Source organism: Rattus norvegicus, chromosome 7 (genome assembly GCF_036323735.1).
Source record: "Rattus norvegicus strain BN/NHsdMcwi chromosome 7, GRCr8, whole genome shotgun sequence".
In the NCBI taxonomy this organism is placed as follows: Eukaryota; Metazoa; Chordata; class Mammalia; order Rodentia; family Muridae; genus Rattus; species Rattus norvegicus.
Window position 1 is genome coordinate 104,440,360 of NC_086025.1, and position 72,089 is coordinate 104,512,448.

General features: G+C 37.8%; 1 long non-coding RNA gene across 1 annotated transcript; it reads left to right on the top strand.

Annotated features, from left to right (window-relative positions):
• The first annotated feature begins 25,823 nt into the window (after window positions 1-25,823).
• Window positions 25,824-53,831, top strand: LOC134479746 (uncharacterized). Its single transcript, XR_010053428.1, has 3 exons — window positions 25,824-26,293; window positions 37,795-37,864; window positions 53,522-53,831. It is a non-coding gene; the product is annotated as an uncharacterized LOC134479746 (long non-coding RNA).
• The last annotated feature ends 18,258 nt before the right edge of the window (window positions 53,832-72,089 follow it).

A 72,089-nucleotide genomic window follows, 5' to 3' on the forward strand; every position in this document is an offset into this window, starting at 1 on the left:
TTATGAAGGGTGTCGTTTCCCTAATTTCTTTCTCGGCTTGTTTCTCTTTTGTATAGAGGAAGGCAACTGATTTATTTGAGTTAATTTTATACCCAGCCACTTTGCTGAAGTTGTTTATCAGCTTTAGTAGTTCTCTGGTGGAACTTTTGGGATCACTTAAATATACTATCATGTCATCTGCAAATAGTGATATTTTGACCTCTTCTTTTCCGATCTGTATCCCTTTGATTTCCTTTTGTTGTCTGATTGCTCTGGCTAGAACTTCAAGAACTATATTGAATAAGTAGGGAGAGAGTGGGCAGCCTTCTCTAGTCCCTGATTTTAGTGGGATTGCTTCAAGTTTCTCTCCATTTAGTTTAATGTTAGCAACTGGTTTGCTGTATATGGCTTTTACTAGGTTTAGGTATGGGCCTTGAATTCCTATTCTTTCCAGGACTTTTATCATGAAGGGGTGTTGAATTTTGTCAAATGCTTTCTCAGCATCTAATGAAATGATCATGTGGTTCTGTTCTTTCAGTTTGTTTATATAATGGATCACGTTGATGGTTTTCCGTATATTAAACCATCCTTGCATGCCTGGGATGAAGCCTACTTGATCATGGTGAATGATTGTTTTGATGTGCTCTTGAATTCGGTTTGCCAGAATTTTATTGAGTATTTTTGCGTCGATATTCATAAGGGAAATTGGTCTGAAGTTCTCTTTCTTTGTTGTGTCTTTGTGTGGTTTAGGTATAAGAGTAATTGTGGCTTCATAGAAGGTATTCGGTAGTGATCCATCTGTTTCAATTTTGTGGAATAGTTTGGATAATATTTGTATGAGGTCTTCTATGAAGGTTTGATAGTATTCTGCACTAAACCCGTCTGGACCTGGGCACTTTTTGGTTGGGAGACCTTTAATGACTGCTTCTATTTCCTCAGGAGTTATGGGGTTGTTTAACTGGTTTATCTGTTATTGATTTAACTTCGATACCTGGTATCTGTCTAGGAAATTGTCCATTTCCTGAAGATTTTCAAATTTTGTTGAATATAGGTTTTTATAGTAAGATCTGATGATTTTTTGAATTTCCTCTGAATCTGTAGTTATGTCTCCCTTTTCATTTCTGATTTTGTTAATTTGGACGCACTCTCTGTGTCCTCTCGTTAGTCTGGCTAAGGGTTTATCTATCTTGTTGATTTTCTCAAAGAACCAACTTTTGGTTCTGTTGATTCTTTCTCTGGTCCTTTTTGTTTCTACTTGGTTGATTTCAGCTCTGAGTTTGATTATTTCCTGCCTTCTACTCCTCCTGGGTGTATTTGCTTCTTTTTGTTCTAGAGCTTTTAGGTGTGCTGTCAAGCTGCTGACATATGCTCTTTCCTGTTTCTTTCTGCAGGCACTCAGCGCTATGAGTTTTCCTCTTAGCACAGCTTTCATTTTGTCCCATAAGTTTGAGTATGTTGTATCTTCATTTTCATTAAATTCTAAAAAGTTTTTAATTTCTTTCTTTATTTCTTCCTTGACCAGGTTATCATTGAGTAGAGCATTGTTCAATTTCCACGTATATGTGGGCATTCTTCCCTTATTGTTATTGAAGACCAGTTTTAGGCCGTGGTGGTCCGATAGCACGCATGGGATTATTTCTATCTTTCTGTACCTGTTGAGGCCCGTTTTTAGACCAATTATATGGTCAATTTTGGAGAAAGTACCATGAGGAGCTGAGAAGAAGGTATATCCTTTTGCTTTAGGATAGAATGTTCTATAAATATCCGTTAAGTCCATTTGGCTCATGACTTCTCTTAGTCTGTCGACATCACTGTTTAATTTCTGTTTCCATGATCTGTCCATTGATGAGAGTGGGGTGTTGAAATCTCCCACTATTATTGTGTGAGGTGCAATGTGTGTTTTGAGCTTTAGTAAGGTTTCTTTTACGTATGTAGGTGCCCTTGTATTTGGGGCATAGATATTTAGGATTGAGAGTTCATCTTGGTGGATTTTTCCTTTGATGAATATGAAGTCTCCTTCCTTATCTTTTTTGATGACTTTTAGTTGGAAATTGATTTTATTTGATATTAGAATGGCTACTCCAGCTTGCTTCTTCTGACCATTTGCTTGGAAAGTTGTTTTCCAGCCTTTCACTCTGAGGTAGTGTCTGTCTTTGTCTCTGAGGTGTGTTTCCTGTAGGCAGCAGAATGCAGGGTCCTCGTTGCGTATCCAGTTTGTTAATCTATGTCTTTTTATTGGGGAGTTGAGGCCATTGATATTGAGAGATATTAAGGAATAGTGATTATTGTTTCCCTTTATATTCATATTTGGATGTGAGGTTATGTTTGTGTGCTTTCATTCTCTTTGTTTTGTTGCCAAGACGATTAGTTTCTTGCTTCTTCTAGGGTATAGCTTGCCTCCTTATGTTGGGCTTTACCATTTATTATCCTTTGTAGTGCTGGATTTGTAGAAAGATATTGTGTAAATTTGGTTTTGTCATAGAATATCTTGGTTTCTCCATCAATGTTAATTGAGAGTTTTGCTGGATACAGTAACTTGGGCTGGCATTTGTGTTCTCTTAGGGTCTGTATGACATCAGTCCAGGATCTTCTGGCCTTCATGGTTTCTGGCGAGAAGTCTGGTGTGATTCTGATAGGTCTCCCTTTATATGTTACTTGACCTTTTTCCCTTACTGCTTTTAATATTCTTTCTTTATTTTGTGCGTTTGGTGTTTTGACAATTATGTGACGGGAGGTGTTTCTTTTCTTGTCCAATCTATTTGGAGTTCTGTAGGCATCTTGTATGTCTATGGGTATCTCTTTTTTTAGGTTTGGGAAGTTTTCTTCTATGATTTTGTTGAAGATATTTACTGGTCCTTTGAGCTGGGAGTCTTCACTCTCTTCTATACCTATTATCCTTAGGTTTGGTCTTCTCATTGAGTCCTGGATTTCCTGTATGTTTTGGACCAGTAGCTTTTTCCGCTTTACATTATCTTTGACAGTTGAGTCAATGATTTCTATGGAATCTTCTGCTCCTGAGATTCTCTCTTCCATCTCTTGTATTCTGTTGGTGAAGCTTGTATCTACAGCTCCTTGTCTCTTCTTTTGGTTTTCTATATCCAGGGTTGTTTCCATGTGTTCTTTCTTGATTGCTTCTATTTCCATTTTTAATTCCTTCAACTGTTTGATTGTGTTTTCCTGGAATTCTTTCAGGGATTTTTGCGATTCCTCTCTGTAGGCTTCTACTTGTTTATTAATGTTTTCCTGTGTTTCCCTAAGTGTGTTCATGTCTTTCTTGAAGTCCTCCAGCATCATGATCAAATATGATTTTGAAACTAGATCTTGCTTTTCTGGTGTGTTTGGATATTCCATGTTTGTTTTGGTGGGAGAATTGGGCTCCGATGATGGCATGTAGTCTTGGTTTCTGTTGCTTGGGTTCCTGCGCTTGCCTCTCGCCATCAGATTATCTCTAGTGTTACTTTGTTCTGCTATTTCTGACAGTGGCTAGACTGTCCTATAAGCCTGTGTGTCAGGAGTGCTGTAGAGCTGTTTTCCTCTCTTTCAGTCAGTTATGGGGACAGAGTGTTCTGCTTTCGGGCGTGTAGTTTTTCCTCTCTACAGGTCTTCAGCTGTTCCTGTGGGCCTGTGTCTTGAGTTCACCAGGCAGCTTTCTTGCAGCAGAAAATTTGGTCTTACCTGTGGTCCCGAGGCTCAAGTTCGCTCGCGGGGTGCTGCCCAGGGGCTCTCTGCAGTGGCAGCAACCAGGAAGACCTGTGCCGCCCCTTCCGGGAGCTTCAGTGCACCAGGGTTCCAGATGGTCTTTGGCTTTTTCCTCTGGCGTCCGAGATGTGTGTGCAGGGAGCAGTCACTTCTGGTTTCCCAGGCTTGTCTGCCTCTCTGAAGGTTTAGCTCTCCCTCCCACGGGATTTGGGTGCAGAGAACTGTTTATCCGGTCTGTTTCTTTCAGGTTCCGGTGGTGTCTCAGGTGCAGGGGTCCTGCCGCTCCTGGGCCCTCCCCCACGGGAGCCCAGAGGCCTTATACAGTTTCCTCTTGGGCCAGGGATGTGGGCAGGGGTGAGCAGTGTTGGTGGTCTCTTCCGCTCTGCAGCCTCAGGAGTGCCCACCTGACCAGGCGGTTGGGTCTCTCTCTCACCGGGTCTGGGAGCAGAGAGCGGCTGCGGGCCGGGATCCGCGGGTGTGGGACTTCGGGTAAACACAGAACGTTCCCGGTCCTAGCGACATTCTGCTTCTGTGTGTCCCAAGCTCACGAGGCAGCTTTCTTGCAGCAGAAAATTTGGTCTTACCTGTGGTCCCGAGGCTCAGGTTCGCTCCTGGGGTGCTGCCCAGGGGCTCTCTGCAGCGGCAGCAACCAGGAAGACCATAAATTGAGTTTTAAAATGAAAGAATTTGGATAGACATTATTTAGACATTTATTGCCACTCACAATATTATTTGCATATTTCAAATTATTTGTCTGTTGCAATATGTAATTTTATAAGTGAGGTTAGAAATGAGAAACAGATATGAAGTCACAAGTTTCACTAGTGCTTTTAAACAGAGTAGATGTGGTTGAAGCTGCAATTCGGGGAGATAGATTCTGCAATAATTAGAAAATGGAAAATAAATCAGTGAGTGATCCTTGCATTCAGTTATGTGAGCAAAGGCAATGAAGAAAGTAGGTGGTAATGGATTGAGGGTTAATGAGACTAGTCCTGTTGAAGCAGTTCTTTTTCAGTTGAAGGGACAATGGAGAATTACTGGATTGAGGTGAATCACAGAGGCCCATAATAAGCAATTCCAGGTCTTAATCATTCAGGGATCAAGAAGTAATAAAGAAACACTAACAGTTGACCATCGAGGTAATAGGAAACTTAATGCTAATAGATGGGATAGAAAATAAGGAATTTTGGAGGTGTTTGGTGAGATTTTCCACTATTCTTCTCTTACCTGACCAAGGTGGCTCAGTAGAAAATAGTTCCAAGTCCTTGTACTCAGCAAGCTGAGCTCAGTGACATGGAAAATCACAACAACATACAGGAGGGTTATCTAAACCCAAATGGACAAGAGTCTTGATTCTAGAATTGATGGAAATCGAAACTCTAAATATGAGAACAATTATTTGGGCAGAAACATCAATTTGAATACATTTTGCAAAAACAAAACAAAAACATCCCATAAGTGATGAATTGTACTGTAGTTTCAAGGAATGATAAGCATGCCTGGATAAAAAGGGACACACCACGGTTTGTAGCATGAAGGTGGAGGGACATCTGTGCTGAATGTCTTGTTCACTTGGACTCCCTCACAACTTGCTCAACTTCTCTCACTTGACTGTAATTTTACAAAGTGAGAAATTCATCAAAGTCTCTTCCAAGCCCCATGGAAGGCTCCTTCCTGTTCTCTGTCTGAACTGTCACGAACTCAGTGTGAAACCTGATTTGTTATATTCACAGAAAGTTTTTCTTAAGGCGATCATGGCTGTTCAGGAAAAATAATGACTAAAAAGTTTGTCCTGAACTCTCTTGTCAATAGACCAGGGGAAAAATGGAAAAAGAAAAAAATAAATAAAAACCAACCTGTGCTCAGCATTGCAAATGCAGCCATCAGAACTCCCTCTGGGTTTTTATGATAAATAGATACACCAAGCAGGTATTTTGTTGAAAAACTATTTCTATTTTAATATAAGACAGACAGCGCAATGCATCAAACTCTTGCCTCTTAATTTTCCTAATGTGTTGTAACATTTTATTTGCTGTCATTTACACACACACATATATATGATATGTAGATAGAACTAGATTGATATAAAGATAAAGCAAGATATGAAATGACATGATATAGACATAGATGATATAGATACAGATAGTATTTATATGTCTTACTTAATTTTTTTAGAGAAAAAAACAACTAGAAACATTTATTTTAGTTATTCTGGGAAAATCAAGTTGTTTAGAATATGATGAAACAATGTGGGACTCAGACACAAAGAGAAAAAGAATAGAAAGAGATGACAAAAACAGGAGGACAAGAGGGCTAAAAAGAATAACACAGAGAGAGGATAGAAGGTTCTACAAAGGGAAGAAGTATCTGAAATAAAAGTCTTATGCACTTCTTTTCAGCTCTGCCAAGAACCGTGGAGTCACATCTACTTCTAACAAGGTAATATTTAATGGAGAAGACAGAAAACACATAAGAAGTTCAATTTTAAATGCAACAGGGTGAGAAAGGAATGGAAATCAGGATAGAAGTTACATTGTTGAGAGGGCTATATAGGATATGAAATTTTCCACATTGTAATATATAAAATTGATCTGTACCCAATGCTATGTCGGAACACAAGGGACCTGCACGGTGAGGTTTGGTGTAATGTTAATTAGTGTTGACAAAAGGTCTATGAATTTAGGAAAGAGCAAATGTGAAACTGGTCACTAGTGAACCATCCTTTTCATGTACTAATGGGAGACTTGCAAAGTCACTTTTGTGATAGAAAGAGACAAGATATGGTAGGGCACAAGATCTGGTAGGGCATGAGATCAACGTCTGTTGGACTTATATAAATAGTCCTGTCGATGATCCTTTTTGGTGGTAAATAATTTAATCTCAAATATGAGATCCTTTAGTACATGGAGTTGTAAAAAACAAAACCCCTAAATACTCATGGAAATATGAAAGTAGATGACATCACTGTTCTCTTATATACTTGGTGGAACATTACAGGAAAGCCTGAGACATTTGGTTGGAGAAGAATCTGTATATCAGCCAAAATCTAACTATGCTACTCTCACAAGGGACAATAAGTTTTTAGATAATATACATAATATATTAGATAATATAATATAATTTATTATTATATATAATAATGAATACGTAGGAAAGCTTGTGATCATGTATTGACCACCAATTTGGCCTCAAATCAAAGTCTGATTTTCCTACTTGAGAAATTGGCAATCTGTCAGGAAAATAATCAAAGCTCTGGCCACACAAATCTGTGATACTGAAATCATTGCTTAGACATAAGGGGATTTCTGAATTGCATGGAGGCATACTGCAAAGAAAACTCTCATTCTCTCTGCTGTCCACAACATTTACTCTCACAATACTTTTAGAACAGTCATCTTATCTGCTTTCAAATCTCCATGCATATTTACGGGTTCTGGTGTTTACAATTTCATGTACAACAAGACCTTCTGAGATGTAATTCTATACCACCTAAAATTATCATGGACAAGACCACTTATATAAGTCCAACAAACATTGCTCTCATGCCACACCTGAAGGTATTGTCATTCTGTCTGCCAAAGTGACTTTTCAAGTCTCCTATCTAGCACATGAAGAGAAGGGTTAACTGGTGACAAGTTCTACATTTAGGCATTTCTAAGTTCATAAATTTGTCAACACCAGCTTGCCTTAAAATGTTGTATAGAAATAAGTTTCCAGTAGTGAAATATACGTGGAAGTGACATGCTGTGCGCTCATGACTGGTTCATTAAGTTACCAGCAGTAACAACAACTTGCAGGGTCCTCTATCATCTCTCTTCACTAATTAGAAAATATAGAAATTTTAGAAGCCCTGGAGCTAAATGAAACACAAGATTAATGATCCAGGACTCCTCAACCTCCATATAGAAAGCTGACCTCAGACCTCTCACACTGCAGTAAGGAAAAAATAATAAGAGTTTATATTTTGTAAGCCACTGAGTTGTGGTTTATCCAGTCGTTTGGTATCTAATACAAAATAGGCATCCATTGACTACTGCTCTCAGATTCTTTACATTTAATTAATTCATCTAAATGAAACATCCAGTCAGGTTTTCTTTTTTTGTTTCACTTTCTCATTGTTTTCTACCTACCATACTTAGCATAGATTATAGAAGTAGTTTCCCAAGGCAAAGCATTTTAATTGTTTATTGTTCTATAGATGAATTCAAATTTTCTACTAGTTGTATAATTTTAAATTGAAAAGTATTAATAGTAATTTCTTTTCTTTTTTTCATCTTTATTAACTTGGGTATTTCCTATTTACATTTCGATTGTTATTCCCTTCCCCAGTTTCTTTGGGTAGTGGCTTAGTCCCTGGAAGCTCTGGTTGGTTGGCATTGTTGTTTATATGGGGTCTCAAGCCCCTTCAAACTCTTTCAGTCCTTTCTATGATTCCTTCAACGGGGGTCCCATCCTCAGTTCAGTGGTTTAATGATGGCATTCACCTATGCATTTTCTGTATTCTAGGTGTGTCTCTCAGGAGAGATCTACATCCGGTTCCTGTCGGCCTGCACTTCTTTGCTTCATCCATCTTATCTAGGTAATTTATTTTTCATTTCAACCAATACATTCAAAATGACATTTTTAGGCATGAAGATATAGCTCACTGTGTAAAATCTTCCTGCTCAACTGTAAGGACCTAAATATGGACCCTCAGGAACTACATAAATAGCAAGACATGACCAAACACATCCTATGTAAATAAACCCAATGCTTGGTGATGTTGCAAGTTGTCAGGAAGATACCCAGAACTTACCAGCCATCAAGTATAGCTGTATTAAGTACCTTTTGCTGTTGTGATAAAATACTGTAGCCAAGACATTTTAAATAAGGAACGGTTGACTTGAGGTGTATAATTCCAGGGGCAAAATCCATAGTGACGTGTTGAGAAAAGTCATGGCTCCAACAGGAAATTGAGAGATCACCCCTTCAACTGCTAACATGATTCAGAGACAGCAACCTAGAAGTCAGACAAGGTTATGAACTCTTAAACACTATGTACAGTGATATATTTTCTCCAAAAAGCATCCACCTTCTAAATACTGCATACCTTCTAAAGATTGTACACCCTTCCCAAATGCTGCCCCCAAATGGAGCCAAGTTTCCCAATACTTGAAAGCATAGAGAACATTCCTTATTCAGACACATCAACCAACTTGTGAGCACTGGTTTCAATGAAAGATCCTCTCTCAACAGACAAAGTATTTAGTGGTTGAAGAAGATATCTGAAATCAACCTCTGGTATATAGCACACAGACACAGACACACACACACACACACACACACACACACACACACACACTGTGTTGTTCACTGTTAATAACTCTCTATCCTATAGGAAATTATGAAATTCAGAACTTTGTAATTCCACTTCCTGTCTCTCTCTGATTCAAGGGATTTTTTTTCTATCAAGTCTCCACTACCTTCTGCCTTCTGTATTCAAGGCTCACACAAATGCACACATCATTCTAAAGACTGCACTATTGACTAGTCCCATTAGAGTTCATGAAGCATGATTTGCTTGATTTGAAATGGTCTGAATAATAATGTACATTTTTATCTCACACACTTGAACTTTCCAACATTTCTGTATATATTCACAGCTCAAAACCATGCCCATGTTGTTGGCTTATCTCTTCAAGATCCTCCTGTCTTCCTCTCTTGGTAAATTTTGTCTTCCCCGCAGTTCCAACCATCTGCTTCTTGAACATCAGAATGTGGGAACTGGATGAGTAGATGGACTTCACATTCATTCCTAATTCTTTTAACTAAGAAGAAAACACATCCCTTAACCACTCCCCAATCATATTTTGGATTCATCAGAACTATTTGGTATCTATGACCTGATGGGATAGATATTAATAAGTGCAGCAGATGGCATATCAACTTTATATAAAGAGATGAAAATTGCGTGTTTGGAGGGATTTAAAGAACTTGTTGACTACACTGCTATTAACACCTTATTCACAAAGCTTTGTCCTGTCATTCACAGCTCTGGTTGGCCATTCCACTACTGTGTGTGTTCCAAGAAACCTCATTTTTCAAGTGGTAAATTAGTGCCACTGACCTTTGCTCTATTTGAACCTGTTATAACTGTACTCCTATGATATTTAGTAAAATTACCTGCCTGTCTCTTTCTCCCCTGATAAAAAGTGAAATCCCAATAGGTAATGAGTATGTGTGGTTCTCTCTTACATCAGTACCACCCAGTATAATGCTTGGACTATAAGAGACATTAAACAAAATACAGTATTTAATTGGATATTTTCATGACATATTTCACTTTTAATTTGACAGTATTTGAATTAGATACTGAGGAATAATTTATCTACAGGTCTTCATTTCCTTATGTGTGTTTTAAACAAAAATAATAGGAAACTCAAGGAATAATTTGTTCCGGGGCCCTGCATTTAATCATTTCATTAGTCTCACCAAAGAGATAAATTAACTGAGGTCTCCTAGTGTGGCATGCTCTAATGGTTTGAGCTCACTGCAGGGAACAGAAATAATTCTGAGTCTTTTAATAGAATGTGAATTAACACATGGAACTGTGTGCAGAAAAAAATTGAAGAGTCCATAAGAGTATTATCAAGAATGTTTTTAAGTTTATTCATTCTACTACAGTGGAGAGGTCATCAGGAAGGGACTGATCCAGACATCATTATCTCATCTAGTTCTGTTTCTAGGTGATCACACAGAAGGCAGAAATAATGGCAAAAGCAAGATACTTTTATACCATTTCCTGTTAAGTCATAGGTATATTTAACAGATAAGACGAACTTTATATCTCGAAATGTTTCTCTTCTTGAAGCATGAAATGTTGATTTGGCCTTGCAGCCTGTTACATGAAACAGATAGGAGAGTGTCTGCCGCCAATCATGTCTGATTCAGTGACTTAATGTCACTCAGTGTATTACAGTTATAGATGCTGACTGTAGTTGGCACTCTCTGTCATTATGACACAGCAGAAACACTGGAATGACAGGAGACCAGGGGGTAAAGCCAGTGTCTAAGGGTTCCAGCCGCCAAGCAGAGACATTCTTGGATCACATAGCTTTGTTTTTCTCTTTCTGATGAATATTTTTCTGATATTTGATTTTTTGATATTTTTTTGAAATTTGTATTTCATTAATGTTTGGATATATGATGTTTAAGTGAAATCCCTCTATTCCTTTCCATGCTGCAGTCATTTATCTTCTTTTTCTAATTTTAAGGGTAATACAGCAAATATACATTAAAATATGAAAACAAATACAGTAGTCTTAGCCTTTTCACCTTCTCACATTGTGAACACACATGGCAACTAGTGCCCAGTTCAGAAATAGATTGGATATTTTTGGTATTAGAACTTATCTCTTTCTCCATTTCTCAAACCTTCTGCATTTCTCAAGACAAACACTCTTTTCTACTCTACAATCACTGTGACCATACTTAGTTTATAGGACTAAAAGTCACTGAATCCTACCATTCTGTTTTAAAACTTTTGTGTACCTATTCTTATAAATAGCAAAAGTCAAAATTTGTGAGTTTATAGTTACATAATATATGATGATTTTGGAAGCATCAAGTCTCTCCTTACACAGGTTACCTAGGCCTCTATATCAGCAACTTTTCATTTTGTGACAGAGATACCTGACACAAACATTCTAAGTAGAAAGCGTATGTTTTGGGTCACTTTTTAGAGGGTCCAGTCCATTATTGTGAGAAGCATGTGACATCATAGAATGATCCCTTTCATCAGAGCAAGGAAGCAGAAAACTATGGAATACTGTCTTGCAACTATGGATAGCTGTCTTGTTTTCTCTTTGTGTTTTTTTTATTTGATTTGAGTCCCTAGTGGTTCGAATGGTGCCACAGTATTTCAGACTGGATCATTTTTCTCCAGTTATTCCTTTGAAAATATTCCTTATAGACAAACTGAGGGAAATGTGATGTTCCCCAAGGTTTTTCTTAATTCAGTCAAGCTGACAAGAAAAGTTATCTATCATGCCCACTACCCATTATTATTTAAGATATTTTAAATTAACGGTTCTTATATAATATATTTTAAGCTTAATTTCCCCTCACCAAACTCTTCCATGATCCTGTCCATCTCCTTACACAGTGAGCCCCAACTTTATCTTCTTCCCTTCTTCCCTCACTTTCCCCTTCCTCTGAAACAAAAAAAAAAAAAACCCTCCAAGACCAGAATACAAACATCAACGTAAGCAAACTAAACTCCAATAAAACAAAACTGTCCAAACAAACACAAAGTCCTCTCCTCAAACAATAGTTTGTTTTATGTTGCCTAGCCATAGGACCTGCCCTGGATTTTGGTTGATACATCATTCCATTAGAATAAGTGAATTTTCCTTTTCTCAGGAGATATCAGTTGCAAATAGCTTCTGGATTAAGGGTGAAACCTTGTGTTTACTTTCCCTTCTCAGTGATGGCAGTAACTGTGCATGTCTTTTACATGTTGATATAGTCTCTGTGAATTTATGTGTGTAGCAGTGCTTATGTCAGGAACACAGTAATTCCTTAGATTCTATCTACCACCTCTGGCTTTTACAGTTTTTCTATCTCCTTTTCCACATTGATCCCTCAACTTTGAAGGAAGGGGGTTTGATGAAAGCATCACATTTAGGACTGATTACTGCAAATTCTCTCACTCTATTTATACCATTTAGCTCTAACCTTTAGTTAATTCCCAGCTACTACAAGTAAAAGCTTTTTGATGTGGGTTGAGTGAGGCACTGATCTACAGATACATCAATATTTTCTTAGGAATCATTTTATTATTTTGTTATATAGCGATGCAATAGTATTACATTTTCCCACAAGCACATTTCCCTATCTAATCACAAGTTCTTAGCCACTTTAGCAATGGAAGATATCAACTGTGGCTCATGCTATGGGTCTTAAATCCAATAAAAAAGCAGTTAGTTACTTCTGTAACATCTGTGCCACCGTTGCCCTAATATATCTTTGAGGCAGTTTCTTGGTATATGTAATTGGTTTCATAACTCCGTGATTACTTGTATCTTCTAATAGGATACAGAGAACTTTCTAGTACCATGAAAACTAGCCAAAGAGGGGGACATTTCTAGTTTCCTATGTCTGGAACTTCCATGGTGTTTGCTGAAATAAATGTTGTCTTCAGGAATAAGACCTTACCATCAGGTGGTGGAGATCAACCAATCACCTTTGCAATAGCTTGTGATGTTTAGGAGAAATGGACCCATGAAACCCCTTTGACAAGTAACCCAGAAAGAAGAAACCCACTGATTATTTTAATTTTTAAGTCATTTTATATGTATTTTATGTACATTATGGGAATTACTGTATGTATGAAGTCACTAGAGAACTTAGAGACCACCATTATACACACACATTTTAGCTTCTCTGTGTATTGTTATTATTGTGCCCCATTTACTATGTTAAATATAATAAGATTTATAGAAGAAATCATCCACATTATGCAAATTTCAAGAGACATATTTATATCGAAACCCCATATCATTTATCTAGATTTCAAATGTAACTATGAAAATCTACATTTTTATTTTCTAAGGCCTGCAAGTCCATTTTAGGGGGAAGAAAAGTATCCAATTTCTGTAGCATAACAACCAACTTCTGTGATAGAGACTATTAACAATTGTCTTGTTAAAATGACCATACTTACTTTTCAGAATAATAAATACAACTTAAATATTTAATTCAGAAACATTCAATGGATAGATGAAGTGAACTCAATCCTAAATCTGATTGCAAATCTATTTTCTTTTACAATGTGTGATTTTTCTCCCCCTGTGGAACCATTTTGGTTACCATTACAAATAAGAACTTAACATTGTGGTTCTCACTCCTACAAATGAAAGAGTCATGGGTAAAGAGATGGAAAGAAAGGAAAACAAAGTTGTAGGCTGTACCAGGAGACACCTTCCAGTCATGGCAGGGAGTCACTATGGAGATTTCTGCAAACTGTGACTTTGGTCTCTGCTTGGGCTCCAGTTAAGTTCTCTAACATCTAAAGCTGATGCCAAGCAGCTAGATGGTAAGAAAACTACAACAACAATAGCAACAGGAAACACACTGTCAATAATAGCATTAAAATAGCAATGACAGTAACACCAGCTCTGCAAACACCACCCCGAATACAACAACCATCAACAGCAAACATACCACCAATAAAAATACCAGCACTGCCACTGAGGTGGGCAGCAGCAGCAACAAGGCCAGTTGCAATAACAACAACAGCAACAGCAGCAACAACAACAACAACAACAACAACAACAACAACACAATTTCTCCTATCACCATCAACACAAGTAATGGTCTTAACAGTAATTGAGCATTTAAGAGGAACATTTACTAGGTAAGAATATCTAGACAAATTTCATCCATACTCATGATCCTTTCAGATTCATTTTTGATAGCAATAGATAAATTAATGAATAAATAAATAAAAGAGCCTAATTTCTAAATAGAATAAAAGAAGGAATTGGTAAATTGAACAACATTAGATACCCCAAAAAAGATAGTTTCGTCTGGAATGTATCTTGAACTACAGGTTGTATAAGAAATTAATTGAATGGATACAAAATGTCAGACCCTCCTGATAGTCCTGAAATATTAGAACCACCTCGTGTGTGTTTGTGGAGAGTTATAATATGAAGAGGAAAAGAGAACATTCAACTCAAAAACATATTGTTATGTATAATTTTTTCTGGTCTATATTCATACCTAAAATTTGATTTCATCTTCATGATGTTTATTTTTTTCAAATTGATGACTGATTTATCTTATTACAGCAGTGGCATGGCAATTTGAAAGAAATAACAACAAGCAGCCTAAAAATTTGGGAGATGATTCCTATTTATTGATCACCAAGGGTGATTGCATGATTCCTTGGGATATATTTTAGTGCACATCATAGGTCTGATTTACTTCTCGAGGCTCTGTGTTTATGTATGACACAACCTTGTGCTCAGTTTTTTCTAAGAAGCTGATAAGTGCTCCTGTCTCAAGAGTCAGTTCAGCTAGTAGGATCACTGCTATAGTTGGCACAAACTTGAAAATTGCTAGGCCCAGAATCTGTTACAGCTCTAATTCCTATTTTGCTTGGAGATCTATCTCTGCCCACTTCCTATTTTTCTCCATTCTCCGTAGCTGTTTTCCTGTTTCTGTCTGAACCATAACTGTAGGAATCAACAGTGTGTGCTCATCAAGCAAAAGTAAAGATCTCTGTCTTTCTCTGAGACTTCATTTTACTTGAAGGTACTGGGAATGGGATCTCACACATTGAGTACGGACAACTACTGCTGCCAGAAGAGCCAGAGGGACAGAGGAAACAATCAGTCATAATTTAAAATATATCTTTCCCCAAACCACAGCAAAAGCTGAAAGAGAAAAGAATGACTTCCTGGATAGTGAACTGAGCAATTCTCCATCCTTTCACTAATCTATGGCCTTGTGAATCACAGAGCTGGCATTTGAGCTTTGTCATGGAAGAAATAACTCATGTATATAAAAAAAGGAAGAAAAGAAGGCATAAAACACCACACAGTCAGATAACCTCAAAACTTTGAGAGGCATAAGCAAACCTAAAAATAGGACCTGAAATTTTCATAGAAAAAAATACTGACACTGTTCATTTGTTTCTGTCTTTGTTGTTTATATTTCAACTCATAGAGAGAAAAAGATCCATCCTCTTTCAAGAATGCAAATAGAAAAATATGTTGCTTGGCCATGATGCTTTGAGAAAGAAAACCAATAAATCATGCAGCTTCTTTTCGTATTGACTCTTTCCTCCCAGCTCCGCATGGGTGACATTTTACAAGTCAGCTTTAAGGAAATACTGTGATATTTTTAAAGCTTGACTTTACCTCCACTTTCTTATTCATTTTCCAAATTTGGAGGAAGCACAATTGAAAATATTATAAATCAATTGTTTTCATAAAGAGGAAGTCAAGTTTTCCTGTTTGATAAGCTTTAAGAATTTGATAAGCTTTAAGAATCTACATGTTCTGCTTGAAACAAGCAACAACACAAGATTTGAAATTCAAAATCATTCAGCTCTTATTGAATTTTTCTTACATATTAAAATTTATGTTTTCTCTGCATATTCTTACTTATTTAACCTTTCTAAGCATTATGAGAAATAGACATTTTTTACTGATTTATATATTCAAATAATCAAAATTATAAGCTTCTGATAAAATATTTAGATACTAACAAATATTTTGGAAGTAACCCATTAAGTTTGTACCACAAATATATTTATTCATCATAGTTAATGTCAATATAGTAATATTTATTATGAAAAAATACTAAGACTTAATTGAGAAAATTGAGATCCCCTTCATTATATTCCACCTACATATTGTTTAATTTTCATATAAATTATTTTCCATAAAACAGTATTTTATATGTAGAATGGGGCCCAATAGAAGTTTATTGATTCGAGGTTGTTCATCATATTTATTAGTGAAAAAATATTTATTGACCTTCTAATCATAATCAAAACACTCTGTTGGGGGATTAACGTGCTAGATCTGGCGTTCCATATCATCTGATCAACAGGATCAACTTTAAGATTCCTTTAATTATCAGTCAGCTCCAGTCATGAGAATTCTGCAGATAAGTATAATCAAGAAGAGATATGCATACTCATGACCTCTGTTATAAATCTCCATCCATTCATCATCCCTTCATCCATTCTTCTACCTGTCTTCCTGACTAATACATTTCTTAGTATTAAACTGGAACATGCAATATCAGTGACAAAGGACACTTTTATGGTATTCTGTCTTTAAATTCTACTTATAGGAAAGCTGGGAATATCTTTATTCTGAAAGTTAGAGCACTACAAATTCAAATCCAAATCCAAGTAGAGAATAGCAAATTTGAGCTTAAGTCAATGGACAGAGCAGGCAAGTTCACAGTGTTCAGATCCAACCAGAAGTAGGAACTTCAAATACATCCCAACATCAGAATAGACAATCCCCATTGCCAACCCAATTTCTTGATTCAAATGCCATTCTTATCCCCCATGATACTCAGCACAATGAGGAGATATGTTTCTGAAATGCCACAACAACATACCCCTAGTAGTAAGACACCTTAAAGATATGTGTTGTTGACCTCTGTAACATGGGTTATATGAACATCATTGTAAACATGATGTTAATACATGATACCTTGCTTGCTTGCCTGCAAGTTCCAAGATCGTATCTTTTTTTTGCTTATATCCACTATGTGTGAATGACACTACTCTTTAAATGCCCCATATCTTTCTTGGTTTTCTAGATTAGAGCAAGTTCTTTCTAGGAAACAGATATATGTAGATAATGTATATCTACAGAAAAAAATCCTCTTAGGAAAAAAAATATAAAGTGAGAGATCGTAAAGTTGTTCTTAAACAGATAACTGAGAAATTGAAGTACAGAATGCTTGAGTCTATTCTTTTTTAAAATAACATTAACTTATTTTCTGGGAGTAAATAAGGAAAGGGCAAAAGCTATGGGCCTACTAAATGAGTTTCAGTTTACATTTCCTGACCTTACTGTGCAATCATTAATAGAATGGCCATTGAAGAAAATTATTGTTCTAATACAGCAAGTTTTAGTTACTATCGTTAAGCTAGAGTTCCTTGGCATCCTTTCTCCACATGGTCAACTTTCTCCTGACTCTAAAAACTATTTTATATGCCATATTTTTCTCTAATATGTAGTGACCAACTACTGATAGTTTTAAAAATGCTCAAATTGTAAGAGATATGTTAAAATATGCAAATGAGATTATACATTGGTGAAAGGGGGTGAGATTAATGATAACAATTTTAAGTTGTATTGGAGGTTGAGTTTTTTTTGAATAGAGAACAAAAAGTGTAGAGAGTCATAACAATCAATCTTTTGTTATGGTGCTTGGCATCCTTTGTTGGTTCTCCAGGTACCTGTAAGTCCATTCATGGGAGGTACAACTGGTGTAAAGTTGCTATATTCTATTTTGTTCTGACCATTCTTTTCTGAACTATTGAGACCCCCTCTATCTGTTTCTGTCTGAAAGTATGTACTTGCTCAAGGTTTCGTAAAAGAATTTTGTTAAGAGTCAGACTTTCTGGGACCTTTTTTGTAAATACCCAGGAAGAAGTTATTCTACCTACCACAAAGGTGTGCATTTGTTCTCTAAGTCCATCACATCAGCCATGATTATGAACATTATTAGGTTTTGACACTGCTGTTTAAAGTCTCTGCCAGTCCCCTCCTAAAGTGACTGAGACCCAACCTCCTGCAATGAACAGATCTCCATGTAGTATTTGATGAGTTAAATTAATACTGCATCCAACAGTTTTTGAGGCAAATTGCTTTGATAAATTTAAGAATGAAAAAGGAGATTTAATGTTAAGAAGGAACAAAGTGGTACATTCCATGTTTGAGAAGAAAGGAAAGTCATGAACTCTTTCTTAGATGTGGAGAAAAGAGTAGAGATCCCAAGTGACCCCTAGTTTCCCTCTGAGAAAAAGACAGTGGTACAGCCAGAGAAATAGAACACTCACAAATTTCACTGTGTCTGGCAGGTTTCCTACCTTTGTTTGATTGTTTCTAGACTTCTGTCAGCAAAAAAGTATAATCCCTGAGAAAACAAGGAGGCAAACAAAAAACATACCCCATTACTTCAACTTTTTTCCAATGAGCTAATGGGGGTAACTCATTAGCAGAATACCCTCAGTTGATTAAGAGAGGAAATTTAATCCACCAACTCAACTGTATTGGCAAGGGACACGTTCGGATACAATCTGGCTGAAATGCACCATACACACACCTCTAATCCCTCTGGATGGAATACAGATACCCGCTTAGTACACATCTTTGATCCCTCTGTCTGGAATACAAACATCCCCTTTATACACATGTATAATCCCAAACAATGATGTCTAATTGAAGGCAAAGTGGTGAATCAGAGAAAGATTTGACAGATTGAGTCAGAGGTTAGATATACTCAATTTTCATGAGGACAGGAAAGAGAAACTATATAAAGAGGAGGGACGGGTGAGAGAGAGAGAGAGAGAGAGAGAGAGAGAGAGTGGTATTTCTTTTATTTCAATTCTATGGAGTTCAGTTCAGTTGAGTTCAGTTGAGTTCAGTTTAGTTGAGTATAGTTGTGCTCAGTTCAGTTTGGAGCAGTGCAGTTTTTGGAGTTCAGGGGCAGACTTTCTCCCCCCCCCAAAAAAGCAATTCATTTAAAATCCAAGAGAATCCAATTTGAATCAGTCAGTTTGGAGGACTTTAGTCCAGAACAGCTGAAGTGAACCAGCCCACTAGTGTTCAAAAAAAGAGAACTCGAATGAGTAAATTTATTCAACAGTATGTCTAAGAGGCTAAAACGTTCTAGAACTAGGTTAGCAAGCAGAGGCTGGAAGCTGAAGTCTTCAAGGATCAGTGTTCCAGAAGATTGAATTGTGTCAACTAGGGTTCTGAGGGTACCTGGAAGAGAATGGGGGACAGGAGACGTGAAGAAGGATACCAAGACAAGAGTGTGATCAAGGCGAAGTTATACCATAACAGGGGTAACACAAAGAGGGGGGAAGTGTGAAACATTTACACAGGCCAAGGACAGAGTATTCATGTGGTCAGCTGATATCAACAAGATGTTGTTTTTTCAGAAAGGCTACAAGTTTGCCATATTATTAGTCAGGAGGATGTTGGTGTCTCAGAAAGGTTACAGGTCATCACATTGGGCATCTTGACATCAGATGTATTTCTCAGCAAGGTCACAACTTTGTCATACCATTATTCATCCTGACCACCAGATTTCTATTAGTCTTCTGCAGCCAGCTGGAGGTTTTTCCATGAAACCGGTCATATTTAACTCTAACCATAATATTTACATCAATAATGGAGGGTTTCAAGGGCATCGTTCCCAACAAGATTGTATTGAGGTTAGAAGATTCCAGGGCTAGTTCTAGGGATAATTAAAACAGAGTACAGAAACACTCTGGGCTCAGTCCAAACCATGTATTTGTAAACTTGGGTATGGCTGCCTCTCATTTCATCCCTTCCTCTGAGGAAATAAAAGCAACATTTACATTTACAAAGACTGAACTAATTCTTCATTGCAGGATGTGAGAAAGTAGATGACCCCAAGGAACTTTTCTAGACTGAGAAACCCATGAAAATAGTCAACATGGGATAAAATATTATGTATCTTTTCAAGATATTCCAAAGATCTGATATAGATCTCTTTTTAGCTATATAATAATACAGTGCTGTGCACCTTTTTTATGCTATGTGAAGAGAGAAACTGTACAATGTTTAATTTCCAAAAACAAGACAATGAACTAAAACTTTGGAAACTAGTGAATAATCATAGTGATACCTCACAGGATATGGGCAGTCATGTTTCCTCAGCTCAATACACAAATTAAAGCTGTGAGTCCAGATTTTTGCACCTATTATTAAATAACATGTTAAAACTAAAAGGACTGGGTCTGTATCTCAGTGAATAGAATAGAAGCCTGGATATCATAAGTTCTGAGTTCTCTTCCCAGCACTGCATAAAATGTTGAGTGCTGACACCAGTAGAAAGACAAGGAGTTCAATGTCTGCCCCAAGTCCTGCACACGATACATGACCGTGTCTCAAAATACATAAGTAAATAAATAAATAAATAACCTCCAAAAAGTTTTAAAAAGAATTTTAAAAATAGAAAAAAATAAGTCTCCCTTGAACATATTAATTCCACAGCTCTAACTCAGCTAGTGATCTTATGACCTTGACATCATGAGCCTCTCTCCTAATTAATTAAACCTGAGGATGAGTAAGTCACTGCATTAAAATCATTGAAAATTAACTAAAATTCTGACTAGAGCTCTAGAAATAGGCTTCTCTAAGTACAAATGGTATTCCAAATAATCTCTTAGCATTAGGATAACACAGGCTTGCATAATAATCAGCTGGAAGCATGTAAGCCTAGTAAGACCCAATGCTTTTCTTTGACTATCTGGCATTGTTAACATTAGTCTGTGTTGCATGAGAAATCATGAGTTCACTTGGAATACGTTTTTTTACTACATAGAAACTTAACATCTATTCCCACATCAGATATTCTGATTCCCATATCAAATGTAACTATTTGTGTGTTTTGATTACATTGGTGAAAATAGGCCTTTGCTGGTGGTCATACATAGTATATACAATTAAGTGTAGTAAAAAAATCCCAATAATGCATGAGTATGCGGCTTTTTTATGTATTTATTGTACTATTCTTTTTACCTCTATTTTAGAATACACACTCTATACTCATAAAAACGGCTACAGTAAAACAATCTGCCATGGTGCACAGTAGCAGCCTTGTATATATTGAGTACACCAGGTCTTTGATCGTTTCATTTCTCTCCTGTGGTTGGATTAATCTTTGACTGTTTTATTCATCAGGATGCCAGGGGGCAAGGGGCTTTTCCATGTAAATAAAACACATTAACTCCTGAGTGAAGGCAATCTCTTTTAGATTGTGATGTTCACATAAAAATAAAACTACCTATTGAGGCGGGTTTCAGAAAGTATCCTGATTGTTAAGCAAAGCCTGATTTTTATTAGTCTGTGGCTGCTAAAACAATAACTGTAAGGACATGCTCCCAGTACCCTTGCTGAAGGACTCTAGAAGCATCAGAGAAATTGCCACTTCTTAGGTAGCTGTTTGGGTAACCTAACCATTCTGATTAAAAACACCTGCAGGCCTTTTTCCCCAATGTAACAGGGGCTGCGGTAATGACAGTGTGGGATGTCTGGCTACCTCAAGGGTGGTGAACCATAATGCTGGAGTGATGGCTTTCTGAGAAGCTAGCTATCCTTCATGTTTGGAGCTATTAAACATGAAAGCTCATTACAACAATAATGACTGTTTTGATATTTGCAACTGCCTGGAGTGAGGTAGCCAATGGAGAGCCATCAATGAGGCATAAAGAATCAGCTACACCGTGAGTGCAAGACCCAACTGGCCCATTGGTTTTCACAAATCTAACCTTCTGGGGATAATGTTAAGTACTGGAATGACTTGGAACATTGTGACCCAATCAACAGTCAACCAGCCAAGTTCTTCTGGCCATTCATAGCTAAAAAATACTTCTTCTTTGGATTCTTAACACTTTAGATCAGAAAACTTTACATAATGGTCACTGTCATGTACTTGTGGCTCTTTGTGCTCTCTAAAGTGTAAAATGTTTTTTGGACCCATATAATTTCTTCATGTAGTATTCAAAGTAAGACAATAGCCACAGAACAGGTTATTATTTGTCACTGTTATTTAAAGGTTGCTTCTAACTCTTTTTCATATTTAATACTGTAATAATATTCATGTTAAATATACACACTCATGTTTATACAGCATATCATGAGGAGATCAGAGAAAAGAGGACAAATATTAAGGAATTTTGCCCATGAGTAAAATGAAACTTGTCTGTGAATTTACATGCTTCTTTTGATTCTGGTATATTTTATTTGCCTAAAAACTTTTAGAGAACAATATACCTTAGTACCTTGAGATTGATAATCAAAGGGCAGAAGACACCATTTACATAGTGACATAGAGAGAATCTGTTATAAACATTACCTGTAAGATAAAAAGCTGACGGTCAATGTGCTAAGGCAGGAAATATGAGGTGGGACACTGGCAGGAAGAGAGAGAATTCTGAGAAGTAGTGTAAGTAACAAGAGAGATGTGGGGACAACTGAGAGAAAGAGAGACAGGAAACAGACTAAGAAACACAGAGGTAAACCAGCAGAAGAGATGCTAAGGAAGAAGTGGGCCAGGATTGAAGGAGAAGTAACTAACCACATGGTAGACAGAGAATAGTTAAAATAGGTTAAATAAGTTAGGAGTTACTCACGTAATGAACCAATACTTTTGGCCTGGGCATTTAATAATAACTATTCAGTCTCAGAGTCATTATTGATGGAGAGTAAGGAACCAGAAGGAAAAATGGATTTAAAATTTATTTTTACATAGTACAAACACAGCAATGTAGACAGTGTCAATGCACACTGGACACAAGGCAACTGCAAAGCAAGCAAGATCTATATGACAGGTTTTGCCTAACTCTATGATAAAATTCAGTGAAGTTTAAATTCCCCAGGAGAACAACAATTTCACTTTCTATTCCAGTGTTTAACCATGGGTAAATTAGTGTTTTCTGAATTCTTGTTGAGAGTATAACAAACACCAACACATATAGCCAGGCTTTGAGGACTAGAAGTAAATATTAAAATATTGGAAGTGTATGGAAATTATAATAGTTGAACATGAATCCTTAGCATAAGAAAGAAAGCATCTAAAGTATCATGGGACAAATTGTTTGCCTCTGTTTTCTCCACTCATTGGGCATCCTGGGATATAGCTTATGTTGGGTAAACCATTGGGTGCTGCTGGACATTAGTTGACTTGGAATGTTTGTGTCTCTTGTGGCCCGAAAGAAGAAATGAAGAGGAACTGTCCAAGACAGACCTTGGTAGTTGAGGTTAGAAACACAATGTGAAATGTTTTATGTTTCTTATTGAGATCTCGACTTGTTTTCATCACAGAAAAGCTGAATGTGAGATCTGAATTTAGAACATTTGGGACTTCTGATTTCTTGGAATTTAAAATTCTTTTATATGGAGTTTCAAAATGAAGACAACTTATTCATCATTGGTGACCATCATTGACCTTCAGATGGGACAGGATAAGTGATAGCAACACCATCTCAGAGCTGAGAACTTTGTGCCTTAGAGTAAGAAACAAATACCACAGAGGAGATACTGACTACCCATAGGAACAGAGGACATTGCATCAGGCTTATGTGTACCAGAAAGTCCACTAGTGAAACTCTTTGGATAGTGCTTAATGTAGTATTGGTGATTTCTTAAATATCCTGGGTAGACCTAGTAGAAATCTGGCCCCTGTCTGCCAGTGAGGGCAGCCTTCACCATATTGCACTGAACTGCTTGATAGCTTATGGGAAGATGCACATTGCATGTCAGTCTTCCCAGGGTGATTATGTAGGATGGGAATCAGGAAACTGTGTGGAAATTCTGGAACTGTTTTCCTAGGACGATAGAGCTCTGGATCTGGGGGAAAGGACTGATCTTATATATGATGAAGATACATTGACACTTGAGTTTCAAAATGTATTTGTCCAAAGCATGATCATGAACATGTTATTTTTCCTCTGCTTTCTTCAATAATTAATTTTTCTGTACCTCATTTTGTTTAAGGTTATTTTCACTGAAGACATGTCTTGATCTGAGTAGTTTACAAGTTTGCACATAAATATATAAAGCATAATTCTAGGTAACTTGAATGCCAAGTGTAATATATTATTTCCTTAAGATGTATAGCCAGGAAGTCATAGACTTTAATGATTACGCTAGCACCATCATTATGCTAAATGTTCATGTTCTAAAACTTCCTTCTAGATATTTGTGCTCATGGGAATAGATAGATATTACTTTGGACCTGTGTTAGAGAAGCTTCTCTTTGTTGTCAATGATGGTAAAAGCAGACTGCTGTCTTCTGCGTATGCCATGGCCTTTGTACCCATCAATTCACAAATGCTGTAGTCACCTTCATCAAACATACACATTATTTCCATCATATATGGGAAAGGGGTGATTGTGGCTCTGCTCCTCTTAGACAACCTACTGAAAATTAAAATTGCTTTGGGGAGAGGAATTAGTTGTGAGATAGAAGAGGGTCAGTGGGAATAGGGTAATGTGAAGGGTGGAAGGGTGATTATGATTACAGTATATATATATGTATATATATATATATATGTGTGTGTGTGTGTGTGTGTTCGTGTGTGTGTATACATATGTATGTATGTGTGTGTGTGTGTGTGTGTGTGTGTGTACAAGAAAATTGAATCTGTGTTTCTGGGACCAGTCTAAATCCCAGACTAAGCAATGTCTCAGACTGTTGCTGAGATGGATTTTCATTCCTTAACAGTCTACTGGTGCAGGCCAGCAGTCCTTCCCTGACCTGGTTCACTGTTCAACTTCATTTTATTTCAATAAAAAATTAGTATCAAGTGATCATGTAATTTGGGAAAGATGCAGATGCCACAAAAATGACTTGAACAATTAGAAGATACCAACAATCAAAGGAAGAAAATAGAATAAGCATCTGGAGATAAACGGTGAGGCAGCTCACCACTCTAGAGACTGCACGGACTTGAGAGGGGACTTAGGAAAACAGTCATTTCTCTTTCTTCAGAAGGGTACTAGGAATAGGAGGTGTGCTTTTTGTTTATCTACTGTTCTTGATGAATTCTCTTCTATTGGGAACTATTCAAAATGTAATACATCAGTGTCCATTGTAAGTGCACTTATCCTAGAGTTTTACAGTGGCCTAAGTGATTACCTGGAAGGCTTGCTACCTGACTGGTGTGTTCTTGGAATAGCACGATGACTTCTATCTCTGAGAAATATAGAATTTAAGATTTCCACTGTATAATACATTTTTATTATATTGATAGGCTACTCAGACTTAAATGGATAGAAAACAAACATTTCTATAATCTAAGACTATATTTATGTATACATTTGTGTCTCTCTTCATTTGACTCAGTATTACCTACCCATCTCCATGAACTTCTGTGTGTATATATTTTTCTTTTTTATTCTATGTGGATAGCATATGCTCAAATAATACCAATAGCGATTATTATATTTTCAAACATTTTTGTGTGCCCAACTTTTTTATGTATGGCGTTCCTTCTTTTGCCTTGCAACCATTGCACCACGGAAGAAAATTCATTTTGTGGTTGGCCATTTTTAGAATAAAGTTATTTTTCATCCCCCAGACTAAATGAGAAAACCTTGACTCCCAATCTGATTTAATTTCCCCCTTTGCCACTTTTTTCCAAGCTGTAATCACCATGTTTTCTTCACAGAATCATTGACACTGAACCAGAAAACATGTCCCCGTGAGGAAAAAGCTGACTGTAAATAACTTGTCTTTAAAGGGGAAGGCTTATTGGATTTTTACCCAAGACATCATGAGTCCTAGCTAAATACAGTAGGATGTCCATGCCCCTTCGACATTGAATGTGAGGAGCTGTCCTCACAGAGATGTGAGGAGCTGTCCGAGGAGCTGTCCTCACAGAGATGTGAGGAGCTGTCCAAGGAGCTGTCCTCACATATGTGAGGAGCTGTCCTCACAAACTCCATTACAAGATGGCACCGGCATCCGGCAGAACGCACCTAGTAAAAAGGGCAATACGCAGGTGCCTGGTAACTTCCCTACTCAAAGGGACACGTACGTTTTGGTACGTCATCTGGCATAATTGGCAGCGACCAGTCAGAGAGTGACACGTCCTAGGCGAGGATAGTTTCCTATATAAGGGACGGTTATTCCTCACTCGGCGTCTCCGCATTGTAAGCTTATGCTCTCCCTCTCAAGACGCATTAAAGCTTTTCTGTAGTAGGATCCTGTGTGTGCCGCGTCGTTCCTGCTGGCGAGACGTAGCGCGGGACATCTGGTGCCGAAAACCCGGGAAAGACCTCACCATCGTCAGCACCTTCGGAGATCCCTTGGCGACAAGGAGGATTCAGAACTGCAGGTAGATATGTTCGGAGAGGCAGCCCTCTCTTGGACTTTGGTCTGGGGTTGTCACCGCCTTGGGAAGGATTTGTTGAGGCTATAGTATTTGTCCTGGGAGCCACCCTACTCTTTATGTTCTGTTTTCACCGTTTTCGCTGTTAAAAGGACGATCACAGCAGCTGAAGGTGCGTCTCAGTCTCTCGTATATAAGTGAGCTTCACGCAGCTCCCTTTTACCTTCGATTTTGACTGTTGAGGAACAAGGACGCGATAAGGCCAACATAGATAAGCGGCACCGTCCGGGGAGGCGCGTGTAAGACTCCCGTACATAAGAGAGCAGCGTGTCCGTCTCTACCCTTTCACCTCACGCCTTGTCAGACGGACGTAGATAAGCCGCCGGCGTTCCTGGCCCATCATGGGATCCTCACAGTCTGTGGTCATGGCCTTGGAAACAGTGTTAAAGCAGAGGAACATCAAAATTGGAGGAGGAACACTTAAAAACTTTGTGAAGGAGGTGGAGAGGGTGGCGCCTTGGTTTGCCTGTTCAGGCTCGTTCACGATTGCCTCATGGAACAAACTTGGAAAAGACCTTGACAGAAAATTGGCGGAAGAGGATCTGTGCCTAGGGACCAAAGCTATATGGAAGCTGGTTAAGAATTGTTTAAAGGATGAAACGTGTAAGGCAGCAGTAGTAGAAGGACAGGCCACTCTCGAGGTAGTCTGGGAAAGTCTGTCAGAAACCGAACGTAGTGAGAGGTTGGGCGCGCACAAGAAAAAAGACGTCCTAAGAAAGAAAAAGTGCCCTCCCGGTAAGTCCGCAGACAAGGGAGCATTGAAATTTTCAGATTCCAGCACTTCCTCCTCTACACATAAACCAGGAGGGGGAGCCAGCCTATACCCTGTGAAAGAGCTAGAAGCGCTGAACCTCGACAGTTCTGAAAGCTCTGAAAATAAAACCTTAGACTCAGAGGAGGAGGCCGAGCTAGTGCTGTTAGTATTCTTGAAACCGCCAGTATAATTAAAACCACTAGTAAGGTGGCAGATATTTTCCGAAAAATCCAAATTATCCTATTAAATAGAAGATTCCCTGTATACATTACTCATATACGGGCCCATTCTGGACTCCCTGGCCCAGTGAGTTCAGAGAATGATTTGGCTGACAAAGCCACAAAAATGATAGCTGTGGCCCTGGCCTCTCCTTTAGAGGCCGCTAAAGCCTTTCATGGCAATTTCCATGTCACCTCAGAAACTTTACGCCACCGCTTCTCTATAACTAGAAAAGAGGCATGTGATATAGTCACCCAATGCCAACAGTGCTGCCAGTTCCTCCCAGTTCCTCACATCGGGGTCAACCCGAGAGGAATACAGCCATTGCAAATCTGGCAAATGGATGTTACTCATAATTCTACTTTTGGAAAATTACAGTATGTGCATGTATCTATAGACACATGTTCTGGCATTCTACATGCCACCCCACTTACAGGAGAAAAAACAACACATGTCATTCAGCACTGCCTTGAAGCATGGAGTGCTTGGGGAAAGCCAAAATGTGTAAAAACTGACAATGGCCCGGCCTACACATCTCAAAAATTCCGTCAGTTTTGTGCTCAGATGCAGGTTACCCACCTGACGGGCCTGCCCTACAACCCTCAAGGACAGGGAATCATAGAGCATGCTCATTGGACGCTCAAATCATATTTAATAAAACAAAGAAGGGGAATTATGATAGAACTCCCCCCAACACCCCGAGTGGCCACTGCTCTGGCCCTTTTTAACCTTAAATTTTTTAAATCTTGATGAAGCTGGACAAACAGCGGCTGAGCGACATTGCTCAGAGCCCAAGAGGACAAAAGAATTAGTCAAATGGAAGGATGTATTAACAAATGAATGGAAAGGCCCGGATCCTGTTTTAATAAGATCCAGGGGAGCTGTCTGTGTTTTTCCACAGGACAATGAAAATCCCATATGGATCCCAGGACGACTTACTTGGAGCATCACAGCAAGTGATCAAGAAGGGACTGGGACTCCTGCACCTCCTCACTCTTCTTCCATGGATGCCAGCAACGGTGTAGGGCGAGCTACGATGGGGAATAATGTCAACCTTTCCACTCCCGATGCCGGTGATGTACCACTAACAGGGATTTAGGGTTGGCCTATTTACCTAAGGATCCACAGGTTGAACGACTAAAAGAAAATAGGACTATTCCCCTTAAGGGCAGCCTTTGTTTTGGCATATTCAACAAAACATCTTTTGATCTCCCTTGCATTATGTTATGTAATCAATCTTCTGCTTGGTTAAGGGAGGCCACATGGGGAACTGGTGAGGAGGACATTGTGGCTAACGCCACAGTTCTCTATGGTGGTGGCCTTACATTGCGTTAATGGTAGCTGCACTGATCTTACGCCCATGGCGATGCTACTTGGAGGAAAGGGCGAAAAGGGACGGTTGTCATTTTCCTGGACGGGGAACATCAAACCTGCTGCCTCTGTCTGGACAGCTACTCATATAAAATATCGCAGTAGTTACCCGCATGCCTCGCTTTATCCCGATCCCTGTTGATACCTCGGGGACCATGACCTTATTTAGAGGAAAAAGAGATTTTGGTACTTCTGCAATTATTGCTGGCATTATTGCTACGACAGCAGTCGCTGCCTCGGTTACTGCCTCGGCATTGGCCTTGTCAAATTCAGTACAGACAACCCAAACTATCAATGATTTATCGGCCACCATCTCTGTGGCTCGGGACAGACAGGCCTCAGCCAATACTCAGATATAGGGAGGCCTTATGCTTGTCAACCAACGTATAGATCTGGTCCGAGAGCAATTAGACATTCTATGGCCACTGGCCCAGCTTGGCTGTGAGCAAAAACTCCCAGGCCTTTGTGTCACCTCCATATAATATGACAAATTTACCCGAGCTGCTAATCTGTCTAAGAGTCTTTCACAGCATCTGTTACAGAATTGGACCTCGGAGTTTGAACAGACACTTCGAGAGCTGAGATTGACCATCATTCAAGTAAATTCTACCCGACTGGACCTGTCTTTGACGGAGGGACTGTCATCCTCAGCAGTCTCTTATTTCAAGGAATGGGTGGGAGTGGGACTTTTTGGAGTGATCCTCTGCTGTGGATTAGTGTTACTCCTCTGGTTGCTTTGCAAATTGAGATCTCAAACAAGAAAGGACAAAGTAGTGATCGCCCAGGCGCTTGTAGCCCTTGAACAAGGAGCGTCAGCCGATATCTGGTTGACCATGCTCAAGCAACAGGTCGCCGGCTGGACAGCTCTTGCACTCCTAGAACCTCGGTTCATTGCACAGGATTAGAGTGTCCGGCTTGAGCAGCCCATGAGGGGTGACGAGCTTAGCATCGCACAGGGAAGTTCTACCAAATACGCTCCCTGGAAGGCATGTCATATTACATGAGGGTTTCTGCCCCAGTTTTCCCTCCCTCGAAAAATGGCAGTGCGACAGGTCGGGAGTGCCCTGGGTCCCAACAACAGCCTAAGGGTATCTCTCTTGTACAGGTTCGCCAACTTTGTACGAGGATATGACCTCTGTCTTCACCCTCCTATATCTGGGTGTCCTGTTTGCTTAAAAAAAACAGAAAAGGGGGAGATGTGAGGAGCTGTCCTCACAGAGATGTGAGGAGCTGTCCGAGGAGCTGTCCTCACAGAGATGTGAGGAGCTGTCCGAGGAGCTGTCCTCACATATGTGAGGAACTGTCCTCACAAACTCCATTACAAGATGGCACCGGCATCCGGCAGAACGCACCTAGTAAAAAGGGCAATACGCAGGCGCCTGGTAACTTCCCTACTCAAAGGGACACGTACGTTTTGGTACGTCATCTGGCATAATTGGCAGCGACCAGTCAGAGAGTGACACGTCCTAGGCGAGGATAGTTTCCTATATAAGGGACGGTTATTCCTCACTCAGCGTCTCCGCATTGTAAGCTTATGCTCTCCCTCTCAAGACGCATTAAAGCTTTTCTGTAGTAGGATCCTGTGTGTGCCGCGTCGTTCCTGCTGGCGAGACGTAGCGCGGGACAATTGAACAGGGCTATGTTCCGGTTTTTTAAACCCTGAAGGAGGTTTATAAAAAGTGTCTACCTTCATTTTACTGGAGCATAATTCTGGCTGTAACAGAAAATTAATAAAACACTACAGCAAGTATAAATGTATAAAGTCAAGATCTGATTGTACACAAATGGAGTCAGTGAATGAGAAGTTGTAATTAATTGACTCTAAATTGATACTCATTACTTCTGCAATCAGAGTCCTTATTTTCCCGATGAACAATACATTTTTTTAAGTTTGTCTTTGAAACATTTTAAAATGTATGCTAAGTAATTTGTAATATTTGAAAATCATCTTGTCACACAATGATAAAGACAGCAGAGTGTGAAGTGAATGCTTGTACTTGTTACCAGGTTTTGGTTACCTGGCTACCAGGTAGCTATGCAGAATATATAATTCTGATGGTGTGCTTTGGAAAACAACTACCTCTTTTCTACTTAAATTACAAAATAATGAAAAAGACCCTTAAATAATTGTCCTCCGAATCAGCATACCACACTTCTTCTTGATATAAACATGTGGAAACATGTAGAATACCATAAGGGCTAAGATGAAATTTTTGTCTCCTCATTTCTTCAATGCAATTAGAAATAGCATAGTACATCTAGATAAAAATAGAGTCTTTAGAATCTCAATTATAGATGCCCTCTATTGTTTATTACTGCGGAAGAGGGGAATGAATGAAAATATTTGTACTTAAGACATTCGATAGACTGAAACTTAAGCAAATAATGGGAGTGAAATGGCTATAAAATATTTAACTCCTTCAATCTCCGCAGAGAATTTCATTTTACCTAAACCTTTGAAATCAATATATTCTTTGACAATCCCCCACACACATACATACAAAATGTTCTGTCCACACTCATTTGTCTACCCTCTCTTTCTACCCCTGTAATACTTCTTTCCTACTACCAAGTCCATACCTCACCTTCTAGTCTTTTTATTTTGTTTGTGATCCTGCCTTTTATCACTTACTGCCTTTAGCCAGGCCCACTGCTACAAAGAGCATGGCTATAAGTTCTCTACTGGATCATTAATAACTCACTAGTGATATCACTGAAAATAATGACTTCCTGTTTTAGAGCAGTCCTTGATAGCCATTAGCATTCCTAGGTACCCCTAAGCCCCAACCCTCTACCTACTATAACTGAACATTTACCAGCTCTAGTCATCTGTAAACCCTTGGTAGGCCAACAAAGCCATGAGTTCATGAGTATCACATCCATGTCTTTCACATAGGACAGTATTTCATAGATGCCCGGTTTTTGGCTTTTGCATTCTTTATGTCTCTTTTATAATTCTCCATGAGATTTGGAGAGGGGAATTCTAGTATACCATTTAACTCTGAACACTCAACTGTCACTTATTCTCAGCACCTGGAACAATAATGAATTTCTATATTAACTACCGTATGTTCCAAAGAAAAGAATCTTTGATCAATGCTACAGACAGCATTATGGGTGTAAAGGTCAATTAGGAAGCAGTTTGACAATGTGCCCATTTAATTGGGCAAAAGTACTAGTTTCATCCCTACGTCCAATGACCTCCTAAGAGCCTTTGACCATGTCCCAAGTACTGACCATGAACTCCCTATATATAATGGCTTTCAGATCTTGTGAAAAATTAGTTAAACCATAACAAACATGCCAGTTATACCAGTACGTTTTTTGTGCACAGCAAGATTCTATAACAAAATGCAAAGTCTACAACTAGAAAACACAATAGGTAACTTTTCCCTATGCTTGCATAGCAACTTCCAACACTCCGAATGCTATCCAGAAGGCAGGAGCTTCCAGCTCAGTTACATCATGGTTACATATTATGAAGCCAAGACCTAGGGTTTCTCAATGTTAGCCTTACTGTTGCTTTGATAAAACATCATGAACAAAACAACTTGGAGAAGGAAGAATTTATTTGCCTTACTTTCCATACTACTGTTCATCATGGAAGAAAGTCAAGACAGGAACTCGGAGCAAGATCCTGGAGGCAAAAGCTAACAAGGAGGCAATAAAAGTACACTGTCTACTATCTTTTCCCAAAAGCTTGCTCAGCCTTCTTCCTTACAGAACACAGAGCCCAGGAGCAGCCACACACACAATGGGCCAGGTCCTCCCACACCAATCACTAATTAAAAACACCCGACCTGTTTGCTTACAGCCTAATTTTGTGAAGCCACTTTCTCAACTGAGGTTCTTTTTTCTCTAAAGACACTATATTGTGACAAGTTAATATAAAACTAGCAAGCATGGGGTCTTATCTAGTTCTGGAGGCAAGAAAAGATAATGGACATAAAGTATGAATTTGAGGACTTTGGGAATCTTCCTGGGCAACAACTCTAGGAAAGTACCTTCAAATTAACACTACATTTTCACTTAATGAGTCTTAGCTTCTTGAGATCAGCAGTACATACCCATTCATGGTACCTCCATTCACAATATTTTAAAAAATTGTAATTAATTCTTTGATAATTAATATCAGTATATTTTAATCATATTCCCCATCTGCTCCTTTCTTTAACTCTCCAAGTCTTACACCCACAATTCCATCCTTTCTAATTCTGTCTCTGTCTCTTTGTCTCTCTGTCTCTCTGTCTCTCTCTCTCTCTCTGTCTCTGTCTCTCTCTCTCTCCTCTCAATAATCTTGAGTTCTCTTTATGCCGCCCATATAAACACAGGTGTAGGGCCATCTACATTTACCCATACTATTAAAGAAGACTGTCCTTCCAAAAAGCCACCAGCTGACCAAAATTTATAATTAAAACCCTAATATGCCCCTAATGAAAAATATGCATTACATAAAATTGTACATATATAATACCATTGTGTGCCCTGCTATAATATAATGTACTTGATTACAGAAAATTTTTGTTTTATTTTGATTGTACTAGTGCTGCAAATCATTTACCAATACATGAATACATGAAGACGCATGGCTCAACTTCTAGGGAGAAAAAGACAAGGACGCTGATGAGATTTTCAAATAATATAGATGTTATTAATTTTTTACTAATAATATGCAAAATATGGAGGAGAGACATCAGAATATATTTAGGAATTTCAAATAAAACATATACAAAACAAAATTTGGGAGGATCTTTGAATAGATAATTCTCCTTTCTTAGATCTGAGACTCATTTCTACCTTAGAAATTCACTATAATATATTAAATTGTCAGATTGGGTATGAAAGAGAACTGTAAATTTAGTGGTCGGAAATAGAGCACCTCTCATTTCTCCAGGAGATTATCCTACTAGCATATGAACCCTCTGCTGCTGGAACTGAGGCAGTATGCAGTCAACATTGCATGTCATAAGACTAGAACTACACAAGGTTGCATTTTCAAGAAGTTGCCAGCTACTTTCCAGGGAAAAATATCAAATGGCCAATAGTAGGTTTGAGGAAGCAAATGTACCAAAATTTAATGTTTGTGTCTCACTGCTGATTGTTGGTTTTATCCAAGTTTAACTATTTAAGGCTACCTTTTTGGTCCTTTAGCTTGTAAATCAAATTTATATGAAAGTCAACAGGAAATATAAGAAAATTTAGAGGGTCCAATCAAGATTGTCTCACCTGTATTATTCACCTGAAAAAGTAAATAATATTAACAATTACCAAATGTGACAATGGAAAGAATAAATGAGTTAGAAAAGTACAAAGCAAGTTGTCACTCTGTCATAGAATTTTGACACATTCTGCTTGTTCTTCTTAAAACAGAAACACAGTTAATTGATTTTCTGAAACTGGGCTACTTCATCTGCAATATTTGAAAAAATATTACACAATTTGGAAGATGTTTGAGGCTTAATGGACATTTGGTATATGAAGTGTCTCACATCAATGAGGGCAATTATTGGTATTGAAAGCACATGCTACTCTTCTCAGACACCTCTTACATTCTGCCATTTTTAACTGAAAGTTCTAAGTGATCAATGAAATATCACATGTCTCTTGGGGGAAAGCTAAAATCTTATCACATTAATTAAATCTGTATGCAATTGGAAAACTGATTTTAAATTATTTAAAAAGGCAACCTTGCTTTATTATCTTTGTTATGCATTTATTGGCTAATGCACACATGAAAAATGATGATACATTTATTGTTAGATTAATAAAGGTGATACATTTATTGTTAGATTAATAAAGAAATAAAAAATAATGGATATTTAGGGTAAATAATCCAAACAGACCCATGAATAGGTTGGAGGTTTTCTGGCTTTTGTCAAATACAAGGAATATTGTATTTTGTCTTCACATACCATTTCTTTCACTGTCAAGATTTTGGAAAGAATTACTGTCATTTGTGCCTGTGTGGGAGTGAATATAGATATAGAGTGGTTTGTAAATAGTCTTAACCACAGATCCTGAATTCAATAATCTGACCAGGCTCATCTCACATGCCTACAATTTGCCCATAAAAAGTTAAAATTCCCTAATGTTTCTTAAATTGCAACAACATTCTGCTATTTAATCATAATTCATTTATCATTTTCAAATGTTTGGGATTGTCCTGGACAAAACATTTTCAATTGTAGAAAGTTCTACAATCACAAGAAAGAGACATGATTTTCAGATTTAAATCATTTATTCAAAATTAGATTTTCATTTATTCTAATCCTTTTGCCAGGTAATAAAATAACCTTCAATTTATTAATGTATTTACCAAAAGATAAATTTTAATTGACATTTTCCCTATAAGGTTGGCATCATTACATAAATGTAATTATAATCACATAATGACTATGACTAAGTCAACACATTACTGCTCTTAGCAGGACTATTGCAAACCAGGGATAAAGAAATGAAGAACTTCCGTGTAAGAAAATTTGTTCCCTTTGTTATAATGAAAGTGGTCCTAAATAATAACAGTGTACTAGGGAATGTTTTATTTATGTCCTATGATGGATCACTACCAATTAGAGGTGCAGCTTTCTAGTGAACTAGAGTACAGTCAAAGAAATTGAAATCCCATGTTACTAAGCCTATGGCTAGTGAATATGGCACACAGCCACTTTTTGTAAATCTCTATAAGCAAACATAATGATGGGTAGAAAATAAGCTGGTTGATTCCCAGAACATGCCACCTTCCACAACTGCTCATCAACAGACAAATGTCAGTACCGATATGTGCCTTTGTTTCTTCTGTCCACTCCAATATTTGTACATACGATATCTTCAAGTCTGTTTGATTCAAGATAATTTGTTGTTGTTACTGCTGATGTTAACCAATGAATTTTGTTGGAGTTGCTTATGGTAAAATGGCTGAGGACAAATTACCTGTAGGAGCAGAAATGAAGCAAAGCCAGCTGTATCTTCAAAGTCATATCCCAGAATGAATAACAACTTGTGAAAACCGGAGCATGCTGAGACACTTGTAAAACTACAAAAAAAATCTGATATACTGTGAACAGGTTCACAAATCTCTAAGCGTAATTTTTCACTATGGGGAAGTCAATAAGGACCGACCATCTGCCATGTCTCTATCTCACAAAGTAGAGCCTCATGTTGTGCAATATTGTCTATTGAGAGCATGCCTCAGCACACAGGATCTCAAGGACGCCCCTAACTGCAGTTGAAAGGTGTGAAGGGCTCATTTGTAGGTGTCCATATATTTTAAAACAATATGGAAGACTGGGGTGACAGAAGATTGGTTTTTCTGTTTTTTTAACTGTGTTTTGATATCATAAATGTGAATTGAAAGTAAGTAAACAAACAGCATAAAGTTGCAGTAATATAAGGCAACTCGTCATACAACTGAAATTTGATCCCTGGACAAATTTGGACTATAATCTCTCATTTACAACAGTTGATGAATGATTGTTGCCGAGCATGTCCTGTGTTGAATGATCACAAGGAACTCACCTGAAGAAACATGGGTCAAACTGTGTGACCACTAAAGTTTCCTGTTCAAATTCTGTTTGAGGTGCAATAACATCAGACTTGTTTTATTTTGTTTATTTTCCTAAAAGAAAATGATTGAACAAAGAGTTTGTCCTTCTAGTTTTGTATACTGATATTTTGACTATAATATATGAAAAGCATCTCTATGAAAAGACACTTCAAAAATCACTAAATGTTTAAAGCATCAGAGAGTATCAGACTATAAAAGAGGCATTATTTCCATTTCATCCAGGACCTGATTAATTACATTTTCTTCTATAGCTTACTAGAAACTGTCAATATGATCAGCAACTTGGTATTTACCTGACTCATTCCTACTCAAAAAAATAGTCTGTCATCTATCGAAATGTGTGGCATTGCATAGAGACTCCTTTTATTTCTGAATGAATGCATCATCATCCTCCAAAACACTGGGCTCCTATAGACTTCAGTGAAGTGGATGCCATTGAATTTTCATGTGACTTACCACTCACTGGAAATTCAAGGTCTCTTAGAAATTAAATTTTCCCTTAGAAGATTTACATGTGAATGGTTTAGTTATTGATACAGTAAGCTCATAGATGACATTTTGGGGAAGTCATTGTATAGTGACTTATCATTAGTGAGTAAATTCCCTATATACAAAAGTTGACGGTATATATGGAGTTAGTGAAAACTTTTGGAGATGTGGTCACGCTTGAGGAAGGAGGTGACTGGAGGGATGACTCCAGAAAATTCTCTTGTTCTTTTTTTTTTTTTTTTTTTTTGGTTCTATTTTTCGGAGCTGGGGACCGAACCCAGGGCCTTGCGCTTCCTAGGCAAGCGCTCTACCACTGAGCTAAATCCCCAACCCAAGTCTCTTGTTCTTAACCACTTCTGACTTCTGTGAAATGAACAGCTCAACCATGCCATACTTTTCCATTATAAGATTTCAACTAAGCCTAAAGATGGCATAACTAAGTGTACAGGGATTGAATCTTCTAAACTCATGAGCCAAACAAAACATTCTTTTTTAAGTTGTATATGCTAGTAAGGTTTGGTGAGAGCAACAACTACCACTGGACAAACTTGGACTATAATCTCTCATTTATAACAGTTGGTGAAGGATTGTTGCTGAGCGTGCCCTGTATATAACAAACTATATATATTTGCAAGTGATTTAAGTTCCTTTTGTTCACTTTGTCAGCTTTAATCGGAGTGATTATTTAACAAAGCAAATAAATGACATTCTATAGAAAGCACACTCAATCAAGACTCCTACTCCATAGTAAAAATCTGTAGTAAGAAAGTAGAATGATCTTCTACTTCCTATCAGGAGATAAAAAATGGTGCCTTCTGATATTTTTCAGTTTCAAGTAGAGGATAACACATTTCCAGGATCACGTACCAACAGCTGTGTTAATTTTGTCTTTGTAAATATGATTAACTGGAGTCACAATCCTTGTTTCTATCTTTGGCATTATAGTTTATGACAGTCTGCAATCAGACTCTAAGATACATTTACCTAACGTTGAGAAAAAATTGGCAAAATATATCTGGGTCTAAGAGAAGTATTGTAATTCTGTTTCAGGTTGGAAAGTTTAGTCCAAATTCTCTCAGAATGGAGTGCTGCTTTTTTGTGAACTGCCTTGGTATAAAAAGTAAGTGGCTGGTACTTCTGTTATCTTTTCTTTGCAGAATAGATTTGTCTCTCTGTGTTAACAAACTTACAAGGGATTTTGACAGCTACTTATGATTGACTGCATTTTCATCTACTGTCAGAAGTATATGGTCAAAATCCAACTCATCACCTCATGTTCTTTCAGCTATATTGCTTTGGCTATCATAAAATTCATATTTGTTTTCTAAAGTAGACCTACATTACTGTAACAATGCAAACAATCTTGTTGCATAATTAAACAAAGCATTGAAGAACATGTGGGTAAAGTACAAAATAAAAGATATACCCCAGTAAGTTTTATTTAGCTATCTCAATACCAACAGAGTAATCTGGAAAGATTTTAAAAAGAAATACAGCAAACAGGTACAAGTTCATTTAAACATAGAATGGAGAGGACTTCTCTCTTTCTAAATTATACCATGGCCCCGTTCAGCTTATTCTGAGAATTCAAGATTAACATTTAATAAGCCTCTTTATCATGCTGAAAAGTAACAGATGAAATCATTTGATGGTATTAAAATACTAAGAGTGTGCTATTAGATGAACATCCAGCAAGCACATTCAATATAAAAGTATCTTAATAAACTAAACATATTTAAATTTAGTTTAGATGAGATTTATGAGTCTGAAAAATGCACATGACTTCCTTGGTGTGAAAATATAGAAAAATATGAGCGTTATCATGGTTTCTACATAAATTTCTATTGGAAAGACAGTAGAAAAATGATTCAAATTCATGTTTCTGAGAAAAAATTTAAATTTGTTAGATACAGTTATGCACAGAGAAAGCACATAGGTGTCCTCACATGAAACTTTGAAGAATGTTGCTGGATTTAGGGATAAAAAGGAAAAATACAAAAAATAACTAAATGTGTATCGACCTACACTAGCACAGTGTGATGGTTTGTATATGCTTGGCCCAGGGAGTGTCACTATTAGTAAGTGTGGCCTTGTTTGAGAAGGTGTGTCACTGTGGGTGTGGGCTTTAGTACCCTCATCCTAGCATACTGGAAGCCAGGCTTCTCTTAGCAGACTTCAAATGAAAATGTAGAACTCTCAGCTCTGCCTGGACCATGCCTGTCTGGATACTGCCATGCTTCAACCTTGATGATAATGGATTGAATATCTGAAGCTCTAAGCCACCCCAATTAAATATTTCCCTTATAAGACTTGTCTTGGTCATGATGTTCGTTCACATCAGTAAAACCCTAACTAAGACACACGGTCAGAAATAGAAATTCAGGAGAAATATCCGCTTATTGTCAATGCAAAAAATATCACTTACAAGGGCTGGTGAGATCACTTTGCACTTAAGGAAGTGGTTTGTGCTTCTAGAGGACCTGAGTCCTGGTTCCAGCAACTGTGTGAAGTGTCTGGTTAATTGACACAACTTGACACAAGATAACCTCATCTGAGGGGTAGGACCCTCAATTAAAAAATATGTTGTCATAAGATTGAGTTGTAGGCAAGTCATTTTATTAATTAGTGATTGATGGAGGAGGGATCAGCCCATCGTGGTTTGTACAATCCCTTGGCTGTTGGTCCTGGGTTCTATATGAAGGCAGGCTGAACAAGCCAGGATGAGCAAGCCAATAAGCAGTACCCCTCTATGTCCTTTGAATCAACTCTTACCTCCAAGTCCCTGCCCTGTATGAGTTCCTATCCTGATTTCCTTTGATGATGGACAGTGATGTTGAAGCATAAGCCAAATAAAACATTTCTTCTCCAAGTTCCGGTGGTCATGGTAATTAATCACAGCATTAGTAACTCTAACTATGATATCAAGTATCTCCTAACTGTTGTTACTCCAGCTCCAAGGTATCCAACATTGTCTTGTCTCACAGACACCAGCACATGTGGTATGTACCTACACAGACCTACACATAAAATGACATACTTTTAAATATTTTAAACTTGAAGAAATATTTGCCATATGTGATGTACATATATACTATGATATATATATATATATACATATAAAGTGTATAACTATGATTCATGAAAGTATAAAGACTTTCTGAAGCAAAGTAAAAAATATATGAGTGAGTACAGATTTATATTAAGAAAGCTGACATTTTTTAAAGATTCTGTTTCCCCTGATTTTATTGGTAGGATAAATTATGTTCCCACAAAACACTAACATCTCAAGGTACTTCTGAGAAATTTTAAAATGTTCTTTTTTAAAGAAATCTTTTAAAATTCCTCTTATTTACTTTATGTACATGGATGTTTTGCTTCCAAGTATGTGTCCATGTAGTGTATGTATGCCTGGTGCTATTGGAGGAGAGAAGAGGGCATCAGATCTCCTGAAGCCAGAGTTATAGACAATTGTTAGATGCTCTGTGGACATCTGGGTCCTCTGAATGATCAGATCACCCAGTGTTTTAACTATACAGCCAACCCTCTAGTCCCTAAGAGTGATGCTTTTAAAACTGTCAAACATAATAGAAAATACTTAAGTAATTTTTGAGAAAGATTATAGATATTTTTGTTCTTTCAGTAATTATTACTTAGTATAAAAGCAAAACACATTAAGCTCGCTATCTGTACAAAGATTAATACTGAGAATAGGAATGGCTGAAGACACTCTGGTAGAGACAGGCATGCTTTCACAATAACATGTCACTTGAGAACAATCATAAATAAATGCTGTTTTCAATAAGAATTTCTAGAAAAAGAGTCATCATGAATACATGGCAACAATCTTAAGCTGGTTTTTGCCAATTTTATAATACAAATTATTCTCCAAGTGCACTGGAAACAGAAATGTGGAAAATTAATGAATGAAACTTTTTACATAGGAAAATAGTGAATTTCTTCCATTCTTCTAGGTATTCCAATGATACTTAGATAAAGCATATTAAGCACTAAATACAGACAAACACTGAGAGTTTTGAATATATTGTAAAACAATAGATATAGTTAATAACAAAACACAAGTAAGAAGACATGAGCTACAGAGTGAAGATGGAGGTGATAAGGATGCGTATACGGTAGAGGAGGAGAAGCCCTTGGTCCCACTGATATGGAGGCTCAAGATCATGGAAAAGTAAAGATCCATGGAAGGGAAGTTTTATCACCTGCTAGGATTTTTCCAAAAACATATGCATCAATGTTTAAGCCAGAGCATATGCACAAGACTCATTATTACATGTACTGGGATATCCCCTTATGCTCAGAATATAAATATCTAGTATAATGAATGTATATTTTAGTAAATACATTCCTAAACTTGTGTGTGTCTATGGGAAGGAATAAATTTAGCTGTCTGAAAAATAAACGACTGGGTTTAACAAATGTAACATGTAGGAAGAGAAGGCAGATTGCAAAAATTGGCATATTGTGTTACCACAGAAAAAGCATTCACCAAGAGCAAGACTGAAATTCTGGCATTCATAGTTGTGTGGTTAGGTGGCAGAGTTATAATGCTAAGTTATGAGGCTCTCATCTTGAAAATCTTTGAAGAAAGCAGAAGGGACTAATCATAGGGAAAGGATTCCCAGTAGGTACTAGTGAAAAATCCCTCTTCCACCAATGTGCTATTCACAATTATGTGCACCTGTGATGACTAAGCTCATCAATATACCTGAGCACACATACTTGGCTTTTAACTTATCTTTCTGACTCTTAGCCCCCAAATGTCTCTACTTTTCAGCTTCCTTACCTATGTAAACATCACATATGACAAATATATTAGTGACTTTTCTCAGCTTGTGACTGCTAAAATGACATTTGTAAGCCTTTGAAGCTCAAATACTCAAAACTGTATGATTTCTTCTATAGTCCCACTCACTCTTTTTTCTCCATCCTTTCCACAAAACACCCAAAATACAGAGGCCAGAAGCACTCATCCCTCACAAGACCTCATTTGACAATTATACTGGAATCAAGTCATGTGAGACAGAGTTTTCTTAGCACAAAGAACACTTTCTTGATGTTCTTCACAAGGAAAGAGACTGGCTCTCCAATTAGTATACCTCATGCCTATTTTTAATTCATACACCAGTCATGAGATTTTTTTTACCCCAATGAAAGCACTTGTTGTAATTTGAAACAGTCATTATTAGTTGGTACCAAATGTTTTGAAGGAAAATGAAGTATGGAATAAAATAGACAGATATATCACCTATGGTATTAGGGAATCGTAGGTGTCAGGGAGCAAAGAGAATACTTTTTCATTGTTTCTATGAGAGAGTAAATATTACAGACAAAAAATAAGAGGTGCTAGTTGGACCTAGAGCAGGAATGACAACATAGATTCCAATAGCAATCACATACTAAAGTTCATTCCACATTAAAAACATCAATAGAAACACAATTTTTGGCAATACTAATGTTCTATACATCCTGCCAATGAGTATATGCCTTTCAGGAGGAGATAGTTAGACACTGTCTGTCAGAGATCTCCTACAACACATTTCATGCTTTATTAAAATATGCATTGGGTTTTGTAGATGCCACAACATGCCACTTTGCTCAAGCTGGTTTTCTTATTCTTAGGCTTGGATTTACTTAGAACTACTGTTAAGCAAGCAATTAGAATAGATTATGTAAGGGTATCCCAGCATTCTGTCTTTTTTCTATGTTTGACCCTCATAACTCAAGCCAACCTCTACACTTACAATTGAAGCTAGATATGCATTCTCATTTTCCACTCCTGCTGTCAACAAATCAATGAACTACCACATTCATTGTTTATCTCAGGTTCTTTATCATTGGAAATAAATTTCAGATGAGGCTTTCATGTCAGCTAGGACCAGATCAGATTCTTAAGAGCTATGATATACCAGTGCGATTGGCTAAGATCAAAAACTCAGGTGACAGCAGATGCTGGCGAGGATGTGGAGAAAGAGGAACACTCCTCCATTGTTGGTGGGATTGCAGACTGGTAAAACCAGTCTGGAAATCAGTCTGGAGGTTCCTCAGAAAATTGGACATTGAACTGCCTGAGGATCCAGCTATACCTCTCTTGGGCATATACCCAAAAGATGCCTCAACATATAAAAGAGACACGTGCTCCACTATGTTCATCGCAGCCTTATTTATAATAGCCAGAAAATGGAAAGAACCCAGATGCCCTTCAACAGAGTAATGGATACAGAAAATGTGGTACATCTACACAATGGAATATTACTCAGCTATCAAAAACAACGAGTTTATGAAATTCGTAGGCAAATGGTTGGAACTGGAAAATATCATCCTGAGTGAGCTAACCCAATCACAGAAAGACATACATGGTATGCACTCATTGATAAGTGGCTATTAGCCCAAATGCTTGAATTACCCTAGATCCCTAGAACAAACGAAACTCAAGACGGATGATCAAAATGTGAATGCTTCACTCCTTCTTTAAATGAGGAAAAAGAATACCCTTGGCAGGGAAGGGAGAGGCAAAGATTAAAGCAGAGACTGAAGGAACACCCATTCAGAGCCTGCCCCACATGTGGCCCATACATATACAGCCACCCAATTAGACAAGATGGATGAAGCAAAGAAGTGCAGACCGACAGGAGCCGGATGTAGATCGCTCCTGAGAGACACAGCCAGAATACAGCAAATACAGAGGCGAATGCCAGCAGCAAACCACTGAACTGAGAATAGGTCCCCTGTTGAAGGAATCAGAGAAAGAACTGGAAGAGCTTGAACGGGCTCGAGACCCCAAAAGTACAACAATGCCAAGCAACCAGAGCTTCCAGGGACTAAGCCACTACCTAAAGACTATACATGGACTGACCCTGGACTCTGACCCCATAGGTAGCAATGAATATCCTAGTAAGAGCACCAGTGGAAGGGGAAGCCCTGGGTCCTGCTAAGACTGAACCCCCAGTGAACTAGTCTATGGGGGAAGGGCGGCAATGGGGGGAGGGTTGGGAAGGGAACACCCATAAGGAAGGGGAGGGGGGAGGGGGATGTTTGCCCGGAAACCGGGAAAGGGAATAACACTCGAAACGTATATAAGAAATACTCAAGTTAATAAAAAAAAAAAAGAGCTATGATATAATAGGAACAACATTATTATAAAAAGAACTCATTTCAAATGTTAGCACCAGAGTAGTATCCTGAGAGGCGGTAAAATGGAATACAACCCTTTCCTACTCTCCTAGAGTCAGTTCATATTATAGAACATGTCTTTTCTTCCAGTGGTTTAGATGGCCATAGTCTTGTTCTCCAAAGACAGGTCTGGATTATCCTGCAATCTCTGTTCTTTAATAGTTATCCTTTTGCTCAGGGTTTGGATGTAGAGGAACCCATTTTCTTGCAATGCAGTTCTTCTGTAGCCAGAAAACCATGGATTCCCTATTAGTATTCTGTGAGACAAACTGCTCAGCCAAGTTATAGCATTATGAATAGTATATAAAATATGAATATTTCAAATATATAAACTAATATTCTAATACTTTGTTATAAACAAAAACACATCCACATGTGGTGGCATAATATTCTGCTAATTTCAAGTAAACCATTTTCACCACTTGACAGTAACACACATCTAGAAACCTCTGAATTCCAAGGGCATAAGTGTCATATATTTTCCCATGCAGTGAGTCACCATTGCTATAATACAATCATGCCTTTTAATCATTCAAAACATGTAAAAATTTTACCCTTTTCCTTGAATTCTATCTTTTTATTATTGTGATGATTCACTGATAACATTGTCTAGTATCTTCTCCCCAAATCTACATTTTCTAAGAATTTGTTGGGTTTTGAACACATATTTTACACGAAGTTGTCATTTTAGGATCATGGCTATTTCACTACAGCAGAACAGATCACAGCTATTTATTAAAGCATAGCCTTTCTGCTGCTCAACACCAAGATATGCAGGTACTCTTTTACTGGGAACCGTGAGTTGAATCACATACATATTCTAACTTGTGGCCTTTGATGACTAGCTCTCCTACTTCTAAATAAAAACATAACTCTACAGTCCACAGAGAATGAGATTCAGACAAGTGAAGAGCACAGAGGAACGAGATAATTTCTTGAATGTCTATCAGCCACTATGCATTATTCTAAACCAGTCTTATTTTCACTATGGTTCTGTGACATAAAGGTTACAGACTTATTTTACAAATGAAGAATTAATCACATCAAGGTATTTCCAGTACATCAAATGTTTTTGTGGTATATATGCATTTATAACCTTCTTGCCAGAATTTTCAGATATGATTTCCCTTTTACCGTAGCTCTATATTTGACTATAGGTAAAATCTATTTAGACTCTAGAATTAAAGATTGCATTCCTTTATAGAATTGATTTTATTAGGGTTTTAAAAATAGATATCGTAAACAATGAAAAATTGTGATTTCAACCTTGCCACAAAATTAATCATTTTCATAAAATGAAAAATATTGAGTAGCTTGGAAATTGTTGATATCATAGTATCTAACATAAAACTAGATGGCAGGGAAAAGGATGAGAAATAAGCAAGGAATAAATTCAGATAAAAACTAGAAGCAGACAAGAGGGAAGACAGGGCAGAAGAAACAAGCACAGGTTGTCTGTGGTTTATGTGTCAGATTTAAATTCCTCCCCATCTGTGTCATCAGATGAGGAAAGTGATGTGCTTGCCTTGTCAGAATAAATTACCTTGATTATTGATGGTGATGGATCCCAGGACTCACTCCTTGTAATACAAAGGATTTTATGGTCTCTAGCCAGTGCTTCCGATCTAGAGGAGCACAAAGACCAAGAAGGTTAATTACAATATTCCACTAATTGTGTTTCCTTGTCCTGTACCACATAGAAACAATAGAATGAATGTGCTCATAATTAAGGCTTGAAAACTCTCCGCTGAATTGTCAGTGAAAAACACAATGCAGAAGGGATAGATGAAGAAAAACCATTATCTTATCATCTTTACAAGGAAAAAAAAATAAGAAACAAGAAGCCAAAGAAACATCACTGACAAACAACAGCAGAGCGTTTCTGGATTCCAGATCTCAGTTGTATCTTTTGTCCCTTATAGAATACTGGGACTCAGATGCTTAAGCTCACTAATAATGACATTAGCACAATTATTTAGAGTGAAACCAAGTGTCTTTGTTCTCTTTTTGTCTATGCCTTGATGCACAAATTTCTTATCCTTTGTATATAATTATGATGTCATTCTACAGCAACAGCGCAAAGCTGCATTTAAACATATACAGCTGGGAATAAGGGTCAAATTAATATTAAAGAAACACAAATTCATAAATAGATCATGTTTTTAAAACGATGTTTTTCATTTTTTTTCAAACCTAGTTTTATTCAGAGTCACTAAGCCTTACAGATTTCTTCCAATTAATGTGCAAAAACCTACTCCTGGAACTAAAGCCACCTGAGTACCAATTTCATCTTGCTCGAGATGTCTGTTATAAACAGAAAGAAAAATGAAACAGTCCACTTCAAGGATCCAATTATTTTTAGAGGCTTGTTGCGTGAATGGAAGCCATTTTACCTTCATCCCTCTACTTATATAAATGGGCTTTGAGGCTTAAAGGAACAAACTTACAGATGTTCTCAAGTGAAGTGGCTAAATGTGATTTCAAAAATAAGAGTGAATACGTAATTAGCTGGCTGTTGCTTATTTAGTCCTCTGCTCTATCTGGTTTGAAATTCACCTACCTTCCTTCTTTGCATCTATATTCTGTATCTATAAATAGCCATACACAGAATTTTTAAGGATTTTTAAGTAATGAGTCTGACCATTTTTGTTCTTATCAATCAGCTGCATTCTCTGAACACATTCTGTGCCAGCTACTAAGTTAAAAGCCATCAGTTCCAGGTGCTAAAAGTGGTACTGATAAAATTACATCTGCACACTCTACTCATTTATGAATTTTTCTCTCTCCTTGTTGATGTGGCTCTGGGCAGTGCCTACTCACAGACTAGCTGCATGAAACATTGGCAGAGTGGCAATGGCAGCCATGAATCTTTATGTCCCTTTCCCCTCTAAGACAAAGCATCTGTTGAAGGTTCAGGGGAAATTATTCTTTATTGTAGAGGACAGAAAAATCACAGGAAGATTAAAGGGTCAGGGCGAGACAATGGACAGCTCACTCTGAGAAGAAGCCACCGAGAAACCTATGTGCACTCTTTACCAGCTCTGCCCATCATGAATCTAAAACATCTAAGATTTGTTTCGAAACCACCTGGTGGAACGATTTGTCTCATTTGTTGTGTATGCAATAGGTTTAGGTAGGGTCTAACTTAAGGAGAGTAGGTCTGGTATAGTAGTAGCATTTGGAAAATATTGATATTTTTGATGGGTTTCAGGGCTTGGGGGGATGACTCAATGGACAAGTATCTGCATCCATGACAAAGCTCACCACAGTAGTAAATACGTTTTCAGAAGGGATCGAGGAATAAACAACATGGGTTGAAGTGTTAGTTTTTACAAATGAATAAACATGTAGGGAAAAGCATTGAGACCTTGGGACTGCTTTTCTCATCAATGCTGAAAATACTTTACTACCTTGACCTTGTGCAAGTCTTGTTCAGGCAAAAATAGCGTCTGTGTGTTCATGTGTGAAAAAGCCATAGTAATTCCACCTCTCCCTGTCCTCTGACCCCTACATTCATTTTGTCTATTCCTCCAGGATGTTGCCTACATCTTGATACAGAGACATGTGACACAGATGTCTCATCTATTAGTATTCACACTTATTCTCAGATATTTGAGAAGTGTGTGTCTGCATTAATTTCCCTGTTCCTTTGACCAAGATTAAAAGCAGCACAAATGTATGGGTATAAATATACATATTTAAAAAAGCAGTTCTAAAAACATAACAGGTTAGAAAAATAACACTCAAAGGGTCAGTTATATCCCTAACCATGATTTATATCATCACCCGACAGAGAAGGCATTCCTCCAGTCAGGAAACTGGTTAGTTACCTCATTAATAGCCTTGCTTCTATTACATTGCTAGACATCGTCTGCCTGCAGTGTATCAGAGAAGATTAGTTTAATAATAAAATGAAAAAAGACAGCCAGAAAATACAAATGAACCTAGAAAAATGTTTAGAAATTTGTTGAATAAAAACATTAGGAAAGCATCAGCAAATATAGTTGGCTAAGGAGAAATGAGAAAGAGGCAGAGACAGAAAACAAGCATGGTTGTCTAGAACAGAGATACCTAGAACTTTTTCATCAGAGGCGCATTTGTAGAGTGCAATTGGATAAATGCATAGTCTTATGGTTTATCCAGAGCTAGCATCAGAATTCCAGGGATAACCATAAGGTACTGTTTCCTAAAGAGCCCTTGGGTGGTTTCTTAGGTTTTCCCCTGTTACAAGGTCATTGTCATTAAGAAGGCTATGAGGAAGCCCTACCCTGTTCTCTTCTCTATCATCTCAGAGTTGTCACTTTTGCATTTTTCATTTGTCCAAAATATTTTGTCACAGTATTATGGCCCAGATACTGAGAATTGAAAATTCCAGAAGGACTATGGTGCCTATGGCCATGTATCTTATGATATTTGTATCTCTGGTTACTAATAGTGAGGCATAAGGTTCTAGACATGATGAATAAGGAACTAAACTCTTCACTCTTCAGTACTGAGAATTTAATTTACTATGCAGAGTAATACACACACACACATACACACACATATACACATTTGGATATATATGCATAGGTAATATTGAAATTCAATGTCTTTAGAGGTAACACTACAAAGAAATGTGCTAAAATGTACCCAGTGAACATACTTCAATTTTGCTATATTCCCAACTCATCTTCTGAGTTACACATTGCTAAATTTTGTATGATGCTTCACATTTTTTGGCTACAAAACATCCTCACCTTATAATAGGGTATTATTGATGTAAATTGGTAATTACTAGTTGCTCAAGACTTTTTTTTTTTGGATCATTGAATATTTAACAATGTCTCTAATCCCTGACACTAAGTCTTATTATCTCTTCTAAGTTATGACAACAAATGTCCCAGGAGTTTAGCAAATGTCCCCACTGGGATAATAGGCTGCAAAGTAGGAACACCACTCTAAGTTAGGATTCACAAAGCCTCCACTACTGCCTCTGCCTTTTCCTCCTCTTCACCACCCTGATCTCTGCTTTACTTGCTTTTCTTCAATGATAGGGCCTGACCTCATAAATAAGAGCTCCACAGTACTTATCACATGTATGTTACATGGAAAAATCTTAATGAATGGATAAAATAGAATGCTTGAAATATTATAAAAGAATGCAAACCAGATAGAATTCTCATAAAGTATATTTCAATAGAGTAAAAGTGTAATATTTACATTTTTACTTTATGTCCATTGCGATGGTAAAGCACACATACACACAAACATACATATATTGTCAGTTAGAATTTCTATTTCAGTGATAAAATACCATTACCAAAAAGCAATTTGGAAAGGAAATGGTTTATTTGCTTTACATTTCTATATCAAATATTCCTTCATCCAAGGAAGGGAAGACAGGAATTCAAGCAGGGCAGGAATCTAGAGGAGGGAGCTGCTGCACAAGCTATGGAGGGGTGCTGGTTACTAGTCTGCTCATCATAGCATGCTCAGACAGTTTTATTCTAGAACACAGGAACACCAGCCCAGGAGACGCATCTCCACAGTGGTTTAGGCCTTTCTCCATCAGTCACTAATTATGAAAACGCCCTACAACTGGACTTTTTTTAAATAGGATTTTTTTATTTACATTTCAAATATTATTCCCTTTCCCAGTTTACTGGACATAAGTACCCTTTCCCCTTCCCCTCCTTTTCTTCTATAAGGATGTTCCCCTCCCCATCCATCCCCCTTCCCTGTACCCCTCCCCACATTCCCCTACACTACGGGTCTAACCTTACTAGGACCAAGGGCTTCTCAATCCACTGGTGCCCAACAAGGCCATCCTCTTCTACATATGCAGCTGAAGCCATGGGTTAGTCCATTGGGTAGTGGTTTAATCCCTGGGAGCTTGGGTTGTTTGGCATTGTTGTTCTTATGGGGTTTCAAGCCCCTTCAGATTTTTCATTCCTTTCCCTAACTTCTCCAATGGGGGTCCAGTAATCAGGTCAGTAGTTTATTGCTAGCATTTGCCTCTGTATTTGACAGGCTCTGGTTGTGTCTCTCAGACACATCTATAACCAGTTCCTGTCAGCATGGCCTTCTTAGCTTCATCAACCTTACCTAGTCTTGGTGACTCTCTATATATATTCCCTTGTATGTATATTTTTGTTCCTCCATTTAAGAATGAATGAAGCATCTTCACTTTGGTCATCCTTCTTGAACTTTTTGTGGTCTGTGGATTGTGTCTTGGGTGATTCGAGCTTTTGGGCTAATATCCACATATCAGTGAGTGCATACCATGTGTGTGTTTCTGTAATTTGTTTAACTCACTCAGGGTGATATTTTCTAGTTCTATCCTCTTGCCTATGAATTTTGTGAAGTCATTGTGTTTGATAGCTGAGCAGTATTCCATTGTGTAGATGTATCACATTTTCTGTATCCATTCCTATGTTGAAGGGCATCTGGGTTCTTCTCAGCTTCTGACTATTATAAAGAAGGCTGTTATGAACACAGTGGAGCATGTATCTTAATTGTATGATGGAGCACCTTTTGGGTATATGCCCAGGAGAGGTATTGCTGGTTCCTCAGGTAATGGAATGTCCAATTTTCTGAGGAACCTCCAGAGTGATTTCCAGAGTGGTTGTACCAGTTTGCAATCCCACCAAAAATGGAGGAGTGCCCCCATTTTTCCACATCCTTGCCAGCATCTGTTTTCACTTGAGTTTTTATCTTAGCCATTCTAAATGGAGTGAGGTAGAATCTCTGGGTTGTTTTGATCTGCAATTCCCTAATGACTAAGGATATCGAATATTTCTTTAGGTGCTTCTTTGGCATTTGAAATTCCTTAGCTGGGAATTTTTTGTTTAGCCCTGTACCCCAATTTTTAAAAGGGTTATTTGGCTCTTTGGAGTCTAGATTCTTGAGTTCTTTGTATATTTCCATAAAGATCTTTCCCAATCTATTGGTTGCCGTTTCCTCATTAGTGTCTTTTGCCTTACAGAAACTTTGTAGTTTTATGAGATTCCATTTGTCAATTCTTGATCTTAGAGCATAAGCCATTGTTGTTTTGCTCAGGAATTTTCTCCAGTACCCATATGTTTAAGACTCTTCCCCACTTCTTCATTTTTTATTAGTTTGATTGTATTTGGTTGAGTTGGAAGTCCTTGATCCACTTGAACTTAAGCTTTGTACAGGGTGGTAAGCATGAATCAATTTGCGTTCTTCTACATACTGACCTCCAGTTGAACCAACACTATTTGTTCAAAATGCTATCTTTTTTTCATTGGATGGTCTTAGCTAATTTGTCAATGATCAGGTGACTATAGGTGTGTAGGTTCATTTCTGGGTCTTCAATTACATTCCATTTATCTACCTGCCCATGTCTCTACCAGTACCATACATTTTGTTTTCACTATTGCTCTGTAAAACTGCTTGAGGTCAGGGATGGTAATTCCCCCATCATTAACATCTACCTCTATAATGCTTCATTTTATACAACTGAGAGTTCATGCATAGTAAATAATAAGGCTACATTCTTTCCTCCCCATGTCCTTTACTAATCCCTATTCTACATTCTAATGGATGTCTAATCTCTAAGTAAATTATGACATAATCTGCAGCATTCTCTTCCCTTTGCTTGCATAATTCCCAAAGGGTAATATCCTCAGCTTTCTTCAAATTGTAGAAGGTAGAATTTCTTTCCAAGGCCAAATACTTTCTATTGTCTTGTGTGCTCACTAGTCATTCTCACATGTGTGGCTTCAGAATAGTAATGTGATGTGTGTATCATGTAAAATAGGAAATACTGACTGTCAGTTTATCTCATAGATCAAACTATTCCTGCCCATGCATTATACCAACCCCCTGGACGAAAAGTACCCATTTTTTTTTAATCTGTACGAGATTTGTCCCAAGGGAATTATACCTGCACATGTTGCATTATTAGACCCCTGGCGGTCAGAGCCTCAATATAATTATATTAAGCCATGATCTTAACATTTGCTAGGGAAGCATATTTCTGCAGTGGGCAACAGGTAATACAGAGACTCATATTTGGCCAGAGAACTGAGAGTAAGTAACTATTAAGTTCTAATGATAAATATAATATTAATATTATCCCCACTCAAACCTCAGAGGACATCATACAAAAGGGATTGGGGAAATCATAGTAAGAACTTGAGGATAGAGAGGAGTCCTATGAAACTCTATTTTCAGGATGTTCCATGATCAAGTGTGGTGGTTTAAATAAGAATGGCCCTTAAAGCTCATATATGAAGGCCTAAAATGGCACTATTTTAAAGGATTAGAATGATTAAGCGGTGTTGCTTTGTTGAAGGAAGTATGTCACTCAGGGTAGACTTTGAGGCTTTCAGGTATCAAAAACCCATGCCAATCCCAGAAACTCTAGCCATAACCTAAACAAAAGGATGTAGCTCCCAGCGATTTCCCCAGTACCGTATCTGCCTTCATGCCATGAGGATTCCTGCTTCCATATTGATAAAGAACTAATCTCTGAAACTGTAAACAAGCCACCAATCAAATGCTTTCTTTTATAAGAGTTGCCTTGCTCATGGTGTCTCCACAGCAATAGAACAATGAGTAAGATATCAAAGTAACCATAGGAACTGTGGTTATCTACAGAAGACCTATGGGGGAAAACTAATGTGAAAATAGGAGTGCTATTTGACAAAAAGAAGCAGATCAACAGGAGTGGGAGGAAGATAACAGTTCAGTGGCAGTAATATGGCAATAAAATATTCATGATAGCTAGCCAGTACAAACAAGTTTATCACTGCTAACATGGACAATTAAAGATAAGCTACCAAACAACATTCAGTTTGTGGGTTTAGATAGTACACATGCTTTAGGTTATGTGAGTATTGCCTTTAAATATTACATTTTTAAATGTGTAAATATGAGACTAACTATACATATCTGTCGAAGAATGCATAAGTGAATAAATATGATAATGGAAATTAATCAAATATTTTTAGAGCCAGAATACTGCCAGGGTTGTCCTGCAATACTCTATGAAGTCTGGATTCTGCCACATGTTCTCATCCTGAGGCAAATCTTACAACTCTTTTCTTTCTTTATAATAGTTATCCAGTTGCATTCTCTCTTTCCAACAACTCAGTACAGAAATTATCTTATGTTATTCAATATATATATATATTTCTTAGAAGAAATACATCTGCTATTTTTTCACTAGAGTGTTTTGATTTACAGATAAGAAAATAGAATTACAACAGTAGAAAATTACTTGCCTAAAGTCACACTGAAAGAGCTGGGACTCTTTACAAGAGTGTATTTTGGTCAGATTCATGTGTCTTTTTCTAGTTTTCTACATCGTTAGAAAAACAATCAGATGGATGGCATTTGGCATGTTTTGCTCCTTGAATGTTCCATTAATAACCACTACATACATATATCATGTACCATATATCACACACACACACACACACACACACACACATTTGTCATCAATATATACTGAATTAGAGAAATTGTTTATCATGGTTTTGTTTCTGACAAGTTTGTCTGCATCCTCCCACCAGCTGAGGAAGGGAAACAGACTGCCTGGCATTCTTCAAGTACTCAATTTAGTTTTATTTTCCAGTCCATCAGCATCCTCTCAGCATCTACATTTCCCGTGCCATGTGTGATTACATCAAAAAGAACCTTTCTTCTCTCCTTCTTGAAGCCACAAAGGACAGCCTCAGAAGCACGTGTTCCTTCATGGAGACCGCACTGCTTTCATCATGACGTCTCCTGCAAGTGCTCTATTGGTTTGTTTCCGGTTGTTAAAGCAGTTTTACTCTTTTTTTATTTTGTACTCTATTGGCTTCTTTTTTTAACCATCTCCCATTGTATGTTGAAGGTTTTATAAAGGAACTTTTATTGGACTTTCAATAAAAAGGATTCTTTAGGATTTTACCTGAGAAAAGATCATAGGCAATTCTCTGTAGATATGGTAAGACATGTAAGTATGATTGGTGGTTGGGTACTGATAAGAATGATTTTTAACAAAGTAAGGAAAGCAACCGTTGGATCTAGACCTGGAGAAGGATGGAGATAGTGAAGCCTACGTGCTTCTGAATTGCAAGGAGACAAAGTCTCTGCACAGTCCCTTAATAACTAGACATGGTTATGGCAATTGTCACAAGCAGCTTCCCCTCCCTATGCTTCTTCCTATTTTTTTTTTTTGCATTTTGCATCTCTCTCTTAGTTAGAATAACTATGCTATGGTAAAATACTATGGACAAAAACTCATTGGAAGAGAATGTTTTTGTTTTTCACTCACAATTCCTCATAACAGTTCATCATACAAAGGAAAGAGTCCAGAACCTCATCAAGGTCAGAACCTGGAAGAAGGAGCTGGTGCAGAGCCATAGAAGGATGCTGCTTACTGGCTTGCTGACTATGGCTTGTTTAGTCTGCTTTCTTACACAACCCAGGAAGAACCACCCACAATGGAATGGGTCCTTCCCCATCAATCACAAATTAAGAAGTCTGTAGATTTGCAAGTAACCCAATCTTACAGGGGCATTTTCTTAATTGATTTTTTTCCCTCTCAGGTGACTTTAGCTTGTGTCAAGTTGACAGAAAGTATTCATCATAAATACTTTATCACTGGAAGCTAGAATCTGTAATTCTCATTCCTTAAGGTTGTCCCAAGCCTTGGTCTGTGAGAACATTGAGGCAGATCCTGGTTGCTAAGGTCCCAGTATCTTCTGTTTGATCCTATTATTCTTATTACACTACCGTGATATAGCAAAGTTCTTTGGGAAGATGAGTAAGTACAAATTCACTCTGCACTTCTGGAAGCCTGGCATCCAGTCTTTTCTGTTTCCCATTTCTGATACATGGTAGTTCTTCTATGAAGCCTGTGGCCATGAATGAAGAAGCTCCAGAAATCTACAGATGTAAAAGTCTGACGTTGTGAAATTTTAGAACCCTGGAGAGTATCTCTATGTTACTGGAAAATTGGGCTAGGAAGAAAAATTAATCTCTGGCAATTTTCAATGTATCTGATTCAAACTCTCGTCTAAGCTTCAGCAATAGTATAATAAATAAGACTGGGAAAACAATGATGATTGCAATATAATCAAAAGTAGATTAAAATGAATCTAACAAAGGATAATAAAGACACAAAATAACCATAATCCTGAGCAGGAAAATATTTGCTCATGGTATGTGTTAGCATTCCTTGTAGGCTCTGTCCAGCAGTTACCTGGCAAAAGCCAGATAGGCCTGGCTTACTACAAAAGGGGCTGTTTGCTCTCTCCTTGCTTGCTCTCGTATTTTCTCTTCTCCCCCTGATTCCTTTCTCCCTCTTTTCCCATCTTCATTCCTCCTCTTTCTCCTTCTTTCTCCATGTGCTCATGGCCAGATTCTCCTCCCCTTCCTTACCCTCCCCTATCCTTCCCGGCTCTCTGTTTCTTGTGGTCTCTACTCCTTTCTCGTCTTCTATTTCCGTGCCGTAAATATACTCTGTTCTATACTATACCCGTTGTATGGCTGGTACCTGAGAGGAAGGGCTGCCTTCTCTAACTCCTCACCATACCTGGCACTGTCAAATAGATCCTGCATCTTTCTTTTTTTTAAATCAACCACAACAGCATCAACACTCAATATTTTGAGATATTCTATAAAACTATAGTAATAAACTCATGGTACTGGTGTATACAAAGATATAAGGCCACCCTATTAAAGATAACCTGGCTTTGGCAAAGAAGCCAACAATACATATTTGGAAAAGGCATCATAGCGCCTTCAACAAGAAGCTGATCAAACTGACTAGTTACCTATAAAGGAACGAAAGGAGATCATTATCAATGATCATGCACAAGACTCAACTTTATATCATCTGAAGACCTCCACATAAGACCTGAAACTATGAATCTGGTAAAGGAGAAAGAAGGCTATACGCCTGATCTCATTGTCACAGATAGGACTTCCTGAAAATGACTGCCATAGAATAATCAGTGAGATGAGCAGTTAATAAATGGGACTTCATGAAACTAAAAAGCCTCTATGCAGAAAACAATATTATACCAGGTAACCTACAGAATTGCGAAGAAATTAACAGATCTACACTGGATAGACTTTAGAACATATAAATTAAAAAAAATGTAGGCAAAGGCACAGTGAAAGCCTTGAACTATATCCCCCAGCATTCAAGAAGTCATTTTCCCTCAGGGAAGGAAATAGGGCTTACAGGTTAGAGGTATTTTTGATTTAAACTTAAAACATAACTTTAGATATTACAATACTATATGTAAACCTAATTGTATTTATTCATTTTGTTATCAAAGTATTTACATTAGGATTTACTGTTGGAGTTTTATAGTGTCAAGTTTTTTCTTTTTCTTTTTTTGTTCTTCTTGTTGTTTCACTTTGATTTTCCTTTTATTCTTTTTTATTAAAAAAGATTCTTTTGATATACAATATATCCCATAATAATATTAAGCTAATAATTATAAAATATACACAGAAGGACTGGAATGTAGGCCTTCTGCTTGCTTACTCACTCTGTAAAGCTAAGTTGCTAAGTTGCTAAGTTGATTCAGAGGGGTTTGTCCCAGTGTCCTCCACCGCCTCTGGCTTTTCCACTCTTCTGTGCTATTCCCTGAGCTCTGAGTGGAGATACTTGATGAAGACCTCTAATGTACACTCACTCTAAGCATAATGCATGGCTATGGGTCTCTGCATCTGTTTCCATATGCTACCAGAGGACGCCTCTCTTATGATGATTGGGTAAGGTACTGATTTAGAATATAGCAGAATATCATTACAAATATTTTTTTGTTTTGTTTTGCTTTGTTTTGCAGACCTATATAGTATCTGGTTTTACCCTAGATTTCTGGGCTATAAAAACTCTCTGGCTCTTGGTTTCACAAGTAGTGACAGTGTTTGCTGTGGTACTTTTCTTTCATGAAGTGGGGCTTAGATAAAATCAAGCACTGTTTGGCCTATCCCGTAAATTTGATGCCACCGTTGCCCTAGCATATTTTGTAGGCAGGAAAGAATGTAGATCTGTGGGACAGTGAAAGGCACCCTGGTTCTCTGTTGAGGAGGTTTGAACCCTGGAGACCCAGAGGGATGGTAGGTGTTTGACCTGATTCCCAGGAAATCAGGTCGATCACTAGTGTGCAGCCCTCCATAGATTTGTGACCACAGTCCTATAAGGGCAATGCCCCAAGCCCCTTCACAGGTAGAGGATGTGACCAAAGGTTATGTAGACTCAAGACAGATTTCAAAATAATGAGGTGCCTAAAGGCCTGGAGGCTTAGCCAATAAATTTCCCTTCCCAGAAACACCTCCCTGCATAAGGCATTTAATCTCAGGCCCACTTTGAGAAGTGAGGTACAGTTTTACTCATCCATCTTCTGCCATGAAAACAAGTGCATTGAAACCATGGACTGCCTCTTTTCAGTGGGATCTACTCTGGGGAAGTCCTTCACCTACAGTGCCACCATCTAATCTCCCAAAGACGGCCTCCCTGTGCTCCCAGCAGGACTGCCACTAAACTCAAGTCTATTACCATCTAGCCAAGGACTCCCCTCAGAGTGCCCCCTTTTCCCCCTCAGTCCGGGACTAGATCCAAGCCCCGCCGGCCCCTCTCCATTTTAGCTCTTCTGCCAGAAGTGCCTGAATGCCCCAGAGCCTGAGAACCTGACTGCCCTGACCTCCTTGCAGGTCTGGTATCCCCAGCCAGATCTGGCTGTATACCTTTTTCAGACTGAGTTTCCCCAGCCCCGGGGCGATGGCCCAAGGCTGCTCCATAGCCAGATACCTGCCCAGCAGGCAGTGGTGGAGACATGGGTAGGCGCTGGTTAATTTCCCTGATCTTGCCTCCCAGAGTAGCTGACTCTCTGCGGAGGAGTAGACACCCGGACACTACCATTAATCCCACATTGATCAGAGTTTGTTTGTGCCCATGTTTCTGTTTCAATAGCCAACAGAGTATATTCTTGCACCAAAGACTCAAACATACACGCGAGGACTCCATACGGGAACAAGCTCAACTTCTTCATGTCCAATCATGTACCATGAGTTGTATTGTTGCTAGTCTCAATAATTTGTCCCCACTGGCAGTTTGCAGAGAGCATCATTTTGTTTTAGTAACAGCTTTGGTTGTTTGAGGATATCCATGAGATTCCCTTGGCCACCAACTTAATTGAATGCATCCTACTCCCACCACAGGAAGCCTTGTAGACTACAAGAAACGGCCAGTTGAGACTCTATCTCCAACGATTAAGAATCTTCATTAGGATCACCTTCATGTTTCCAGGAAGTTTCTACTGCTCTAGGTTCCAATACCACTTCCAAAACGCTTCTCCAGCTACAGCCACCTCTTCTCCCACTGTCTCCTTCCACCCCATCTTCCCTCAAACCAATGCCTTGCACCCCTGATCTTATTCCTACTAATCCCCAGTCTGCCCATAAAATCTATTCTATTTCCCCTTCCTGAGGAGATCTCTGTGGCCCCACTAGATCTCAGCTCTAAACTCTCTGAGTCTACACAATATAACTCATTTATCATTGGCTTAAACACTAATATTCCCTTATAAATGAACACTTATCCTACTATTTATGTCTCATGGGTTTCCTCACTCAGGATAATTTGATTTTTCTAATTACACACATTTCCCCAAACAATCCATGTTTAAACAGCTGAGTACAATTCCATTGTGCAAATATACCACAATTTTTTTTTATCCATTCTTCGGTTGAGGGACAACTAGGTTCTTTCCAGTTTCTGTGTATTATGAATAAAACTGCAGTAAACAGAGTTGAACGAATGTCCTTGTGGTAGGATCAGGTATTCTTTGGGTATAGGGCCAGGAGTAATATGGCTGGGTCTCAAGGTAAATCAATTTTCAATCTTCTGAAACACCATCATGTTGACTTCCATAATGACTGTACAAGTTTGCACTTGCAACACAGAGGAGGAGTATTGTCTTAATCCTCATCCTCTCCAACATGAGCTGTCTCATGTATTTTGATATGAGGCATTCTGACAGAATCTAAAAGTAGTTTTGATTTGCATTTCCCTGACGTCTAAGAATGAACATATATTTAAGTGGTTCTCACCTATCTGAGATCCCATTGTGGAGAATTCTCTGTTTAGATCTGGACCCTATTCATATTAGATTATTTGGATTGTTGATGTCTAGTTTATTGAGTTCTTTATATATTTTGGATATTATGTCAGATGTGGAGTTGGTAAAGATACTTTGCTCTACTCTATGCTGCCTTTTATTCCTTTTTATAATGCCCTTTGCCATATAGAATCTTTTTGGTCTTATAAGGTCTCATTTATAAATTGTTGATATGCCTACCCTGTCAGTGTTCTACTCAGAAAGTCTTCTATTGTGCCAATGCATTCTTCACAGTTATTTCCGACTGTCTCTTCTATCAGGTTCAGGGTATCTGGTTTCCAAGTACTTTATTGTGTTATTTGCATCTATGTTCACAAGGGAAACTATTCTGTAATTCTCTTTCTTTGTAAACTTTTTATCAGGATTTGGTATCTAGCTTCATAATATGAATTGGACAGTGTTGCTTCTGTTTATATTTTGTGGAATAATTTGAGGAGTATTGGTTATAGGTCTTTGAATAATTGGTAGATTTCTGTGCTAAAACCATTTGACACTGGGTTTTGTTATTTTGTTTTGTTTTGTTTTTGGCTTGCAGAATGTTAAAGACTGCTTCTATTACACTAAGGGGTTACCGTATGATTCAGTTATTTAGCTTATCTTGAGTTAATTTTGGTAAGTGGTAGATATTGAGAATATGATACATTTCTGTTAAATTTTTCAATTTTATGAAGTAAAGATTTTAAAGTATGTCTTTATGGCCTTATGATATTCTCCATTCCCTTGATGTCTGCTGTCCTGTCCCTTTAATTCTCTCTCTGCCTTTTAGTTAGTTTGGGTAAGTCTGTTTATCTTGTTGGATTTCTCAAAGAAAGCCCTTGTTGTTTATCTATTCATTATATTGCTCTCTTTGTCTCTATTTTTTTAAGATTTATTCATTTATTATATATAAGTACAGTGTAGCTGTCTTCAGATACACCAGAAGAGGGCATCGGATCTCTTTACAGATGGTTGTGAGCCACCATGTGGTTGCTGGGAATCGAACTCATGACCTCTGGAAGAGCAGTCAGGTGCTCTTATCCGCCGAGCCATCTCTCCAGCCCTCTTTGTCTCTATTTTATTGACTATATTTAGCTATCTACTCCTTGCTGGCATGATGTTTACCTTATTTCTAGACTAATTATTGTCAGCCTTCCTATTGCAACAAACCCTTTAATATTGTTTCTCATGTTGTAGTGCCACTCAATCATATAGTTATTTCTGTTGTTACTTCATAACTGTAATTTTACTACTGTTATGAATAACAGGTATAATGTACATTTCTGAGATAGATATTCACCAATGGGATCATGCGTGGGGCACCCTGCTACTTAAAGTTCCAAGCTACCATGTCCGGATAGCTCATCTGAGCTTGGGGTGAAATGGAGGACTGTTTCTTTCAGCAGTGCTTCCTCTTCGCTGCCTGAGCGTATCTGAGGAACATGACCCCAACAACTTCAACCTGAGGAAGGTTACATAGTGCTAGGCAATCCTACAGTTTTAATTTCCTGTTTCCTGATAAGAAAATGGCCAGCAGTACCTAAGATTCCTGTCATGCATTTTGATACAAATCAGGCATTCCGAGGACTTTAAAATCTAGGCAATGATTTACATTCACTCTGAAAACTGCATTCCACCCTCACTTGTAGCCCTTTTCTAGCACTAAAACAGCATATGCACATAAGATATTTTATTGAAGAGAGCTGCCCTAGTGAATATCATCTAAAAGAACTATAACATTAAAATCTTTGGAGAAGGCCACCCCTAGCCTTAATCCCCAACTTCCAGTGGGGATCCTACAAACTCCACCCATTCCACCCTCACCTTCATCCTTCCAGCTCAGTTTGAATCCGTATTTGGACTCCTTGAAGTATAAAGCAGATCTTGGAATCATAGTCAAGACCCATAGGGTGGAAGCCAAGATTCTAGAGTTCTCAGAAGTGCTGTTAAGTTGCTAGTATAAGAGTTTTCCAATTTTGTGTATAGGCACTTATTGCTATAAACTTTCCTTTAAATATTGCATTTATTGTATACCATAAGTTTTGGTATGCTATGTGTTAATTTTCATTGACACATAGTCTTTAGTTTTCTTCTTTATTTATGCCTTGACATATTTTTCATTCAATAGTTCTTTGGTTTCTCTGAGTTTTTGAGTTTTGTGTTGTTTCTGCAATCGTTGATGTCCAGCTTAAATCCATGATGATCTGATACATGAACGGAGTTACTTTTATTTTCTTGGATCTGTTGAGACTTGCTTTGTTTCCTAGTATGTGGTCAATTTTGGAGAAAGTTATATGAGGTACAGAGTAGAAGGTATATTCTTTTGTCATTAGTTGAATGGTTCTGTAAATATCCACTAGGTCTATTTGATTTATAATACCTGTTACCTCCAGCATTTCTCTGTTTAGTTTTTGCCTGGTGACTTGTCTGTTGGTGAGAGCGGGGTAGTGATATCTCCCACTATCAGGGTGTCAGAGTCAATATGTGATTTAGTGAATTAGGTTGTAGTCCTGGTTTTCTTGTTTGTTTGTCCTGGTTTTGTTTCTGTTTTATAACCTTGCATGCCTTTGTGTTTGGATCATAAATAGTAAGAATTACAATGTCTTCTTCATAGAATTTTTTTAATGAGTATGTCGTACCCTTTCCTATCTTTTCTTATTAGTTTTGGTCTTAAGTCTATTCTGGTAGATATGAAAATTATTGTACCTGCTTGTTTCTTAGGTCTACTTGCTTCGAATATTGTTTTCCACACTATTACCCTACTTATACTTTAGGTATAAAGTGCGTTTCTTGGATGCAGCAGAATGATGGATCCTGTTTTCCCAACCACTCTCTTAGTCTGTGTCTTTTTATTGGGGAATTGAGACCATTAATATTGAGAGATATCATTGACCAATGATTGTTGATTCCTGTCATTTACTTGCTGTTGTTGTTATTGTTGGTGATGGTAGAGTATTCCCTGTGTGTGTGTGTGTGTGTGTGTGTGTGTGTGTGTGTGCGTGTGCGTGTGCGTGTGTCTGTGTCTGTGTCTGTGTCTGTGTCTGTGTGTGTGTGCGAGCGCGTTCGCGCTGGCTTGCTTGCTCATATCTGCATATGCACGTATGGGTGTATGCTTCTTTTCTTAAGATTTTTCTGGAGTGAGGTAATTTAGCTCTTTCTTTTTCTGGGTATAGTTGAGACTCAATAGATTGGAGTTTTCCTTCTAGCACATTCTTTAGTACTGTCTTTGTAGATAAATACTATTTTAGTTTAACTTCATCATAGAATGTCCTATTTTCTTCATCTATTGTGATTTAGTGTTTTGATACGTATAGTAGTCTGAGCTGACATCTGTGGTCTCTTATAACCTGCAATAATCTTTCAGGATCCTTCTGGCTCTTAGAATCTCTCTTGAGAAATTAGTGCAATTTTCATAGGTCTGTCTTTATGTGTTATTTGATTTTTCCCATGCTGCTTTTAATATTCTTGCTTTGTTCCGTATGTTAAGTACTTTTACTAATAAGAGGCGACAGGAGTTTCTTATCTGGTCCAATTTGGTCTTCTATATGCTTTCTGTGTTTTTCTAGGGATCTTCTTTTGGTTAGGAATCTTTTCTTCTATAATTTTTGTTGAAAACAGTTTCTGAGCTTTTGAACTGGAATTCTTTTTCTTCCTCTATTATTCTAAATTTTTTATCACTTCATAGTATTCTAGTTTTTTGGAAGTTTTGTGCCAGAATAATTTTTTTATCTATCATTTTCTTTGAGTGTATCCAGTTCTCCTATTGTTTCTTCAAAGACTGAAGTTTTCTCTTCCATGTTTTTTATACTGTTGATAAAATATGCTTTTGTAGTTCCTGTTCAAATCCCTAACTCTTTTACTTTCAGAATTTTCTGTCTGCATATGCTTCTATTTCCATTTCTAGGTCTTGATTAATTTTATTTATTATTTTCAACTGTTTTTGTTTTCTTGGATTTCTTTAATGGATTTATTACTTTTCTCTTTAAGGACCTTTTTCATCTTCATATAGTTGGTTTTTAGTTTTATCTTTGCACAGGTATGTTAGAATACACAAGATCTGCTTTGGTACGACACCTGGAATCTAATGGAGAAATATTGCCCTGGTCATTATTTATTGTGTTTTCATGATAGCACCTGGGAATCTGGGTTTAAGATGATTAAAGTTGTAAGTGATGATTTTTGTATCTATCTTCTTTATTGGGTGTTAGTGTTTTTGGTTTGTTGGCTTTTTTTCCCATCTAGGTTTCTGTTTCCTCTCTTGATTTTTGGATATTGTGATGGCTGTGTGTTTCTTGCTTCCCTGGCCTGTTCAGCTGCTGTGTTCACAGGAATTGCCTGCTGGTAGTGGAGGCTAAGTATCTGGGATAATTTCTGGGAAGGAAGGTTAGAGGAGATCTTTTTGATCCATTGAGGATGGAGTCAAAGAGGAAAGGAATATCACGGCAGATTTACAGCTACAGCGCTGATGATAAGACTGAGGGGATTGTGTTCCTGGAGCAGTGGGAGAGATGTGGGTCTACCTTCAACCTACTTGTTGCCTTAAGCATTTCCTTTGCATTAACATCAGGTGTGTGTGTGTGTGTGTGTGTGTGTGTGTGTGTGTGTGTGTGTGTGTGTGTGCTGGCTTTGGAATCTGGGATATGGTAACAAGTAAGGGGAGGATAGTTATTAAGAATTTATGGGATCCATAGTCAGGACTATGACCTTATTAGAAGACATATTTCACTGGCAGTGGGCTTTGTTCAATCCCAGCCGTTCTCCTATCCTCTCTTCTCTTTCCTCTCTCCTCCAGCACCTTTGTTATTCCCTGCCTCCAGCTTGTAGATCAGGATTTAAGTTCTTAGCTAATGTTCCATGGCTGCATACTTATTGCTGTGCTCCCTAAAATGACTCAAGTGGACTCACCCTTAGAAACTTTAAGCAAGCCTCCAATTAAATTATTTCATTTATAAATTGCTTTGGCCATGTTGTTTCTACACAGCAATAAAAAAGTAACTAAGACAGATGAAGATTGCATTTATCCTTATTTATTTGCCCTACATTTTCATTAATGTAACCATTTCTACTACATTAATTCTTCCACCTCATTTACATGAAAGACCTTCCCATCATGTGTGGTTCCTTCAATTTATCTCTCCATTGTAAAAAATTTTTACAGCATGGATGTTTCCCTTTCATGGTTATTTTAATTTCAATTTTTATTCTACTGTAAATGGATTTTGTTCATGTTTTTTCTGTAATCATATTACTTATTATTATATAGAAGAGCTGCCACATTTTTAATATTGATTTTTTTTATCTTACTATTTTTCAAAGGATGTTTATCAGACTGAAAGTTGTCTAGTATAGTCTTTAAGGTCTTTTACATATAAGATTACATAACCTGCAGATGACAATAATTATTTTTAATTTGTATCCTCTTTCTTTCCAACGATTATATCGACTATACTGTGGGAAGAGAGGTAGGTAAATCTAGTTTGACATTTTATCTTATCCCAGTCAGAATAGCTAAGGAATTAAAAAGGACAAATGCTGACTTGGACATGGGGAGAAGGAGAAACTTATTCACTCCTTTTGAGAGTTAAAACTGGTGCAGACACTTTAGGAAATCTATGTGAATGCCTCTCAATATTTAGAAACAAACCTAATACATGACTCATTTCTATTACTTTGAGGACATAGCAAAGGACCATGTATCATACTATACAGATACTAAGTCATCCATGTTCTTTGCTATTCTAGTCATAATAGATAGAACAGGAAAATGATCTAGATGCCCACCTAGTGAAGAATGGTCATAAAGATATGATATTCTTACACAATAAAATGTTATTCAGCCATTAAGTAAAACTAAATTCAAAAATTTGCAGATAAGGGAATGTAGATGGAAATGGTCACTCTGAATGAAGTAACTCAAGCTCAGAAAGACACTCCCTACATGCTTTCTCTCATTTGTGATAGTTTAGAATCTTCAGATGTTTCTATTTCAAATAGAATATTAATAGAGGCCAGAAAAGTTAGTAAAGTATATGGGAGTGCTGCAAAGAGATGAAAGGGGAAAACGGGTTTAGGAAGAGTTAGTTAGAGTAAGAGATAGGAGGGCAGGTTAGCATGGGGAATATTGGGAAGGATAAATAATATTAAATACAATTAGAAAAGTTCATGTGTAAAATCTTCTGAAACTATACATGTACACATATGTAAAAAGAGTTTAAATGGAAACTCTTTCCTTTTGGGGGAAAGCAAGTCCCTTAGAAGATATTATAGGCTAAAAAACTTAGTTTTTTAATTGTTTTTGTTGATTTAGTTGTGAGCATATAAGGTTTCATAGATGTACAAACATCACAGGCTACTCTCATTGCTATTTGCTATCCTCTAGAACTTGATGATAAAACCCAATATCTAAGAATACCATAGATTTGAGTTGTAGAAAATAGATTAGTAAAATTGGTATTTACTTAGAGTCATTCTTCCTTCTAACTTGCTTTCATCCAACCCAAAGAAGGAAAAAGGTAACCAGGCATACCCAGCTGTGAACTCCCACAGCTGGCAGGACAACCAGATGAGCAAGAGAACCACATTGTTGCAACAGTGCTGTGAACAACAGAAGAATAACCAATCACCTTCTAATTGCAATTATGTCCCACTCCAAAAGGTGAAACCCATTCCTAGTATCATTGGGACCAATATCCTTTCACTAGACAAGTCATAGGCCCTACAAGGAATTCTACAGTCATTTCTTTACTAAATGGCACAAAATTAAATGGAATTCTTGTGCCTTATAAAGATGCTCATAGCTTACTTCACTTTTAAGTCCTCTCCAAAGAAGCTTCAGTAGTTTGTGATTAGCACAGAGATACACAACTGGTCAATGCTTTGTGAACAGAAGACTGTGTAATGTCTAGCCCTAAAGGAGTTATCTACATAAAAATCCTTCCTCCCAAGGCTCAGAGATCACTGAAAAAAAAAAGGTATGGTAAGACTATAAGAGCCAAAGGCAGTATAAGAACAAGAAGGCAGACAGTGTTCACCAGAAACAACCAAGCAGTTTCGTATGTGAACTTAAAGCAGTAGTGACAGCGTGCAGAAGACTTGGACAAACTGAGGCCAGATACAATCTTAACATGAAGAAGTGGAGATGGGCAGGAAGTTTCACCTGTTGCTAAGGTGCTCTAGAAAATCAACAACTGTTAGAAGAGAGATATCAGATTTTCTTTAAGGATCTTTTCCATATAGTTCAGCCTCACTGCAGTAGAAAGCCACACATACAAGAGTACATGGGTGGGCAAACAGTAATTGATATATTAAAAATACAAATTTGGGTGTGTAGGGAAGTGGGCCTGGATCAGGGAGAAGATGGAGTAAGGGGTGAATATGACTTCGATACAGAATTCTTAAAGAAATATTGAAAAGGAGATAAGAAAATTAACTGAATAGCACTTAAACAATTCAACCACTTGAACCTAATTTTATTTACTGTTTACGATCATGCTGCAATATAACTACCAGCAAAGTCACAAAATTGGTTAAAAGTTATCGCTCACTCAGCTTTGCTGGTACATTCTAAGTCACTCCTCCATTAAAGATTATTGAACTGTAAGTCTTTAAAATGATCCTAGCGTCCACTTACATAGCAAGCACAAGTCACTAGGCTGTACTGCAGAAACCAATAAACTGAAGAAGTTTGCTTTTCTTTGAAAAAAAAGTTGTCCAAAAGTCACAGATCAAAACTAATGACATTACCTACCAACCACTCATGCTAGAGATGCTAGATATCCTCGCCATTCCATTTACATCAACAGATGCATGCCATCTATTATGCACTGGAGTCCCCTGCAGTTCACTGTTCTGTGAATACATATACAATGTTTTATTTTGTTGTTTCTTTTTGTGATTGTAATTTAGTTCAAAATCACAAGTTTTCCTGCAGTTCTTAATCACATCCATATTATCTGTTTTGGCAATACACTGTAGCTACCTCAACAAAGTCCATTATGCTGCTGGTTGGTCAGGACACCATAGTGGGCTAATATAAAAGGGTCATGTCTTTTCTCACTTGGCTACCATAAGCACCACCTTCTGCCCACTGTTGTAGAATTCAAGAAGAGTTCTGAACATCTGGCCCCTGTTATAGAACTCAAGATGTGCTCTCTACATGTCTCTGCTTGATATATTATCTGACTGAGCAGAAAGAGTGCCTTCATGAATCAATGTTTCAACAACAGCTTCACAGTTACTTTGCTATCGCATACCATCTCAATATGTTCTCTTACAGGGTAGAAAACATTATAAATTGAATTCTTAGTAGTGGTGCTGTACAATACCTGCCTGTGTACACTGTCTAGTTGTGCTCTGGAAACTAGAGCCACTTTCCCATATCTATGATCAGACATTCCTGATAAACAATACTGAGGTCTGCAAACCACTTGATTCAAGTCCACAGCCATCCTTACAGTCATCAATGACTTAGCCTGCGCTAAATACCACTCTGATATATACACTGCTAATGGCATCCCATTAGTTTTAATTCTTAGTCCTGAGAACTGAAAACTGTCTCCACTGCCATGTCTAAAGATGGCTTCTAAACTGTTCAAAATCTTGTCAAGTCATTTTGGACCCATACATTTCAGCTCCCAAACTATTTCACCATTGGTTGACCTGAATGCTTCAATTAACTTGTGTTCTATGAAAGGGTTTTTACTAATGTTTACTGTGGATCTCTCTATTTGTTGTCTCTGTGGAGAGGCAGTTTCACTGCATGTTTGATTTAAATTCAGCAAAAGCCTTGTCACTCAATGTGCCTTCCCTTATGTAAATGAAGCAAATACCTTGATCCCCATTCTCAGTGTTGCATTAAAATAAACAAACAAAAGAGTCCTCCAAAAGGAAACATCAAACAAACTAAAGAAACAAACCCCCCTTTTTTTTGAGTCTAGCAAGATCAGTGCAAGTCCTAGACCTTCATCTTTCACCAGGATTCCATCTCTACCTTCAGTGTCCAAACCTCCCTTTGTGGATCATGGTGCTGGAAGGATTACAAGAAAACATTCTTTCTTATGTGTTAAAGTCCATCAGACTTTCCTTATCTGTTAGAAACACTCTAGGAGGTGGATTTTCATGCAGTGATGGAACACGTGCTTAGAAACAACGAGCCTTTGGTACTGTTTCTATTACCACAAGGAGAAAAAGACAAAGAGAAGCATCAGCTAGGGCTAGGCTGATCTGTGGTTTCCCCTGAGGCCTCAGTGAATGGAGATGGAACATTTCTCATTCTCTAAACCAGGAACATTCTTGGCAGAGCCAATAATCTCCTAGGGCCAATATCTTGGGAAAGCTATGGGTGTGGACCATGGAAACATAACTCTTCCCACCTTAGGAGGCCATGGTTCTCCATTTCAATGTCTGTGAAAGCTCAATCTCTCACATCTTTGAGATATCCTGTATTCCTCTGTGCAATGTGGTTTGATTAGATGTCCTCTGAATTCATACCATACATGATAGCTTTCTTCTAACTTTGTCTCATTTCCCCAGACACAAATAGCATGTATGATGTTGTGCTGCATAATAGATTGCTTGCCATAATACAGAGATTAGGCATGTCCTCTTGATCCCAAAATTTTTCATCCCTGCATCCAGAAGATGTCTACACTGTCTTTCTCAGGACTCTGTTACTGAAGAATGGCCTGCTGGACCAGGTTAACTGATCCCTGTTAGCACTCAAATACAGCAACAGAAAGCTATACACAAAAGTCCATCCATCAAAAGCAGAGAATACTTACTTTACTAAGCCCTGAGATAACTTTAGAGAAAGAAAAACTACATCAAAACAAAACACTCAGAGAAATTCTACTTTCCTTTTCCATTATTTTTAATTTTCATTTGGATATTTGACAGATATCGATGTAGAATCAGGTATAGACTTGAGAGATTAGAAGGTGAGTTTTGGGAGCCACAGTTCCAGGGAAGTATGGTTGCATCTTAAGTCACATGTGCAAACTCAAGCATGGACTCTCAAGTTCACAGAGGACACAAAAATGTCTCTATGATTCCCTTAATTCTGGGAGTTCTTTAGTTTGATTCCAAATGCAATTTTTTCCCGACTAATGCCACTTTTGTCTGCAGACTTGTGGATTTGTAACCCATCCTCCGGTGTGCTCTGAGTTAGTATTACAGTATGCTTTTCATCAAAGTTTTGCTCTGGTATAAAACCTCACTTTCCACATTCTGCCCTTTAAGTCCTCAAAGCAAAAACAAATTTCGGATTTGCATTTTGAGTTGTGCTCTGGTTTATGGTATACAATAAGTACATGTGAGGGTAGATATGGCAAAACTATAAAAAGGCAGGAGATAGAGACAGAATGGGTAAAACCCTATTCCCAGTAGGTTGTTTTATGTGTGAGCTGCAGGGAAAACATTCAAGAATGGGCGATGATCTTCCATGGATCAAGAAGCCTTAGGTGAGAAGTTAATTTCAAAGCTTGTTTCTTCTTTACAATCATCCTCAGAAATTCGCATTCAAATATGTGTGTGTGTGTGTGTGTATACGTATGTATGTATGTATGTATGTATGTATGTATGTATGTATGTATTGTGTGAATATTTGTGTGTGTATTCTGGAACTTGATAAGTAATAGTATCCCATTTCAAATACACACACACACACACATGCATGCATGCATGTGTACACACAAGTGTGCAAGAATGTGTGTGTAAGGGCATATATGTCTGTATGGGGAAAGTACATGTCTACTTGGGTATATGCAAGTATCAGGGGATAGAGTCAATGTCTTTTTCAATTTCTTCTCGACCTTATTTTATAAGATCATCTCTACTGAAGCTGGATCTCATTATTTAGACCTGAATAGATGACCAGTAAACTTTACTGATCTATATTTCTCTTCAATCTCAGCTCTAGTGTATTATCATGTATAAACATGTCTGGCTTTCATGTGGAATTGGATAGCCAGATCTAGATCCTCATACTTGAAAAAGATTTACTCTACCAATTGGGCCACTTTCTTATCCCCTTGTAGATATATATTTAGCAAGTAGTAGATTTCATTTTCTTTCTATAATCATTGAATAAAATAGTGGAAACAGATAAGTTTTATAACTACCCTAGGAAAGCTAATTGGAGGCAGGCCATGGATCCAAATTCAGGAATATTTACAATTTTGGGAAGCATACAGGGAAAATATTCATCAATATGTGAGGGCCAACATGGGGGAGTGAGTACCGTGTGAATGGCTTTCACTGGTGACTGTAGTAACTTGTCTCAGATTATATCCCATTGCTGAAGGAAAACTTGAAATTTAAAAATGACGTTTAAAAATATTCTCTCTCTCCCTCCCACCCTTTCTCTCTCTCTCTCTCTCTCTCTCTCTCTCTCTCTCTCTCTCTGTCTCGTGTATATGGTGTTTGTGTGTATGCGTGTATGCGTGTGTGTGTGTGTGTGTGTGTGTGTGTGTGTGTGTGTGTGTGTGTGTATACAAGTATCCACAGAAATCAAAATGCTCTGGAGCTGGGATTTGCTGTTGCCTATGAGCACCTTGACTTGGGTGTTATGAACTGAACCTAGGTCACCTAAGAAAGCAGCAAGGACGCTAAGCCATTAAACTGTCTTTCCAGCCTAAATATATATGAATTTTAAGGATTACTTGGCAATTTCATTCTATTTAGCAAATTGAGATACATAGACATATATGAAATATCTTCTACCAGAATACTGTAATGCAAAATATTTCTCATGAGCTGTACAAGGTCATCCATAGATATATTGCAAAACTGGTTACAGGATACAGAAATGAAAAACGCTAAGACAAGGAGCCTCAGTGGCTTCAATAATACAAAATACAGATGGCACCATAATGGTGCTCACTTGGTTTGGAAATGTTTTGTAAACTTAGTTTACTGTGTCAGAGAATGCTTTCATATTACATTTTGCACTGCTTACATCATCTTATGAATGTTTGCATAATAAACCTTCATATTTAGAACTAGTCACTTTGCAAACCAACACACACATACACACACACACACACTCACACATATACACTACTTTATGTATGTGTACTAGCACAATTTACTCATCCACAGCAACTAGTCAATAACTATTTATAAATAAGAAATCCATATGTGGCTAACATGTGTATTTAGATGTACACAGGTATCAATGTAACTGGATGATTTTTTAACATCAGATAAAAATGAAATCCATTGTTAATTAATAAGGAAAAGGTTAGGTTAATCCACTGCACCATAAATCTTTTGCTCATTGCCTATCTGACATCTCTTCCAAAGCCACAAGACATGATTAATAAAGGCTTAAATGACAAAATGCTTCCTTTTTTTCTTTGCAAATTATTTAAAGAGCCCACTTTAGCTTCCAATCAAAATAAAAATGAATGAAAGAAACATTGAGATCCCATACTTTGGAAGTATTATGAGGAAAATGCAGTCAGTCACAGGCACTGTAGTCCACACACAACAGCAGAGAATGGTGTGTCTGACCCTCTCTGACACACATCACAGCCCAATGTGCCATTGGAATGAAAAGCATATGGCGTAGTGGCAAAACAATTGTTGACACCTCAATGGTAAGGTGGAATTTCTGCAGTGGGCTTCCAGTTCCCAAGCAGGCTATTTCCAGCACAGCATATGGACTTCTTCACCAGAGTTAGCATCCTCTATATGAATTTCTGCTGCTCTACCACCAAAGGGCGGAGTTTACTGATTCTTAAACAAAAAATATCATGTGACGCGTCCACAAAATATGCTGAATTCCCACTATCTAGAACACTGTGAGTTCCTCACACTTTATTTTAAAACTCCCAGAAATAGATCTTCAGTAGTTCTGACTGAGGCTTTCCTCTTTGATACATCACATTTGTAGAAACTGTACCGTGTTGCTCTACCCTAACTTATCCTCTGACTCTTAACACTCTGAAATTAAGCACAAGATGTTATGGCTGGTTTTTCTTCTGCTCTACTCCAGCCCTTGCTATTAAATTGGAAGACTAAGGAATTAAAACAGATTCTTTGGGA